Genomic DNA, 72,089 nt, shown 5'->3' with positions numbered 1-72,089 from the left:
TACTAAAATAAGGACAAGATTTGGAGTCCATGTTTGTATGATATTGTGTAAAAACTGCATTCAAGAAACTGATTTCGATGTAACATATTTGTATTGTAAACCATTATGTAATGGTCGTGTGTAAACAGGATATTTTAGATTATCATTATTTGATAATCTACGTAAAGCTTTTTAAACCTTTATTTATGAAATAAAGGTTATGGTTTGTTTTAAAAATGAATGCAGTCTTTGAAAAACGTCTCATATAGAGGTCAAAACCTCGCAACGAAATCAATTAATATGGAACGTTTTTAATCAATAAGAACGGGACATTTCAGTTGGTATTCGAGCGTTGGTCTTAGAGAACCAGAATTTTTCATTAGTGTGTCTTATCGAGTTTGTTAGGATGCATTAGTGAGTCTGGACTTCGACCGTGTTTACTTGAAAAATGATTGCTTAACAAATTTTGTTGGAAACTATATATTTTTAACATGTGAATATTATGTGATATATTAATCTCTTAACGCGTTTGATATTATGTGATAGATGTCTACCTCTAGAACAAGTCCCATTGACTCACCTAATAATAATGAAGAGTCAAATGTAAATTGGAATGATTCGTGGACTGATTCACAAGTTCCCGAAGAGGAACCGGAAGAAGAGTCGGAACCGGAAGAATAATCGGAACCGGAAGAAGAATCGGAACCGGATGAAGAAATAGAACCGGTGGGGGAAATAATAAAACGGTTAAGTAAAAGAAAATCCTCAACCAACCGACCAAGGTTAATTATGGTCAATGGTGTTTCCGCCAAGGAAGCAAAATATTGGGAGGATTACCAATTCTCCGATGAATCGGATTCCGACGAGAATTCCGATGATGTTATAGAAATTACCCCAACTGAATTTAAAAAGGCAAAAGAAAATAATAAGGGAAAGGGCATAAAAATAGAGAAATCTAATTCCAACCCCGATGAACTTTATATGTATCGTCAATGCCCGAAGTCCTTAAGTTGTAACAATGACCCGGGAACCTCTAAACCACCAGGTTTTTCTAAACCAATGTGGACAACGACGGCTCGTATTAGGGTAACATCATATATCCCTAGAAACTTGGCAAAACGAACCAAAACCGAAGAAGAAGAAACGAGCGAGTCAGAATAAGATAGTTGTATTCGTGTGGTGTAATATATGTAATATAGTGTTCTTATGCTTTATGATATATGTAAAAATTGCTTGTATTAATAAGTATTTTTTTATGAATCTAACTCTTGTCTATTTTACAGTTTAAAAACACAAAATGGATAGACAACCCAATATTTTAAGAGACCTACCCGGAGACATGATTGATGAAATCTTGTCTAGAGTCGGCCAGAATTCCTCGGCACAACTATTTAAGGCGAGATCAGTTTGTAAGACATTCGAAGAACGTTCCAAGAATGTCTTGGTTTATAAGAGACTTTCGTTTGAAAGATGGGGGATATCACATTGGGAAACCCATAAGTTACGATGTGTTTACTTTGACGCATATATTGCGGGGAAACCAAATGCTATTTTACGCAACGGGTTAAGAAATTATTTTGACTCAATATATCCGAATATTGGACTTCGTAATTTAGAAAAAGCGGCTAACATGCAACATAAAGAAGCATGTTATGCTTACGGATTAGTAATGTTCGCTTCTCACCAAAGTGAGAACAAGAACATCGGGCTACAACTATTAAACAAAACGTTTCCACAAGTGACGGAGTCGGTAATTGGGGTAAGAAATGAGGTTTTTAGATTATTACGGGACTGTTGGACATTACGTAACCCTCGTCCCTTTGATGACGTTACAACACGCTGTCTTATCAACGGCCATAACGGTTATGTTGCACAAGACCAAGGATGGGAAGTAGTCCTAGTAAAACCAGAATGCATGACTTGTTTTTGGACGTATGAATTACGTGTCTTTATTGCCTTTGCTGAACGACTTGTGTACTAGCTAGAATTATCTTCACAACTATCTTGTATCAAAGTTATTGTGTGCTATATTTCATGCTTTATGTAAAATAAGCGGTATTGTAAGTTTGTAAAATATTGTATAAAAGTTTGAACGCGAAATATTATTATAATCAGTTTTTCATATAGAATTGTAGTAGTTGAATTGTATATTAGCTACTAAGTATGAACTTAACGGGTAGGTACTACCCGAATTTAAACTTATAAAACGCTAATATGAAGAAAAAGCTTTTATAAATGAGTTCATATTATGCTACGAAATACTATTAACTACTCTTAATATTCTGTATGATTAACTTGTTCCATTTAACTATTTTGAAGGAAATGGCACCGACTACTCGACACACCGTGAATATGAATGAAGAGGAATTCCGTACTTTTCTAGCTTCAAACATAGCCGCAGTACAGGCTGCGCTACATACCAACAATAACCTTGGATCTAGCAGTACAGGAAATCGTGTAGGATGCACCTACAAAGAATTCACTGCCTGCAAACCTTTGGAATTTGATGGAACCGAAGGACCGATCGGATTGAAACGGTGGACCGAGAAGGTCGAATCGGTGTTTGCCATAAGTAAGTGTACTGAAGAGGACAAAGTAAAGTACGCTACGCATACCTTCACAGGTTCTGCGTTAACATGGTGGAATACCTATCTAGAGCAAGTGGGACAAGACGATGCGTACGCACTACCGTGGTCAGCATTCAAGCACTTGATGAACGAGAAGTACCGTCCCAGAACCGAGGTCAATAAGCTCAAGACAGAACTTAGAGGGTTACGAACCCAAGGATTTGATATTACCACGTACGAAAGACGATTCACAGAATTGTGCTTATTGTGTCCGGGAGCATTCGAAGATGAGGAAGAGAAGATCGACGCGTTTGTGAAAGGATTACCGGAAAGAATCCAAGAAGATATAAGTTCACACGAGCCCGCCTCCATACAACAGGCATGTAGAATGGCTCACAAACTCGTGAACCAAATTGAAGAAAGAATTAAAGAACAGACTGCTGAAGAGGCCAATGTGAAGCAAGTCAAAAGAAAGTGGGAGGAAAACGGTGATAAGAATCACCAATACAACAACAACAGCAATTACAACAATAATCGCAACAATTATCCCAACAATCGCAACATCAATCGCAACTACAACAAACGGCCCAACAACAACAACAGCTACCATTCAAGCATTGAGATGGCGCCGTTTGAAGCACTTTATGGTAGAAAGTGCAGGTCTCCGATTTGTTGGAGTGAAGTGGGGGATAGACAGATTACGGGTCCGGAGATTATACAAGAAACTACCGAGAAGATCATTCAAATTCAACAACGGTTGAAAACCGCCTAAAGTCGACAAAAGAGCTACGCTGACATTAAAAGAAAAGATATAGAATTTGAAATTGGAGAGATGGTCATGCTTAAAGTTGCACCTTGGAAAGGCGTTGTTCGATTTGGTAAACGAGGGAAATTAAATCCAAGGTATATTGGACCATTCAAGATTATTAATCGTATCGGACCAGTAGCTTACCGACTAGAGTTACCTCAACAACTCGTAGCTGTACATAACACTTTCCACGTCTCGAATTTAAAGAAATGTTTTGCTAAAGAAGATCTCACTATTCCGTTAGATGAAATCCAAATCAACGAAAAACTTCAATTCATCGAAGAACCCGTCGAAATAATGGATCGTGAGGTTAAAAGACTTAAGCAAAACAAGATACCAATTGTTAAGGTTCGATGGAATGCTCGTAGAGGACCCGAGTTCACCTGGGAGCGTGAAGATCAGATGAAGAAGAAATACCCGCATCAATTTCCAGAAGATTCGTCAACACCTTCAACAGCTTAAAATTTCGGGACGAAATTTATTTAACGGGTAGGTACTGTAGTGACCCGAACTTTTCCATGTTTATATATATTAATTGAGATTGATATTTACATGATTAAATGTTTCCAACATGTTAAGCAATCAAACTTGTTAAGACTTGATTAATTGAAATATGTTTCATATAGACAATTGACCACCCAAGTTGACCGGTGATTCACGAACGTTAAAACTTGTAAAAACTATATGATGACATATATATGGATATATATATAGTTAACATGATACTATGATAAGTAAACATATCATTAAGTATATTAACAATGAACTGCATATGTAAAAACAAGACTACTAACTTAATGATTTTTAAACGAGACATATATGTAACGATTATCGTTGTAAAGACATTTAATGTATATATATCATATTAAGAGATATTCATACATGATAATATCATGATAATATAATAATTTAAAATCTCATTTGATATTATAAACATTGGGTTAACAACATTTAACAAGATCGTTAACCTAAAGGTTTCAAAACAACACTTACATGTAACGACTAACGATGACTTAACGACTCAGTTAAAATGTATATACATGTAGTGTTTTAATATGTATTTATACACTTTTGAAAGACTTCAATACACTTATCAAAATACTTCTACTTAACAAAAATGCTTACAATTACATCCTCGTTCAGTTTCATCAACAATTCTACTCGTATGCACCCGTATTCGTACTCGTACAATACACAGCTTTTAGATGTATGTACTATTGGTATATACACTCCAATGATCAGCTCTTAGCAGCCCATGTGAGTCACCTAACACATGTGGGAACCATCATTTGGCAACTAGCATGAAATATCTCATAAAATTACAAAAATATGAGTAATCATTCATGACTTATTTACATGAAAACAAAATTACATATCCTTTATATCTAATCCATACACCAACGACCAAAAACACCTACAAACACTTTCATTCTTCAATTTTCTTCATCTAATTGATCTCTCTCAAGTTCTATCTTCAAGTTCTAAGTGTTCTTCATAAATTCCAAAAGTTCTAGTTTCATAAAATCAAGAATACTTTCAAGTTTGCTAGCTCACTTCCAATCTTGTAAGGTGATCATCCAACCTCAAGAAATCTTTGTTTCTTACAGTAGGTTATCATTCTAATACAAGGTAATAATCATATTCAAACTTTGGTTCAATTTCTATAACTATAACAATCTTATTTCAAGTGATGATCTTACTTGAACTTGTTTTCGTGTCATGATTCTGCTTCAAGAACTTCGAGCCATCCAAGGATCCATTGAAGCTAGATCCATTTTTCTCTTTTCCAGTAGGTTTATCCAAGGAACTTAAGGTAGTAATGATGTTCATAACATCATTCGATTCATACATATAAAGCTATCTTATTCGAAGGTTTAAACTTGTAATCACTAGAACATAGTTTAGTTAATTCTAAACTTGTTCGCAAACAAAAGTTAATCCTTCTAACTTGACTTTTAAAATCAACTAAACACATGTTCTATATCTATATGATATGCTAACTTAATGATTTAAAACCTGGAAACACAAAAAACACCGTAAAACCGGATTTACGCCGTCGTAGTAACACCGCGGGCTGTTTTGGGTTAGTTAATTAAAAACTATGATAAACTTTGATTTTAAAGTTGTTATTCTGAGAAAATGATTTTTATTATGAACATGAAACTATATCCAAAAATTATGATTAAACTCAAAGTGGAAGTATGTTTTCTAAAATGGTCATCTAGACGTCGTTCTTTCGACTGAAATGACTACCTTTACAAAAAAAGACTTGTAACTTATTTTTCCGACTATAAACCTATACTTTTATGTTTAGATTCATAAAATATAGTTCAATATGAAACCATATCAAGTTGATTCACTCAAAATGGATTTAAAATGAAGAAGTTATGGGTAAAACAAGATTGGATAATTTTTCTCATTTTAGCTACGTGAAAATTGGTAACAAATCTATTCCAACCATAATTTAACCAACTTGTATTGTATATTATGTAATCTTGAGATACCATAGACACGTATACAATGTTTTGACCTATCATGTCGACACATCTATATATATTTCGGAACAACCATAGACACTCTATATGTGAATGTTGGAGTTAGCTATACAGGGTTGAGGTTGATTCCAACATATATATAGTTTGAGTTGTGATCAATACTGAGATACGTATACACTAGGTCGTGGATTGATTCAAGATAATATTTATCGATTTATTTCTGTACATCTAACTGTGGACAACTAGTTGTAGGTTACTAACGAGGACAGCTGACTTAATAAACTTAAAACATCAAAATATATTAAAAGTGTTGTAAATATATTTTGAACATACTTTGATATATATGTATATATTGTTATAGGTTCGTGAATCAACCAGTGGCCAAGTCTTACTTCCCGACGAAGTAAAAATCTGTGAAAGTGAGTTATAGTCCCACTTTTAAAATCTAATATTTTTGGGATGAGAATACATGCAGGTTTTATAAATGATTTACAAAATAGACACAAGTACGTGAAACTACATTCTATGGTTGAATTATCGAAATCGAATATGCCCCTTTTTATTAAGTCTGGTAATCTAAGAATTAGGGAACAGACACCCTAATTGACGCGAATCCTAAAGATAGATCTATTGGGCCTAACAAACCCCATCCAAAGTACCGGATGCTTTAGTACTTCGAAATTTATATCATATCCGAAGGGTGTCCCGGAATGATGGGGATATTCTTATATATGCATCTTGTTAATGTCGGTTACCAGGTGTTCACCATATGAATGATTTTTATCTCTATGTATGGGATGTGTATTGAAATATGAAATCTTGTGGTCTATTGTTACGATTTGATATATATAGGTTAAACCTATAACTCACCAACATTTTTGTTGACGTTTAAAGCATGTTTATTCTCAGGTGAATATTAAGAGCTTCCGCTGTTGCATACTAAAATAAGGACAAGATTTGGAGTCCATGTTTGTATGATATTGTGTAAAAACTGCATTCAAGAAACTGATTTCGATGTAACATATTTGTATTGTAAACCATTATGTAATGGTCGTGTGTAAACAGGATATTTTAGATTATCATTATTTGATAATCTACGTAAAGCTTTTTAAACCTTTATTTATGAAATAAAGGTTATGGTTTGTTTTAAAAATGAATGCAGTCTTTGAAAAACGTCTCATATAGAGGTCAAAACCTCGCAACGAAATCAATTAATATGGAACGTTTTTAATTAATAAGAACGGGACATTTCACCGGGTATCATCAAATGCGGGTGAAAGAAGATGATATTCCAAAGACTGCTTTTAGAACACGTTACGATCATTACGAGTTTATGGTCATGCTGTTTGGTTTAACTAATGCACCAGCTGTGTTCATGGACCTTATGAACCGAGTGTGTGGACCATACCTTGACAAGTTTGTCATTGTTTTCATTGATGACATACTTATTTACTCAAAGAATGACCAAGAACACGGTGAACATTTGAGAAAGGTGTTAGAAGTATTGAGGAAGGAAGAATTGTACGCTAAGTTTTCAAAGTGTGCATTTTGGTTGGAAGAAGTTCAATTCCTCGGTCACATAGTGAACAAAGAAGGTATTAAGGTGGATCCGGCAAAGATAGAAACTGTTGAAAAGTGGGAAACCCCGAAAACTCCGAAACACATACGCCAGTTTTTAGGACTAGCTGGTTACTACAGAAGGTTCATCCAAGACTTTTCCAGAATAGCAAAACCCTTGACTGCATTAACGCATAAAGGGAAGAAATTTGAATGGAATGATGAACAAGAGAAAGCGTTTCAGTTATTGAAGAAAAAGCTAACTACGGCACCTATATTGTCATTGCCTGAAGGGAATGATGATTTTGTGATTTATTGTGACGCATCAAAGCAAGGTCTCGGTTGTGTATTAATGCAACGAACGAAGGTGATTGCTTATGCGTCTAGACAATTGAAGATTCACGAACAAAATTATACAACGCATGATTTGGAATTAGGCGCGGTTGTTTTTGCATTAAAGACTTAGAGGCACTACTTATATGGGGTCAAAAGTATTATATATACCGACCATAAAAGTCTTCAACACATATTTTATCAGAAACAACTGAATATGAGGCAGCGTAGGTGGATTGAATTATTGAATGATTACGACTTTGAGATTCGTTACCACCCGGGGAAGGCAAATGTGGTAGCCGATGCCTTGAGCAGGAAGGACAGAGAACCCATTCGAGTAAAATCTATGAATATAATGATTCATAATAACCTTACTACTCAAATAAAGGAGGCGCAACAAGGAGTTTTAAAAGAGGGAAATTTAAAGGATGAAATACCCAAAGGATCGGAGAAACATCTTAATATTCGAGAAGACGGAACCCGGTATAGGGCTGAAAGGATTTGGGTACCAAAATTTGGAGATATGAGAGAAATGGTACTTAGAGAAGCTCATAAAACCAGATACTCAATACATCCTGGAACGGGGAAGATGTACAAGGATCTCAGGAAATATTTTTGGTGGCCGGGTATGAAAGCCGATGTTGCTAAATACGTAGGAGAATGTTTGACGTGTTCTAAGGTCAAAGCTGAGCATCAGAAACCATCAGGTCTACTTCAACAACCCGAAATCCCGGAATGAAAATGGGAAAACATTACCATGGATTTCATCACTAAATTGCCAAGGACTGCAAGTGGTTTTGATACTATTTGGGTAATAGTTGATCGTCTCACCAAATCAACACATTTCCTGCCAATAAGAGAAGATGACAAGATGGAGAAGTTAGCACGACTGTATTTGAAGGAAGTCGTCTCCAGACATGGAATACCAATCTCTATTATCTCTGATAGGGATGGCAGATTTATTTCAAGATTCTGGCAGACATTACAGCAAGCATTAGGAACTCGTCTAGACATGAGTACTGCCTATCATCCACAAACTGATGGGCAGAGCGAAAGGATGATACAAACGCTTGAAGACATGCTACGAGCATGTGTTATTGATTTCGGAAACAGTTGGGATCGACATCTACCGTTAGCAGAATTTTCCTACAACAACAGCTACCATTCAAGCATTGAGATGACGCCGTTAGAAGCACTTTATGGTAGAAAGTGCAAGTCTCCGATTTGTTGGAGTGAAGTGGGGGATAGACAGATTACGGGTCTGGAGATTATACAAGAAACTACCGAGAAGATCATCCAGATTCAACAACGGTTGCAAACCGCCCAAAGTCGACAAAAGAGCTACGCTGACATTAAAAGAAAATATATAGAATTTGAAATTGGAGAGATGGTCATGCTTAAAGTTGCACCTTGGAAAGGCATTGTTCGATTTGGTAAACGAGGGAAATTAAATCCAAGGTATATTGGACCATTCAAGATTATTGATCGTGTCGGACCAGTAGCTTACCGACTTGAGTTACCTCAACAACTCGCGGCTGTACATAACACTTTCCACGTCTCGAATTTGAAGAAATGTTTTGCTAAAGAAGATCTCACTATTCCGTTAGATGAAATCCAAATCAACGAAAAACTCCAATTCATCGAAGAACCCGTCGAAATAATGGATCGTGAGGTTAAAAGACTTAAGCAAAACAAGATACCAATTGTTAAGGTTCGATGGAATGCTCGTAGAGGACCCGAGTTCACCTGGGAATGTGAAGATCAGATGAAGAAGAAATACCCGCATCTATTTCCAGAAGATTCGTCAACACCTTCAACCGCTTAAAATTTCGGGACGAAATTTATTTAACGGGTAGGTACTGTAGTGACCCGAACTTTTCCATGTTTATATATATTAATTGAGATTGATATTTACATGATTAAATGTTTCCAACATGTTAAGCAATCAAACTTGTTAAGACTTGATTAATTGAAATATGTTTCATATAGACAATTGACCACCCAAGTTGACCGGTGATTCACGAACGTTAAAACTTGTAAAAACTATATGATGACATATATATGGATATATATATAGTTAACATGATACTATGATAAGTAAACATATCATTAAGTATATTAACAATGAACTACATATGTAAAAACAAGACTACTAACTTAATGATTTTTAAACGAGACATATATGTAACGATTATCGTTGTAAAGACATTTAATGTATATATATCATATTAAGAGATAAGATATTCATACATGATAATATCATGATAATATAATAATTTAAAATCTCATTTGATATTATAAACATTGGGTTAACAACATTTAACAAGATCGTTAACCTAAAGGTTTCAAAACAACACTTACATGTAACGACTAATGATGACTTAACGACTCAGTTAAAATGTATATACATGTAGTGTTTTAATATGTATTTATACACTTTTGAAAGACTTTAATATACTTATCAAAATACTTCTACTTAACAAAAATGCTTACAATTACATCCTCTTTCAGTTTCATCAACAATTCTACTCGTATGCACCCGTATTCGTACTCGTACAATACACAACTTTTAGATGTATGTACTATTGGTATATACACTCCAATGATCAGCTCTTAGCAGCCCATGTGAGTCACCTAACACATGTGGGAACCATCATTTGGCAACTAGCATGAAATATCTCATAAAATTACAAAAATATGAGTAATCATTCATGACTTATTTACATGAAAACAAAATTACATATCCTTTATATCTAATCCATACACCAATGACCAAAAACACCTACAAACACTTTCATTCTTCAATTTTCTTCATCTAATTGATCTCTCTCAAGTTCTATCTTCAAGTTCTAAGTGTTCTTCATATATTCTACAAGTTCTAGTTACATAAAATCAAGAATACTTTCAAGTTTGCTAGCTCACTTCCAATCTTGTAAGGTGATCATCCAACCTCAAGAAATCTTTGTTTCTTACAGTAGGTTATCATTCTAATACAAGGTAATAATCATATTCAAACTTTGGTTCAATTTCTATAACTATAACAATCTTATTTCAAGTGATGATCTTACTTGAACTTGTTTTCGTGTCATGATTCTGCTTCAAGAACTTCGAGCCATCCAAGGATCCGTTAAAGCTAGATCCATTTTTCTCTTTTCCAATATCTTTATCCAAGGAACTTAAGGTAGTAATGATGTTCATAACATCATTCGATTCATACATATAAAGCTATCTTATTCGAAGATTTAAACTTGTAATCACTAGAACATAGTTTAGTTAATTCTAAACTTGTTCGCAAACAAAAGTTAATCCTTCTAACTTGACTTTTAAAATCAACTAAACACATGTTCTATATCTATATGATATTCTAACTTAATGATTTAAAACCTGGAAACACGAAAAACACCGTAAAACCGGATTTACGCCGTCGTAGTAACACCGCGGGCTGTTTTGGGTTAGTTAATTAAAAACTATGATAAACTTTGATTTAAAAGTTGTTATTCTGAGAAAATGATTTTTATTATGAACATGAAACTATATCCAAAAATTATGGTTAAACTCAAAGTGGAAGTATGTTTTCTAAAATGGTCATCTAGACGTCGTTCTTTCGACTGAAATGACTACCTTTACAAAAACGACTTGTAACTTATTTTTCCGACTATAAACCTATACTTTTTATGTTTAGATTCATAAAATAGAGTTCAATATGAAACCATAGCAATTTGATTCACTCAAAACGGATTTAAAATGAAGAAGTTATGGGTAAAACAAGATTGGATAATTTTTCTCATTTTAGCTACGTGAAAATTGGTAACAAATCTATTCCAACCATAACTTAATCAACTTGTATTGTATATTATGTAATCTTGAGATACCATAGACACGTATACAATGTTTCGACCTATCATGTCGACACATCTATATATATTTCGGAACAACCATAGACACTCTATATGTGAATGTTGGAGTTAGCTATACAGGGTTGAGGTTGATTCCAACATATATATAGTTTGAGTTGTGATCAATACTGAGATACGTATACACTGGGTCGTGGATTGATTCAAGATAATATTTATCGATTTATTTCTGTACATCTGACTGTGAACAACTAGTTGTAGGTTACTAACGAGGACAGCTGACTTAATAAACTTAAAACATCAAAATATATTAAAAGTGTTGTAAATATATTTTGAACATACTTTGATATATATGTATATATTGTTATAGGTTCGTGAATCAACCAGTGGCCAAGTCTTACTTCCCGACGAAGTAAAAATCTGTGAAAGTGAGTTATAGTCCCACTTTTAAAATCTAATATTTTTGGGATGAGAATACATGCAGGTTTTATAAATGATTTACAAAATAGACACAAGTACGTGAAACTACATTCTATGGCATATTCGATTTCGATAATTCAACCATAGAATGTAGTTTCACGTACTTGTGTCTATTTTGTAAATCATTTATAAAACCTGCATGTATTCTCATCCCAAAAATATTAGATTTTAAAAGTGGGACTATAACTCACTTTCACAGATTTTTACTTCGTCGGGAAGTAAGACTTGGCCACTGGTTGATTCACGAACCTATAACAATATATACATATATATCAAAGTATGTTCAAAATATATTTACAACACTTTTAATATATTTTGATGTTTTAAGTTTATTAAGTCAGCTGTCCTCGTTAGTAACCTACAACTAGTTGTTCACAGTCAGATGTACAGAAATAAATCGATAAATATTATCTTGAATCAATCCACGACCCAGTGTATACGTATCTCAGTATTGATCACAACTCAAACTATATATATGTTGGAATCAACCTCAACCCTGTATAGCTAACTCCAACATTCACATATAGAGTGTCTATGGTTGTTCCGAAATATATATAGATGTGTCGACATGATAGGTCGAAACATTGTATACGTGTCTATGGTATCTCAAGATTACATAATATACAATACAAGTTGATTAAGTTATGGTTGGAATAGATTTGTTACCAATTTTCACGTAGCTAAAATGAGAAAAATTATCCAATCTTGTTTTACCCATAACTTCTTCATTTTAAATCCGTTTTGAGTGAATCAAATTGCTATGGTTTCATATTGAACTCTATTTTATGAATCTAAACAGAAAAAGTATAGGTTTATAGTCGGAAAAATAAGTTACAAGTCGTTTTTGTAAAGGTAGTCATTTCAGTCGAAAGAACGACGTCTAGATGACCATTTTAGAAAACATACTTCCACTTTGAGTTTAACCATAATTTTTGGATATAGTTTCATGTTCATAATAAAAATCATTTTCTCAGAATAACAACTTTTAAATCAAATTTTATCATAGTTTTTAATTAACTAACCCAAAACAGCCCGCGGTGTTACTACGACGGTGTAAATCCGGTTTTACGGTGTTTTTCGTGTTTCCAGGTTTTAAATCATTAAGTTAGCATATCATATAGATATAGAACATGTGTTTAGTTAATTTTAAAAGTCAAGTTAGAAGGATTAACTTTTGTTTGCGAACAAGTTTAGAATTAACTAAACTATGTTCTAGTGATTACGAGTTTAAACCTTCGAATAAGATAGTTTTATATATATGAATCGAATGATGTTATGAACATCATTACTACCTCAAGTTTAGTAGGTAAACCTACTGGAAGTGACAAGAAATGATCTAGCTTCAAAGGATCTTGGATGGCTTGAAAGTTCTTGAAGTATGATCATGACACAAAAACAAGTTCAAGTAAGATTTTTTTACTCGAATTAAGATAGTTTATAGTTATAGAAATTGAATCAAAGTTTGAATATAAATATTACCTTGAATAAGAAAGATAACCTACTGTATATAAGAAAGGTTTCTTGATCTTAGATGATTACTTGGAATGGATTAGAAAGCTTGGAAGTAAATTAGTAAACTTGAAGGGATTTTTGAAGTGTTCTTGAAGTGTTCTTCCTATGATGATTATAGCTTGATTCTTGAAGTGATTTTTGATGAAGATGATGATTAACTACTGGAAAAATACGTTCATAATAGTGTGTGTGTGTGTGTGTGTGTTGAGAGAGAATTAGAAAGAGAATTGGAAGTGAAATGGAGTGAATGATGAGTGGTAATTGGTGAGTGGTTAGTGGGGTTAAAAGGAGTTCTAGTTAGTTGACTAGCTCATGGTAGAAGTTAAAATTGATTAGTCATACATGACATAATCAAGAGTGGAATCCCATGCTAGTTCCTATTGGTATATACCCATAGTAAGTACGTTTTGAAGCTGTGTATAATACGGGTAAGAATACGACTAGAATTCTTGATGAAAGAAAAGAATGGGAAAGTAACTGTAACCATTTTCGTTAAGTATGAGTGTTTTGATATATGTCTTGAAGTATTCCAAAAGTATTTTAATACATCTAAATACACTACATGTATATACATTTTAACTGAGTCGTTAAGTCATCGTTAGTCGTTACATGTAAGTGTTGTTTTGAAACCTTTAAGTTAACGATCTCAATTAATGTTGTTAATCCATTGTTTATTATATCTAATGAGATGTTAAATTATTATATTATCATGATATTATGTTATATTAATATATTTAATATGATATATATACATTTAAATGTCGTTACAACGATAATCGTTACATATATGTCTCGTTTCGAAATCCTTAAGTTAGTAGTCTTGTTTATATGTATATAACTCATTGTTAATATACTTATGGAGATACTTACTTATCATAATCTCATGTTAACCATATGTATATCCATATATATATATCGTCATGTCGTTTTTACAAGTTTTAACGTTCGTGAATCGCCGGTCAACTTGGGTGGTCAATTGTCTATATGAAACATATTTCAATTAATCAAGTCTTAACAAGTTTGATCGCTTAACATGTTGGAAACATTTAATCATGTAAATATCAATCTCAATTAATATATATAAACATGGAAAAGTTCGGGTCACTACAGTACCTATCCGTTAAATAAATTTCGTCCCGAAATTTTAAGCTGTTGAAGGTGATGACGAATCTTCTGGAAATAGATGCGGGTATTTCTTCTTCATCTGATCTTCACGCTCCCAGGTGAACTCGGGTCCTCTACGAGCATTCCATCGAACCTTAATAATTGGTATCTTGTTTTGCTTAAGTCTTTTAACCTCGCGATCCATTATTTCGACGGGTTCTTCGATGAATTGGAGTTTTTCGTTGATTTGGATTTCATCTAACGGAATAGTGAGATCTTCTTTAGCAAAACATTTCTTCAAATTCGAGACGTAGAAAGTGTTATGTACAGCCGCGAGTTGTTGAGGTAACTCAAGTCGGTAAGCTACTGGTCCGACACGATCAATAATCTTGAATGGTCCAATATACCTTGGATTTAATTTCCCTCGTTTACCAAATCGAACAACGCCTTTCCAAGGTGCAACTTTAAGCATGACCATCTCTCCAATTTCAAATTCTATATCTTTTCTTTTAATGTCAGCGTAGCTCTTTTGTCGACTTTGGGCGGTTTTCAACCGTTGTTGAATTTGGATGATCTTCTCGGTAGTTTCTTGTATAATCTCCGAACCCGTAATCTTTCTATCCCCCACTTCACTCCAACAAATCGGAGACCTGCACTTTCTACCATAAAGTGCTTCAAACGGCGCCATCTCAATGCTTGAATGGTAGCTGTTGTTGTAGAAAAATTCTACTAACGGTAGATGTTGATCCCAACTGTTTCCGAAATCAATAACACATGCTCGTAGCATGTCTTCAAGCGTTTGTATCGTCCTTTCGCTCTGCCCATCAGTTTGTGGATGATAGGCAGTACTCATGTCTAGACGAGTTCCTAATGCTTGCTGTAATGTCTGCCAGAATCTTGAAATAAATCTGCCATCCCTATCAGAGATAATAGAGATTGGTATTCCATGTCTGGAGATGACTTCCTTCAAATACAGTCGTGCTAACTTCTCCATCTTGTCATCTTCTCTTATTGGCAGGAAATGTACTGATTTGGTGAGACGATCAACTATTACCCAAATAGTATCAAAACCACTTGCAGTCCTTGGCAATTTAGTGATGAAATCCATGGTAATGTTTTCCCATTTCCATTCCGGGATTTCGGGTTGTTGAAGTAGACCTGATGGTTTCTGATGCTCAGCTTTGACCTTAGAACACGTTAAACATTCTCCTACGTATTTAGCAAAATCGGCTTTCATACCCGGCCACCAAAAATGTTTCTTGAGATCCTTGTACATCTTCCCCGTTCCAGGATGTATTGAGTATCTAGTTTTATGAGCTTCTCTAAGTACCATTTCTCTCATATCTCCAAATTTTGGTACCCAAATCCTTTCAGCCCTATACCGGGTTCCGTCTTCTCGAATATTAAGATGCTTCTCCGATCCTTTGGGTATTTCATCCTTTAAATTTCCCTATTTTAAAACTCCTTGTTGCGCCTCCTTTATTTGAGTAGTAAGGTTATTATGAATCATTATATTCATAGATTTTACTTGAATGGGTTCTCTGTCCTTCCTGCTCAAGGCATCGGCTACCACATTTGCCTTCCCCGGGTGGTAACGAATCTCAAAGTCGTAATCATTCAACAATTCAATCCACCTACGCTGCCTCATATTCAGTTGTTTCTGATTAAATATGTGTTGAAGACTTTTGTGGTCGGTATATATAATAATTTTGACCCCATATAAGTAGTGCCTCCAAGTCTTTAATGCAAAAAAAACCGCGCCTAATTCCAAATCATGCGTCGTATAATTTTGCTCGTGAATCTTCAATTGTCTAGACGCATAAGCAATCACCTTCGTTCGTTGCATTAATACACAACCGAGACCTTGCTTTGATGCGTCACAATAAATCACAAAATCATCATTCCCTTCAGGCAATGACAATATAGGTGCCGTAGTTAGCTTTTTCTTCAATAACTGAAACGCTTTCTCTTGTTCATCCTTCCATTCAAATTTCTTCCCTTTATGCGTTAATGCAGTCAAGGGTTTTGCTATTCTGAAAAAGTCTTGGATGAACCTTCTGTAGTAACCAGCTAGTCCTAAAAACTGGTGTATGTGTTTCGGAGTTTTCGGGGTTTCCCATTTTTCAACAGTTTCTATCTTTGCCGGATCCACCTTAATACCTTTTTTGTTCACTATGTGACCAAGAAATTGAACTTCTTCCAACCAAAATGCACACTTTGAAAATTTAGCGTACAATTCTTCCTTCCTCAATACTTCTAACACCTTTCTCAAATGTTCACCGTGTTCTTGGTCATTCTTTGAGTAAATAAGTATGTCATCAATGAAAACAATGACAAACTTGTCAAGGTATGGTCCACACACTCGGTTCATAAGGTCCATGAACACAGCTGGTGCATTAGCTAAACCAAACGGCATGACCATAAACTCGTAATGACCGTAACGTGTTCTGAAAGCAGTCTTTGGAATATCATCTTCTTTCACCCGCATTTGATGATACCCGGAACGTAAGTCAATCTTTGAATAAACAGACGAGCCTTGTAGTTGATCAAATAAGTCGTCGATTCTCGGTAGTGGGTAGCGGTTCTTGATGGTAAGTTTGTCCAAGTCTCGGTAGTCGATACACAACCTGAATGTACCATCTTTCTTCTTGACAAACAAAACAGGAGCTCCCCACGGTGATGTGCTTGGTCGAATGAAACCACGCTCTAAAAGTTCTTGTAATTGGCTTTGCAGTTCTTTCATCTCGCTGGGTGCGAGTCTGTAAGGAGCACGAGCTATTGGTGCAGCTCCAGGTATAAGATCTATTTGAAATTCAACGGATCGATGTGGGGGTAATCCCGGTAATTCTTTCGGAAATACATCGGGAAATTCTTTTGCAATGGGAACATCATTGATGCTCTTTTCTTCAGTTTGTACTTTCTCGACGTGTGCTAGAACAGCATAGCAACCTTTTCTTATTAGTTTTTGTGCCTTCAAATTACTAATAAGATGTAGCTTCGTGTTGCCCTTTTCTCCGTACACCATTAAGGGTTTTCCTTTTTCTCGTATAATGTGAATTGCATTTTTGTAACAAACGATCTCTGCTTTCACTTCTTTCAACCAGTCCATACCGATTATCACATCAAAACTCCCTAACTCTACTGGTATCAAATCAAACTTAAATGTTTCGCTAACCAGTTTAATTTCTCGATTCCGACATATATTATCTGCTGAAATTAATTTACCATTTGCTAATTCGAGTAAAAATTTACTATCCAAAGGCGTCAATAGACAACTTAATTTAGCACAAAAATCTCTACTCATATAGCTTCTATCCGCACCCGAATCAAATAAAACGTAAGCAGATTTATTGTCAATAAGAAACGTACCCGTAACAAGCTCCGGGTCTTCCTGTGCCTCTGCCGCATTAATATTGAAAACTCTTCCGCGGCCTTGTCCATTCGTGTTCTCCTGGTTCGGGCAATTTCTAATAATGTGGCCCGGTTTTCCACATTTATAACAAACTACATTGGCATAACTTGCTCCGACACTACTTGCTCCGCCATTACTCATTCCGACACCATTTGTTCCTTTCGTTCTATTAACCCCTGGTCCGTAGACCTCACACTTCGCCGCGCTATGACCATTTCTTTTACACTTGTTGCAAAATTTGGTGCAGAACCCCGAGTGATACTTTTCACACCTTTGGCATAGCTGCTTCTGATTGTTGTTGTTGTTGTTGCGGTTATTATTGTTGTTGGGATGATTGTTGTAGTTGCTGTTGTTGTTGTTGTTGTTGTTGGGCCGTTTGTTGTAGTTGCGATTGATGTTGCGATTGTTGGGATAATTGTTGCGATTATTGTTGTAATTGCTGTTGTTGTTGTATTGATGATTCTTATCACCGTTTTCCTCCCACTTTCTTTTGACTTGCTTCACATTGGCCTCTTCAGCAGTCTGTTCTTTAATTCTTTCTTCAATCTGGTTCACTAGTTTGTGAGCCATTCTACATGCCTGTTGTATGGAGGTGGGCTCGTGTGAACTTATATCTTCTTGGATTCTTTCCGATAATCCTTTCACAAACGAGTCAATCTTCTCTTCCTCATCTTCGAATGCTCCCGAACACAATAGGCACAATTCTGTGAATCGTCTTTCGTACGTGGTAATATCAAATCCTTGGGTTCGTAACCCTCTAAGTTCTGTCTTGAGCTTATTGACCTCGGTTCTGGGACGGTACTTCTCGTTCATCAAGTGCTTGAATGCTGACCACGGTAGTGCGTACGCATCGTCTTGTCCCACTTGCTCTAGATAGGTATTCCACCATGTTAACGCAGAACCTGTGAAGGTATGCGTAGCGTACTTCACTTTGTCCTCTTCAGTACACTTACTTATGGCAAACACCGATTCGACGTTCTCGGTCCACCGTTTCAATCCGATCGGTCCTTCGGTTCCATCAAATTCCAAAGGTTTGCAGGCAGTGAATTCTTTGTAGGTGCATCCTACACGATTTCCTGTACTGCTAGATCCAAGGTTATTGTTGGTATGTAGCGCAGCCTGTACTGCGGCTATGTTTGAAGCTAGAAAAGTACGGAATTCCTCTTCATTCATATTCACGGTGTGTCGAGTAGTCGGTGCCATTTCCTTTAAAATAGTCAAATGGAACAAGTTAATCATACAGAATATTAAGAGTAGTTAATAGTATTTCGTAGCATAATATGAACTCATTTATAAAAGCTTTTTCTTCATATTAGCGTTTTATAAGTTTAAATTCGGGTAGTACCTACCCGTTAAGTTCATACTTAGTAGCTAATATACAATTCAACTACTACAATTCTATATGAAAAACTGATTATAATAATATTTCGCGTTCAAACTTTTACACAATATTTTACAAACTTACAATACCGCTTATTTTACATAAAGCATGAAATATAGCACACAATAACTTTGATACAAGATAGTTGTGAAGATAATTCTAGCTAGTACACAAGTCGTTCAGCAAAGGCAATAAAGACACGTAATTCATACGTCCAGAAACAAGTCATGCATTCTGGTTTTACTAGGACTACTTCCCATCCTTGGTCTTGTGGAACATAACCGTTATGGCCGTTGATAAGACAGCGTGTTGTAACGTCGTCAAAGGGACGAGGGTTACATAATGTCCAACAGTCCCGTAACAATCTAAAAACCTCATTTCTTACCCCAATTACCGACTCCGTCACTTGTGGGAACGTTTTGTTTAATAGTTGTAGGCCGATGTTCTTGTTCTCACTTTGGTGAGAAGCGAACATTACTAATCCGTAAGCATAACATGCTTCTTTATGTTGCATGTTAGCCGCTTTTTCTAAATCACGAAGTCCAATATTCGGATATATTGAGTCAAAATAATTTCTTAACCCATTGCGTAAAATAGCATTTGGGTTCCCCGCAATATATGCGTCAAAGTAAACACATCGTAACTTATGGATTTCCCAATGTGATATCCCCCATCTTTCGAACATAAGCCTTTTATAAACCAAGGCATTCTTGGAACGTTCTTCGAATGTCTTACAAACTGATCTCGCCTTAAATAGTTGTGCCGAAGAATTCTGACCGACTCTAGACAAGATTTCATCAATCATGTCTCCGGGTAGGTCTCTTAAAATATTAGGTTGTCTATCCATTTTGTGTTTTTATACTGTAAAATAGACAAGAGTTAGATTCATAAAAAAAATACTTATTAATACAAGCAATTTTTACATATATCATAAAGCATAAGCGCACTATATTACATATATTACACCACACGAATACAACTATCTTATTCCGACTCGCTTATTTCTTCTTCTTCGGTTTTGGTTCGTTTTGCCAAGTTTCTAGGGATATATGATGTTCCCCTAATACGAGCCGTCGTTTTCCACATTGGTTTAGAAAAACCTGGTGGTTTAGAGGTTCCCGAGTCATTGTTACAACTTAAGGACTTCGGGGGTTACGATACATATAAAGTTCATCGGGGTTGGAATTAGATTTCTCTATTTTTATGCCCTTTCCCTTATTATTTTCTTTTGCCTTTTTAAATTCAGTTGGGGTAATTTCTATAACATCATCGGAATTCTCGTCAGAATCCGATTCATCGGAGAATTGGTAATCCTCCCAATATTTTGCTTCCTTAGCGGAAACACCATTGACCATAATTAACCTTGGTCGGTTGGTTGAGGATTTTCTTTTACTTAACCGTTTTATTATTTCCCCCACCGGTTCTATTTCTTCATCCGGTTCCGATTCTTCTTCCGGTTCCGATTCTTCTTCCGGTTCCGACTCTTCTTCCGGTTCTTCTTCGGGAACTTGTGAATCAGTCCACGAATCATTCAAATTTACATTTAGCTCTTCATTATTATTAGGTGAGTCAATGGGACTTATTCTAGAGGTAGACATCTATCACATAATATCAAACGCGTTAAGAGATTAATATATCACATAATATTCACATGTTAAAAATATATAGTTTCCAACAAAATTTGTTAAGCAATCATTTTTCAAGTAAACACGGTCGAAGTCCAGACTCACTAATGCATCCTAACAAACTCGATAAGACACACTAATGCAAAATTCTGGTTCTCTAAGACCAACGCTCGGATACCAACTGAAATGTCCCGTTCTTATTGATTAAAAACGTTCCATATTAATTGATTTCGTTGCGAGGTTTTGACCTCTATATGAGACGTTTTTCAAAGACTGCATTCATTTTAAAACAAACCATAACCTTTATTTCATCAATAAAGGTTTAAAAAGCTTTACGTAGATTATCAAATAATGATAATCTAAAATATCCTGTTTACACACGACCATTACATAATGGTTTACAATACAAATATGTTACAACATAATAAGTTTCTTGAATGCAGTTTTTACACAATATCATACAAGCATGGACTCCAAATCTCGTCCTTATTTAAGTATGCGACAGCGGAAGCTCTTAATAATCACCTGAGAATAAACATGCTTAAAACGTCAATAAAAAATGTTGGTGAGTTATAGGTTTAACCTATATATATCAAATCGTAACAATAGACCACAAGATTTCATATTTCAATACACATCCCATACATAGAGATAAAAATCATTCATATGGTGAACACCTGGTAACCGACATTAACAAGATGCATATATAAGAATATCCCCATCATTCCGGGACACCCTTCGGATATGATATAAATTTCGAAGTACTAAAGCATCCGGTACTTTGAATGGGGTTTGTTAGGCCCAATAGATCTATCTTTAGAATTCGCGTCAATTAGGGTGTCTGTTCCCTAATTCTTAGATTACCAGACTTAATAAAAAGGGGCATATTCGATTTTGATAATTCAACCATAGAATGTAGTTTCACGTACTTGTGTCTATTTTGTAAATCATTTATAAAACCTGCATGTATTCTCATCCCAAAATATTAGATTTTAAAAGTGAGACTATAACTCACTTTCACAAATTTTTACTTCGTCGAGAAGTAAGACTTGGCCACTGTTGATTCACGAACCTATAACAATATATACATATATATTAAAGTATGTTCAAAATATATTTACAACACTTTTAATATATTTTGATGTTTTAAGTTTATTAAGTCAGATGTCCTCGTTAGTAACCTACAACTAGTTGTCCACAGTTAGATGTACAGAAATAAATCGATAAATATTATCTTGAATCAATCCACGACCCAGTGTATACGTACCTCAGTATTGATCACAACTCAAACTATATATATTTTGGAATCAACCTCAACCCTGTATAGCTAACTCCAACATTCACATATAGAGTGTCTATGGTTGTTCCGAAATATATATAGATGTGTCGACATGATAGGTCGAAACATTGTATACGTGTCTATGGTATCTCAAGATTACATAATATACAATACAAGTTGATTAAGTTATGGTTGGAATAGATCTGTTACCAATTTTCACGTAGCTAAAATGAGAAAAATTATCCAATCTTGTTTTACCCATAACTTCTTCATTTTAAATCCGTTTTGAGTGAATCAAATTGCTATGGTTTCATATTGAACTCTATTTTATGAATCTAAACAGAAAAAGTATAGGTTTATAGTCGGAAAAATAAGTTACAAGTCGTTTTTGTAAAGGTAGTCATTTCAGTCGAAAGAACGACGTCTAGATGACCATTTTAGAAAACATACTTCCACTTTGAGTTTAACCATAATTTTTGGATATAGTTTCATGTTCATAATAATCATTTTCTCAGAATAACAACTTTTAAATCAAAGTTTATCATAGTTTTTAATTAACTAACCCAAAACAGCCCGCGGTGTTACTACGACGGCGTAAATCCGGTTTTACGGTGTTTTTCGTGTTTCCAGGTTTTAAATCATTAAGTTAGCATATCATATAGATATAGAACATGTGTTTAGTTAATTTTCAAAGTCAAGTTAGAAGGATTAACTTTTGTTTGCGATCAAGTTTAGAATTAACTAAACTATGTTCTAGTGATTACGAGTTTAAACCTTCGAATAAGATAGTTTTATATATATGAATCGAATGATGTTATGAACATCATTACTACCTCAAGTTTAGTAGGTAAACCTACTGGAAGTGACAAGAAATGATCTAGCTTCAAAGGATCTTGGATGGCTTGAAAGTTCTTGAAGTATGATCATGACACAAAAACAAGTTCAAGTAAGATTTTTTTACTCGAATTAAGATAGTTTATAGTTATAGAAATTGAATCAAAGTTTGAATATAAATATTACCTTGAATAAGAAAGATAACCTACTGTATATAAGAAAGGTTTCTTGATCTTAGATGATTACTTGGAATGGATTAGAAAGCTTGGAAGTAAATTAGTAAACTTGAAGGGATTTTTGAAGTGTTCTTGAAGTGTTCTTCCTATGATGATTATAGCTTGATTCTTGAAGTGATTTTTGATGAAGATGATGATTAACTACTGAAAAAATACGTTCATAATAGTGTGTGTGTGTGTGTGTGTGTTGAGAGAGAATTAGAAAGAGAATTGGAAGTGAAATGGAGTGAATGATGAGTGGTTAGTGGGGTTAAAAGGAGTTCTAGTTAGTTGACTAGCTCATGGTAGAAGTTAAAATTGATTAGTCATACATGACATAATCAAGAGTGGAATCCCATGCTAGTTCCTATTGGTATATACCCATAGTAAGTACGTTTTGAAGCTGTGTATAATACGGGTAAGAATACGACTAGAATTCTTGATGAAAGAAAAGAATGGGAAAGTAACTGTAACCATTTTCGTTAAGTATGAGTGTTTTGATATATGTCTTGAAGTCTTCCAAAAGTATTTTAATACATCTAAATACACTACATGTATATACATTTTAACTGAGTCGTTAAGTCATCGTTAGTCGTTACATGTAAGTGTTGTTTTGAAACCTTTAAGTTAACGATCTCAATTAATGTTGTTAACCCATTGTTTATTATATCTAATGAGATGTTAAATTATTATATTATCATGATATTATGATATATTAATATATCTTAATATGATATATATACATTTAAATGTCGTTACAACGATAATCGTTACATATATGTCTCGTTTCGAAATCCTTAAGTTAGTAGTCTTGTTTATATGTATATAACTCATTGTTAATATACTTATGGAGATACTTACTTATCATAATCTCATGTTAACCATATGTATATCCATATATATATCGTCATGTCGTTTTTACAAGTTTTAACGTTCGTGAATCGCCGGTCAACTTGGGTGGTCAATTGTCTATATGAAACATATTTCAATTAATCAAGTCTTAACAAATTTGATCGCTTAACATGTTGGAAACATTTAATCATGTAAATATCAATCTCAATTAATATATATAAACATGGAAACGTTCGGGTCACTACACTTTAGTACTTCGAAGTTATTTTAAACACACCTGATCTGGTGTACTTCAGAGGGTAAAACATGAACGTTAAGGCTTGTTACCGGGTGCCTACAACTTATACAATACTTTTATACACTTGCGAGTGTATATATATTTATAGACGGAAATCTTGTGGTCTATTAAAATAATGGAAATGATTGTTTATGATAAACTAATGAACTCACCAACATTTTGGTTGACACTTTAAAGCATGTTTATTCTCAGGTATTAAAGAAATCTTCCGCTGTGCATTTGCTCATTTTAAAGATATTACTTGGAGTCTTTCATGGCATATTTCGAAGAACGTTGCATTCGAGTCAATGAGTTCATCAAAGATTATTATTAAGTCAATTTATAGTTGGATAGTGGATATTATGAAATGGTATGCATGCCTGTCAATTTTCGATGTAAAGAAAGTTTGTCTTTTAAAACCGAATGCAATGTTTGTAAAATGTATCATATAGAGGTCAAATACCTCGCGATGTAATCAACTATTGTGAATCGTTTATAATGTATATGAACGGGTCCTTTCAACAGTCCTCCACTAGAACTTCCCATCAACGGTTTCCGCAATCGTGGTATGGTTTCATGCACTTGATCATCTGTGTTACGAGTGTGCAATTGGTCCTCTTCTTCAATTGAAGTTTCTTCAAGAGTTAGCTGATCCACTGGTATATTCTCAATGATGTTTTCATCGACTGGTTCGATTGCTGCTTTGGTTGAAGTTGTTTCAGTTGCCTTCATGCTCTTGGTATTTTTGCTGGTCTTTGAAACGGATGGCACCATTTGTTGGTACGATTTTCCGTATAGCGGCTGTAAGGTACCAGTATAAGACAATAGCTGCTCAGCGTGTGGCGTATACTGTTGATTGTTGTTTGCCCATGAGAAATAATCTCTGCAGACCTGGAACACGGATGGATGATCCGTGGGGTGGCCTCAATCAATCCGAGGATCAATCTGAAATTGATCCGTATAGTGTAATGCTGCTAAGCGGCTAATGTGCATTTAGAGTGAGAAAGAACTGTGTGAGAGAGAAATTGTACTTCTCTCTGACTGAAGTTCAGATCAGAATGATCATGTGAAATGTGGTGACCCATGGGGTCTATTTATAGGCGTAGAATATCCGAAATTCTCGGGATACACTTGTCAATTACTGAGTGGTTCTGTTACACGAAATATCCGGAAGGTCGGTGGCGTGTGCTGACATGGCTGTGTGCCGTTCACGCGCTGAGTTAAAGGGCTTAAGCATAGAAGCTGCCTGCAGGGCTTACACTTGACGCTGGGCGGCCTGCTGAACGCTGGGCGACAAATAATAAAAACCGCCAAATTTTGTTATCTTTTATGTTGTTTGATCCATTTTTCTGTATAAAAATGGTGTTTTTATGCGTGTATCCCCTATGATACACCATTAGTAACTTAGGTAAATCGGGAGCAGACATCTTTAGCGATATTCAAGTTAAGAGTTTTAAGTGGATCTCAAAGAGAGCCAAAAGGTTAGCGGTCAAGTGGCATCAATGGCTCATTAACCCAAGTTTCTACGGTGGCCAAAATTTAAGTAGAACGGGTGTTGGATAATTTATGGCTTATAGTGTTTCGGTATAAATCTTGTCGAGTCGTGTTCCTTGTAAATGCTCAAATGGGTCATGAGGAGCTCTGAATAATCTGTACAAATGGGTCAATAAGTGCCCTGGGTCGTGTATGTTTGATGCATGGCATCATTCTATTTCTATATGTACTCTCTGTATTTTATTTGTATATCTATACACCGTTGGCTTTTCAAACAAAAAACAAAAAAAAAAAATCAACAAATTTAAGTTTACACAAATTCCCTCAACTTATCCCTCTTCTTATTAAAAGAGAAGCTAAATTGAGTAATAATTTTTTCACATACTCAATCTTGACCATTCATTTTTTCTTAATATTTAATAACAAGCGTTGGATTAAAAATCGAAAACATTATTACCTAATTGATTTTTCAGTGACCAGAACAATTACACTAATACCCTCAATTTTAAACTACAAATTACAATAACTACTACTGAATAAAATCAAATTTCAAAAATTAAAAACAGATCTATAATAACTGTAATCCTTTAGTCAACCATTAAATACGGAATGTATTCAATTTATTAAATGTTAACTTAAATAAAAATTAAGTAACAACAATTAAAACTAATCCATTTAATCAATTAAAAGATTTTATAGCAGGAATGTAGCTAATGAATCGCACATTAATCGGCCCTATTTACCAAATCAGTTCTGAAATTAACTTTCATAATTATCGGGCAGTTACGTTGATGAAAATTAATTCATCTCTTTAATTACTTATTCAAACTTTGAAGTCATAAATACCGAATTTTCTATTTCTTATTATGGTGATTGTGCGGTGCACGTTTTAATTCTCATTGTTTTATACATATTAATCTTGATCTTGATGTATGTAAACTGACATGTCTTGGTATATGTGGTTATTAATTTAACTTACGACATTGTCTCCCATAATTGTATGCAGATGAAGGTCGAAGCTTCTTAAAAACTATATTCAAGAGACGCAATTTTAATAGGGAGTATAGAGACGTGACGGGTAAAAAAATGCAAACGAGAACAACAATTATCATCTTTTGTTTGGATTTAGTACGATTTTGATTGGAAGGTAACCATTAATCTATATATAAAGCATTCATGTATTATTTAGTGTTCTGATTATGTTTTAAAATCATCAGAGTATAGTCGCTACGATTAGGCTATTTCAAAGTCAATCATTATAAGCAAAAGATTTTAATCAAAAACTAAGTTGTTAAAGATAAATAAAGGCTATCAATTTGTAATGGTATCTTGAATCTCATCGAGTTTTACAATTAAGGGCAAGTCGGATTGTGGCACACAAAAGCAAAAAACCTACCGTTTTTTTAATTTTTTTTTTTTGAAACAGATGCAATGTAAGCAATAATATCTTCACTTTAGTTAGAACAACTTTTTCAAGGATTGTTTTGAAATATATGTAGCTAATTAAGGCTTTCAAAACTCAATTGTTTGAGGTTCTTGAAGACTAGGCCATGATTAATACTATAGATTTAAATCGGAGACAATGTACAAATAAGTGGCTACCGGGAGATCGGATCAAACTGCTTACTTGTGGTTAAGGAAACTTGGCGAGAGTAACCTCGAGCCTCTTAAGCTTATTACTCGTGACAAAGCTGTACATTCTAATTGCTCCTAGAGGATGCCTTCGTGCTACAACAAGGTACAATAAATCATATTTGAAGTACATAATTTATTGATGATAATTAAATATGTGGGTTTGATTTATTATTTTTTCATTTAACTTACAACTAGATTTGTGGTCCGCGCGCTGCTGCGGATTTTGTAAACATTTTGTTAGGTGAAAGTATGAAACTGTAGTATACACTTGCGTAGTTCAAAATGTTGCAGACTCAATACATACAATACGATGTTCAAAAGACTGCATAATGCAGTGTACACTTGCGTAACTTCGATGATGTTGTATCCAAAATCAAGATCCGGTAAGTAGTATAGTTGGCAGAGGTAACATAATATTGGTGTTACTACTTTGACAGAGGCAGAGGAACGGAAGGTAGGTACAATCCCCATTACAATTTGTTGATTGTTAAGGACCTGCAGGAAAAATAATGGAAAGAAAACTTTGCACATGATTATTGAACAATAAATGTACAATCTAAGGCAGAGGGAATGATAGGTTATGTTTCTTACAAATAGATGTTAGAAATTCCATTTGTTCCAATACAATTTGGGTCACCCATTTTGCTAATGTGTCTGTATCGTAAAAAGCTGTCAAAATTTTTGCTCAATAAATAGTCAAAAGTAAATTTTAAATATGCTGGCAGATCTTATTCGCCTAATAGTAGTATGGAAAAAAGAATGTATCGGTAATGACAAAACTTTGTTCATCTGCCGGTGGTACACAAATAGTTCCAGCGACATTATCCATGTATTTTGTGTATTAATTGGTAGTAGTTGTTAGACGTAACAACTATATTGAATTAAGTTAGTATACCTCTGTATGAAATTAACTTACTTTTTGTTGTCTCATCATTCATCACACATTGATCACCAAATCTGCTATACCAACTTTGTTTCTTATAACTCAGGTTTGCCATTCCAAAAGCATGTATAAGGTCAGACAATTTGAAACAAATCACTCTATGTGCACTTCTGCGCGCATAAGGAAAAACAGGATCAAGTAAAATGGGCACAAAGAAAAAACCCAAATGCCCCGGTTATTATGGCCACGGTGGTTAGAGGGTGGAGATGGGGTACTAATAAACCTACTCTTTGTTTTTATATTGGACCAAGCAACATGTATGCTCTTCATTTTTAGGATCATGTGATCCAATAATGAACACCTAGTCTCCTATGCAAATGCAACTGCTCTTCCTAATACAATTTACTACCCATTAGCAACTACTGTTAATCAATAAAACCTCATATATCAATTTATAAATGAATTAAATCTCCTATATCAAATTATAAATGTAACGGATCATGTTTCTAATGAATGCAATTTCAATAATAAGAAGAGCCACATTTTCGTCCATATCTTAACTATTTTCATAAACCGAACCAAGTAATTTAGAAAAAATATGCGTACCTATAACTGATCCCGACACGAACAGAAACTGCCACTCTTACTAACCCACTGTTCTTTGCCCCAAATAATCCATACTTTCAGCAAGTAAATAAATAAGTAAACTACCTAACAGTAAGCATCAAAAGCACCGTTTTCTCTAGCAAATGCCTAGAGGTGAATGGGTCCATTTGGTTGCTGTTTTCATAGTTTTTAGCACCATTTTCTTTAGCAAACGGCTACTTGATTATGCTGCAGACCAATTTACAACAAAATAAAATGGAATGCCTAAAGAATGAGTAACAATAAAGATAGTAATACTTGTATAAAACAGCTACGTAAAGAAAAAATCAAACATAAACTCAGAAAAACCACAACAAAAAATATCCAAATCGCAAATACAAACCTTCGGGTTGATGCTGAACAGGAGAATCAGATAGCAGCAAACATTGAACACGTGTGTTAGAAACAGAAGTAGATACCAATGGAATAGACGGAAGCAAAAACTTAACGGATTAAGAGCTACAAACCTGAAAAAATAACCACAAACAGCTACTCAAATAAAATTCAAAGAAACTTTAATAGTAAGGCACAACAGAAAGAACCATTCAACAATCGGGTGATTCTCGAAAGTATGATAATCCAAACCGAGTAAAATTGATCATACAACATGAAGCAAACAATTGATCATTTAATATGAAGCAAACAATTACAAAGAAAAAGTACCAAAATCAACCAGTCAAAACTGTAATCATATACCTTAAGGCTGAAAAGTGAGTGATGGATCAGAAGACGAATGCGAATAGCCACTACAACTGCCAAATAATATATGGTCATGGTAACTATATTCACTACATCGATCACCAAACGCGTTCGTAAACACAAAATACAACAAATCCAATTGACAATAAGTATTATGAACGTACCCAAAAAAAAAAAAAAAAAAAAAAAAACAAACCGAAGTATAGAAATTTTTTTCCTTTCTAAATTCAGAGTGTGCCATAATATCTCAAATGGTAAAGAAATGGCAACAACAGAAAACAAACAGTAAGCAACCAACAGCACAAATACATAACTTACTTGATTTGAAAGTCCAAATTGTCAATTCTATAATGGACTCTTTAGCATCATCATCATCTGCACATAAAAAAAAAACCATAAAAAACCTTACTTTTACTTAAATTTCGTAAACGAAATCAGGAAAGGAAACCAAAATTAGTGGAATAAAAGATTCACCTTCAACTGAATTCATCAATTAATCCATGGAGAACGCGATTTCAATTGGAGAAACCCTAAAGGCGGAAACGAACGATTATAACCCTAAATCGACCTTTTAAACGCTTTAGGATACCAGGTTGTCATGGAAAAGGCTTCAATCGTTTGTGAGCGACATTCGGCCGAAAAGCTTTGGCCGTTCACGATTAACTCATGGAGATGATATTGATGAATTAGGTTTTTGTTTTCTCCCCGACAATCTACTGATTGTAATCGTTGACGAAGGTGTGATGAATGAGTAGATGAAGATGATTCAGTTATTTGAGTTGGGGAATATAGAGAAGGTTCAAGATAAATGTGGAGAGAATGTAAAGCAGGACGGTTAAAAAAAAAAAAAAAAAAAAAAAAAAAACTACAGTAAGTTGATACAGTGCTACAGTGTAACAGTGTTTTTGGGTATGGGGCGGCTCATCGTTGGTGGACATTGTCCATATTTAGTATATAGTTGCTACAGTGTAACAGTGTTTTTGGGTATGTGGCGGCTCGTTATTGATGGACATTGTCCATATTTAGTATATAGTATTGTCCATATGTAGTATATAGTATATAATAATATAATAAATTTGTGGATATGGTGTTAGTTAGGCTACTTAATGTCACAACCCAATAAGTTTGTGGCCCAACCCACTAAGATTATGACCCAATTAAGGGTTTTAACCCAAGAACTTCATGGAAGGCCCAAGAACATCATGGAAGCTCCCTAGAACTTTTCCATGAGTTCTTCCATGGAATGGTATGGAATGTTCATGGAAATATCTATCTCCATGTATATACTTGAAGTTTCTAGTACTTAGATCCTAACCATTGATTTAGATTAATCTTAGCCATCCATTTTGTGTTAGAAGTAGTATAAATAGGGGTGGTCTCATTTGGCACACCACACCTCAAATCTCAAACATTCTCTCTTGTAAAGCATTCTCAAGCAATATAAGTATTTTCTTCAATTCCACTTGTTCTATAATATTTTCTCTTTTGGTTACTTGAATCATTATAAGGTCCGAGTAAGGCTGACTTAGTAGAGACTAAGTGCCGCACGTGAGCTTATTGAGATAAGTCCGTGACATTTGGTATCAGAGCCAGGTCGATTCAAGGAGATGGCAACCGAGACCGAGAAGAATGTGAGCGCAACAAGTGGTGTGATGGGTGATGAGACTCGTGGTCGGGTAGAGACTCGCCAAGGAGCCAAGAAGAACCGAGGTACGTCCAAAGACTTTGTCGCAAACTTGGATAAGAGGATCATGGATGTAGAGACATCCATGGACGGCGTGAAAGCAAAGGTCGAAGACGTCCACCAACGTTTGGATGGTTTGGACGGGGACTTTGACGAATTGAAAGATGATTGCAAGAGTGCAATCAACGTGCTAGACGTTGACATGCGACGTGAGATCCATGACTTAAGGGGTATGCTCATGGGTGAGATTACGAAGTTGCGAGGCGAAATGGAGGGGGAGGTCTCCACTATTCACCAACGCCTCGTGGATTTACAAACCAACATGAACTCTTGTTTGAGATTCATGGCTAGTGGGGGTAGCAACACTGGATGCAATGATCCGAAGGTGGACGTTCCCAAGCCGTCACCGTTCGTGGGGAAGCGGGAAGCTCGAGCGGTTGATGATTTTATATGGGAGATGGAACAATACTTGGAGGGAGTCAACATAGTGGATGATGCAATGAAGATCAAGACGGCAACCCGTTACCTGAAGGATACCGCAGCGTTATGGTGGCGTCGTCGATATGGAGATATCGAGAAAGGTACGGTTACTATTGATACTTGGGATGATTTCCTTACTGAACTTAAGAATCAATTCTACCCCAAGAATGCTCAAAAGGATGCGATGAGTCGTCTACGTAAATTACATCATTCCGGGACGATTCGGGAGTATATTAAAGAATTCACGAACCTTAGCCTGGAGGTCCCAAATATTCCCGATGATATTCTCCTCTTCTATTTTCTCGATGGTTTGCAACCTTGGGCTAAAACGGAGTTGGAGAGACGAGGAGTCCAAGACCTTGCCACCGCAATTGCTCAAGCGGAGGCACTAGTCGACCATGCTAATAGGAAAGATTCGTTCAAGTCAAAAGATAAGAAGGTGAGCCATGAGAAAGGTGGGGGAGATAAGCCCGCCCAATCAAGGAATGATAATACACGTAAGCCACCAACCGGGAATAACAAGAGCATAAAAACTTCTTACAAGAATGATGGATGTTTCATATGTGATGGACCGCATAGAGCCCGAGATTGTCCGAAGAAAGCTAGCCTTCATGCTATGGAAGCTCAAAAGGCGGGTTGTCAGGATGAGGAGCGGTGCATAGGATCAATGCATATCCTCAACGCAATCAAGGCCAAGACGGAGATACCCAAGGTAGTGGCTAAAGGACTCCAATTCGTAGATATTAACATTTGTGGAGATCGGGTACGAGCTTTGGTGGATACGGGAGCAACTCATAACTTTATCTCCACCGATGAAGCCAAAAGGCTAGGACTTAAGGAAACAAAAGAGAGTGGCATGATGAAGACGGTGAACACGAGTGCCAGACCGATTAGTGGGGTGGCTAAAGACGTATATGTGAAGATTGGAGAATGGGAAGGAATGATTGATCTCTCAGTCGTGCCTATGGACGACTTCAAGTTAGTACTTGGGATGGAGTTCCTAGATAAGGTACGCGGTTTCCCTATACCGTTTGCTAATTCACTGTGTATCTTGGATGGTGAGAAGACTTGTATGGTGTCAACCGAACGTGGAAGCAAGAGTGCATCCAAGTCACTTTCGGCCATGCAATTCAAGAAGGGGTACAACAAGAATGAGACATGCTATTTAGCGGTAGCAAAGCAAGAGACGGTCGAAGATAAGGGAAAACTAGAGGTACCCAAGGAGATTGAGAAGGTCCTTGATGAGTTCAAGGATGTCATGCCCAAGGAGTTACCAAAGAAGTTACCACCTAGGAGGGAGGTTGACCATGCGATCGAGTTGGAGCCGGGATCAAAACCACCTTCCAAAGCCCCATACCGAATGCCACCACCCGAGTTAGAGGAGTTGCGAAGACAACTCAAGGAGTTGCTGGATGCGGGATACATCCGACCGTCAAAATCCCCGTATGGTGCTCCGGTGCTATTTCAAAGAAAGAAGGATGGGTCCTTGCGGATGTGTATAGATTACCGGGCACTCAACAAGGTAACTATCAAGAACAAATACCCAATCCCACTTATTGCTGATTTGTTCGATCAACTTGGGAAGGCGAGATACTTCTCCAAGTTAGACTTGAGATCGGGATATTCTCAAGTCCGAATTGCCGAAGGAGATGAGGCTAAGACCACATGCGTGACGAGGTATGGCGCTTATGAATTCCTAGTCATGCCCTTTGGTTTAACCAATGCCCCTGCCACATTTTGTACTTTGATGAACAAATTATTCCACCCGTTCCTCGACAAGTTTGTCGTGGTGTACCTGGATGACATAGTCGTGTATAGCGATACCATGAAAGATCATGTGAGGCACTTGAAGCAAGTATTCCAAGTACTAAGGGACAACGAGTTGTATGTGAAGCTAGAGAAATGTTCATTCGGATTAGAGGAGGTGGATTTTCTTGGACATCGAATTAAAAATGGGAAGTTACTCATGGACGGGGCTAAGGTCAAGGCAATTCAAGAGTGGGAGGCACCAATGAAGGTGACTGATTTACGATCTTTTCTTGGTTTAGTAAACTACTATCGTCGTTTTATCAAGGGATACTCGGCGAAAGCGGCTCCATTGACAGAATTGTTAAAGAAGAACAAAGCTTGGTTGTGGGATGAGAAATGTCAAGCAGCATTCGAAGAGTTGAAAGGAGCGGTCATGGAAGAACCGGTGTTGAGACTTCCGGATGTGACCATTCCGTTCGAGTTACACACAGACGCATCGGACTTTGCTATTGGAGGAGTTCTAATGCAAGAGGGTCACCCAATCGCGTTCGAAAGCCGAAAACTTAACGAGGCGGAAAGGAAGTACACTGTGCAGGAGAAGGAGATGACGGCAGTGGTTCATTGTCTGAGGACATGGAGGCATTATCTTTTGGGATTAAGGTTCGTGATTAAGACGGATAATGTGGCAACGAGTTATTTTCAAACCCAAAAGAAGTTGAGTCCCAAACAAGCTCGTTGGCAAGACTTCCTAGCCGAATTTGACTATGTGTTGGAGTATAAGCCTGGGAAAGCCAATGTGGTAGCTGATGCCCTAAGTCGTAAGGCGGAGTTTGCAGCGATCACAAAACCACAATTCTTCCTTCAAGAGCGTATAAAGGAGGGATTAGAGCATGATTCTATAGCCAAAAACCTTGTTGGATTGGCTCGAGATGGGAAAACGCGAAGGTTTTGGCTCAAGGGTGATCTATTATTCACCAAAGGAGACCGGTTATATGTGCCTAAGTGGGGTGATTTTAGACGGACAATCTTGAAGGAGTGTCATGATTCAAAGTGGGCTGGTCATCCAGGTATCAAGAGGACACTGGCATTAGTAGAAGGCACTTATTATTGGCCAAGGATGGAAGACGACGTAGAGACGTACGTGCGAACATGCCTAATATGCCAACAAGATAAGATAGAGCAACGCCAACCAGGAGGACTATTACAGCCGCTACCTACACCGAAAGGACCATGGGAGAGTGTTTCCATGGACTTCATTATTTGCTTACCTAAGTCGGAAGGGTGTGGGAGTATTATAGTCGTGGTAGACCGGTTTTCTAAGTATGGTACCTTCATAGCCGCATCATCCGAAGTTACCGCGGATGAAACCGTAAAACTATTTTTCAAGAATGTGGTGAAGTATTGGGGGATACCGCATGTGATAGTAAGTGATCGAGATCCGAGGTTCACAGGGCGTTTTTGGACGGAGTTGTTCAAGATCATGGGGACGGACTTGAATTTCTCCACGAGTTTTCATCCCCAAACAGACGGACAGAAGGAAAGGGTGAATGCACTATTGGAGCTCTATCTTCGACACTATGTAAGTGCAAATCAACATGATTGGGCTAAGCTTCTTGATATTGCTCAGTTCTCTTATAACATGCAAAGGAGTGAGTCCACGGGGAAGAGTCCTTTTGAGTTGGTGACAGGACGCCAACCATTGACCCTGAATGCTTTGGCCGCTTCATATGATGGAAGCAGCCCAGCCGCTTATAGAACGATGAAGGAGTGGCACGAACAAGCCGACTTGGCGCGAGCATCACTAGATAAGGCGGCCAAGAAAATGAAGAAATGGGCGGATGAGAAAAGACGACATGTTGAGTTCAAAGTTGGGGACCAAGTGATGGTGAAGCTTTTACCTCAACAATTCAAAACATTTAGGAAGGTGCACAAAGGATTGATCCGGAGATATGAAGGCCCATTCCCGGTAATTGGACGTGTTGGGAACGTATCTTATCGAGTTCAACTACCGCCCAAGTTAAAGATTCATCCAGTCTTCCACGTAAGTTTTCTAAAACCTTATCATGGGGACGAGGAAGACCCAGAACGAGGAGTTTCCAAACGAGCACCAATGGCAGTTGCGACTTCGTTCGATCGTGAAGTGGAAGATATCTTGTTGCATCGAACGGTACGGAGACGAGGTGTGCCGAGCTATAGAGAATACCTGGTTAAGTGGCGTAACTTGCCCGATAGTGAAGCAAGCTGGGAAGCCGAAGACTTATTGTGGCAGTTCACAGACAAAATCAAGAAGTATCACGAGGATCACACGACGAGGACGTCGCGAGCTTAGGTGGGGGAGAATGTCACAAACCAATAAGTTTGTGGCCCAACCCACTAAGATTATGACCCAATTAAGGGTTTTAACCCAAGAACTTCATGGAAGGCCCAAGAACATCATGGAAGCTCCCTAGAACTTTCCCATGAGTTCTTCCATGGAATGGTATGGAATGTTCATGGAAATATCTATCTCCATGTATATACTTGAAGTTTCTAGTACTTAGATCCTAACCATTGATTTAGATTAATCTTAGCCATCCATTTTGTGTTAGAAGTAGTATAAATAGGGGTGGTCTCATTTGGCACACCACACCTCAAATCTCAAACATTCTCTCTTGTAAAGCATTCTCAAGCAATATAAGTATTTTCTTCAATTCCACTTGTTCTATAATATTTTCTCTTTTGGTTACTTGAATCATTATAAGGTCCGAGTAAGGCTGACTTAGTAGAGACTAAGTGCCGCACGTGAGCTTATTGAGATAAGTCCGTGACATTAAGCTTCAACCATGGTTAGGATTTAGTTTATTTATACTATACGGTGGGTAGCCCATATTATACAAAACATGGTCATGGTTATCTTAGTTCAAATATAAGTTTAGCTTAAATCAAAAATTGAGCCATCAAGTTTCATTGTTTGATACATTAATTCATTAAAATAAGAAGAGCTTATGAGAAATAAATTTATTAATATACCATTTATTATATTAGTTTACATTTTATATATGAGTCCCTTTAAAAGTTCAACTATATTATCAAACACTTAAAAAATTAAAACAATAAGCTCCACCTCTAGTCAAGCCATAAACTCTAGCTCCAGCTACAACCATGTTGTTTTTTCTAAGTGTTTGTTAAAGTGGCTGGAACTAGAGATTACACTTGTGAAATAACTTAAAAGGACTCATATATAAAATGTAAACTAATATAATAAATGATATATTAGTAAATTATTTCTCATAAGTTCTTTTTTAAGAAACTAGTTTCAAGAGTTTATTTTTCTAGAACTTACTTTTTATATAAGCTCTACTTTTTGTTGTATATGTCGAACAAAGTTTATGACGTGTAGCTTATTGAAGCCAGAAGCCTAAGCTCCTATTAATTTTCATAAGCTCTCGTAAGCTTGTCAATCAAACACACTCAATGCTTGTTGGTGGGTTCATAAATAACTGTTAAGAAGGAACTTAAATATGGAATCTAACACTAAAATGGTTATATAATCTGGATATTATCTATTCAATATACTAACATTATTTTTAGCTAAAATAATAATAATAATAATAATAATAATAATAATAATAATAATAATAATAATAATAATAATAATAATAATAATAATCTATAGTTTCTATTAAAGTTCTATAATGATGATGTGATTATTAGGCTAATTCTTTTGTTAAAAAAAATCAAAAAATAAAAGGAAAAAAAAATCTAACATGGTGGGTGATGTCATTAATCTAAATAATTTTGAATTAAAATTAAATCTTATTAATTAATTATTATTATTAAATCTTATTAATACTTATTTTAATTATTAAAAGTAAATAATTTTGAATTATTTTAATTCATTATTTTGAATTGAATACGAAAAGGTATAAAAGCTAAGCAGAAGGAAATCAATTTTAAATTTATATTTTAATTTGCAGTTTTAAAATAAAATAATAACCAATATCATCTTTTATGATTGGATGTAGACTGTTTAATACTCTTTGAGTGGCAGAATATGTGAGGGGGAGTGAAGAGATGAAGGGTAATTACTCCACAAAATGAAGGGCAATTTTAACATTTTATATTTTTGGATCATACATGTATAACTTCAATTGGCTAAAATTAAAAGATAAAAAATTAAAAAATGTCAAATGACATGTAATTTATTATTGTTATTTATTTAATAATTATAATTATAATTATTATTTTTATTATTATATCATTAATATTCATATATGAATTCTTTTTATGGAATTAATTACGTTAATATGTATGCGAAAATACATATCTCAACATGTTTATAAAAACAACGATAAATTTCTTAGTCGGAATCCGTGATTCCACGGGTAATTAAACTAAGGGTCTGTTTGATTGTCTCTGAATGGAACCATTCAGCGCTGATTGCTGAATCGGTCAGCATTCAGAGTGTTTGATTCATACCTCTGAATGAAGCTTGCTGCTGAACGAGGAAACAAAAGGTGCTGAACCATTCACCTTCAAAACTCTCCCTTAACCATTCAGTGCTTTCAATTTCCCCAAATTGCCCCCAATTTCTATAACCTAACATAGCAATAGTATACAATACGATTCTTTCTTTAGGTGATACAAAGTGACTGACGAAATTAATCTGTAAACAACAGTAGGAAAATACGATTCGAATCCTGCTACCTACTGCTCGTGAAGTGTGTTCTGTAATTGTGCGAAGGGTTGCAAGTCTATGGGTTGATTTGTTTGTGTAACCCATATTGACACTGTAATATTTTTGTTCATAATATAATTTTTGCTTTTCAAAAGAAAAGAATAAAATGAATAAATTAACGAGGGAATTAGATGGTGGAAAGAAGATAAACAGTGTTTGGTGTCTGCAACTTTTTGGTGGAATGGAGGTTCTATCTAATATGAAAGTCAAAAGTTGGATCAAGTATATACGGAGTATGATTTTTTATTACTCCGTAGTTATCTATTTTAATTTCATTTTATGTATATAATAGTATATGAATATATGAATATGAATATTGATGATTTTTTTTATATATATAAATGATATATGAATATGAATGATGCATATTATTTTGTTACCTGTTTTGGAATTATAAACATAACAGGTTAAAATAATTACCCAAAATGTGTGTATAGTTTCAAATAAAATTTAAGTATATAGAAGGTTAATATAGTAATTTTAATTATTCAGATTCTCCATTCAAAATGATTATCAAACATTGCTTTTTAATTCAGAATCAAATTCATTCAGAGTCTCTGAATGATTCAGAATATGAATCATTCAGCGCTAAATCGTTCAGTTTTTATTAAACGCACCCTAAATGACTTTAGCATTTACATTCACCTAATAACTAAAACATATCATTAAACTATTTTGTTTAAACAAACCCGTGGTTCCACGGGTCATTTCACTAGTTATATATGCTATACAGATATTTACTGTAAAGTGTACGAAAGACTATCTCAAATGTATGTTACAGGTCCGCCGTTCGTGTGAACGTGCTAGCTTGCTCTCTAAGTCTTAATGATGATACAATTCAAACTCGCTCTTGCACCAAAAAAATTTGGTTAGAAATGATTATGATTCATCGTAACATTGATTTATATATGTATAAGATTGAATGAGTTGAGCTAAGTGAAACATATCAAGCTCAAAACGAGCTCTTTGAATTTTAAACGTGTTGATTTAAAGCGTAAATTCAGCTCATCTACACTCCTACTTGCACGGTAGTATAGCATTAAATATATTCAAGAGAATTATATATTACTTCCACCGTCTCATAATAAGTGTCATGTTTTGACTTTTTAAAGTCTTTATTTAACAACTTTGACCTTAAATATATTTGTTTGTATTATATAATATTTGATGAAACTAATAGGAATGAATTGCGTTTCAAATGTACTTTTTGTTGGTATGAGTTTCATCAACCGTTATATAACACAAATAAATATTGGAAGTCAAAGTCGAAAAGAAAAGACTTTCAAAAGTCAAAACAGAACACTTATTATGAGACGGATGGAGTACTTACAATAAACTCTGTTGTGAAATTCACCGTTAAAAGGGAAAATACACTTAGATTAGCAACATTTTCAGAAATTTTGATCATAATTTATAGACCACATAACTCGGAGTTGCACATCAAATGGACAACAAAAGTACGAAAACTCTATAATTAAATTTTTCCCCTTTAAATGATATTCGAGGGTCATTGAATTTCCATCTGATTAGCTCACTGATCAAGCCAAAATTTATCGGTTAAGGATATTCCGGCTTAAGTGCACTGAGGTAGTAGTTGTTACTGAAAGACCCTACGATGGTGATTATTCGATCTTTAATCTGAACATATCATCAATTGCCATGTCCGATCATTGAACATCCTTTAGATGCTCCAATGATCCGTATTCAAACAACATATTCTCATTCACGATCCACTATAGCTACCTCTTTCGAGAGTAGCAGGGATACCGTGATATTAGTTGTAATCTCTCCAAATCCAATAACCACTAAAATGATGGTTTTTATCCTCTATTTATAGGAGTCTGTTTATGTGCGGATATGACCTTACTCGTACCTTCTGCATCGCAAGTATAACGCGCAACATAAGTCTTATTATTGTCCATTGCATCTTATATGAGCATAATTCATAAATTCTTATGTGCAAACAATTAGATTGTGTCCTGTTTATTAAATCTTAAGATTTATTTCACAATAATCATTATTAGTTAATATTTATATTTATAAATAAATACCCGGAATTTGAGCTTCAAATTCAAAATTAAAGTATAATTAACCAATTAAATTTGGTTTTTAATATTTTAGATCAAATAAATACTTATTATTTATTTTTATCAATATACAATATACAACGACATTAAATAGATAGCTTAATATTTACAACTATTTTTGATAATTTCATCATTTGTAATTCTTAAATCATGTTATCTACCTAGGATATAACTATTATTATTATATATATTCATCAAATGTCCGTGTGTATAAACGGGTCAAGAAGCTAGTATATATATAGGAAGCAATACCTTAAAGTGCGACCATTGAAAGAGTACGAAATGTAGGTCTCATCCTCGGTCACACGAGCTACTGTTTGTTGGGCGACAACAATCCTTTCATGAACTAACCGGACAATTCAGGCAAATCTTGTTCCACTTGGAGCATCAGAAGTAATTATACGGCCCAACTGGAAGAGCAAAAGGTTCGAATCGTGCATAATACTTTGAACAATGTCTTTTATAGGTCTCAAAGTAAGTAGTACTTTGAAACAAAATGGCCAAATTAAGGTGGCAAGAATTGGAGTAGCTGTAAATGAGTGAAACTGTGAAAGCCCCACTAGGTTCACCTTTGCTAAAACCATATGCAAAGGCATTGCTCAAATTAGAAAGATGGAATAAGTTAGAATATTGGTTGATAGATTTGTGCGATTGGTTGTGTTTAAATAAACCTACTCTCAAGTTCAAATATCACTTTCGATACATTTAGAAAAGAGTCGAAATCGGTCACCAAATAACTCAGTTAAATCACGTACTTATAATAAGTAAAAATATTCATCATCTCCAAACACACCATCAGTTTAATTATATGCATTTATTTATCATCACTATGAATGTTATAATGTGTGGTTTGAAATTCAAATTTTTATTTATAGAAAATGTGAAGTTAGATTGTGTGGGCCTTGATTCTTAATTTAGGAAACTTCCTTGCAGTTCCTAGGAATGTCATTATGTAACATTTGTGTTCCAATGTAGAAAACATACAAGCTACAATACAAACAACTTATCATTATCATTATTCATGACCCCATCAGAGCAGTGGGAGTGGAGGTCAGTCATGAAATGTCCCGTTCTTATTGATTAAAAACGTTCCATATTAATTGATTTCGTTGCGAGATTTTGACCTTTATATGAGACATTTTTCAAATACTGCATTCATTTTTAAAACAAACCATAACCTTTATTTCATAAATAAAGGTTTAAAAAGCTTTACGTAGATTATCAAATAATGATAATCTAAAATATCCTGTTTACACACGACCATTACATAATGGTTTACAATACAAATATGTTACATCGAAATCAGTTTCTTGAATGCAGTTTTTACACAATATCATACAAACATGGACTCCAAATCTTGTCCTTATTTTAGTATGCAACAGCGGAAGCTCTTAGTATTCACCTGAGAATAAACATGCTTTAAACGTCAACAAAAATGTTGGTGAGTTATAGGTTTAACCTATATATATATATCAAATCGTAACAATAGACCACAAGATTTCATATTCCAATACACATCCCATACATAGAGATAAAAATCATTCATATGGTGAACACCTGATAACCGACATTAACAAGATGCATATATAAGAATATCCCCATCATTCCGGGACACCCTTCGGATATGATATAAATTTCGAAGTACTAAAGCATCTGGTACTTTGGATGGGGTTTGTTAGGCCCAATAGATCTATCTTTAGGATTCGCGTCAATTAGGGTGTCTGTTCCCTAATTCTTAGATTACCAGACTTAATAAAAAGGGGCATATTCGATTTCGATAATTCAACCATAGAATGTAGTTTCACGTACTTGTGTCTATTTTGTAAATCATTTATAAAACCTGCATGTATTCTCATCCCAAAAATATTAGATTTTAAAAGTGGGACTATAACTCACTTTCACAGATTTTTACTTCGTCGGGAAGTAAGACTTGGCCACTGGTTGATTCACGAACCTATAACAATATATACATATATATCAAAGTATGTTCAAAATATATTTACAACACTTTTAATATATTTTGATGTTTTAAGTTTATTAAGTCAGCTGTCCTCGTTAGTAACCTACAACTAGTTGTCCACAGTTAGATGTACAGAAATAAATCGATAAATATTATCTTGAATCAATCCACGACCTAGTGTATACGTATCTCAGTATTGATCACAACTCAAACTATATATATTTTGGAATCAACCTCAACCCTGTATAGCTAACTCCAACATTCACATATAGAGTGTCTATGGTTGTTCCGAAATATATATAGATGTGTCGACATGATAGGTCGAAACATTGTATACGTGTCTATGGTATCTCAAGATTACATAATATACAATAGAAGTTGATTAAGTTATGGTTGGAATAGATTTGTTACCAATTTTCACGTAGCTAAAATGAGAAAAATTATCCAATCTTGTTTTACCCATAACTTCTTCATTTTAAATCCGTTTTGAGTGAATCAAATTGATATGGTTTCATATTGAACTCTATTTTATGAATTTAAACAGAAAAATTATAGGTTTATAGTCGGAAAAATAAGTTACAAGTCGTTTTTGTAAAGGTAGTCATTTCAGTCGAAATAACGACGTCTAGATGACCATTTTAGAAAACATACTTCCACTTTGAGTTTAACCATAATTTTTGGATATAGTTTCATGTTCATAATAAAAATTATTTTCCCAGAATAACAACTTTTAAATCAAAGTTTATCATAGTTTTTAATTAACTAACCCAAAACAGCCCGCGGTGTTACTACGACGGCGTAAATCCGGTTTTACGGTGTTTTTCGTGTTTCCAGGTTTTAAATCATTAAGTTAGCATATCATATAGATATAAAACATGTGTTTAGTTGATTTTAAAAGTCAAGTTAGAATGATTAACTTTTATTTGCGAACAAGTTTAGAATTAACTAAACTATGTTCTAGTGAGTACAAGTTTAAACCTTCGAATAAGATAGCTTTATATGTATGAATCGAATGATGTTATTAACATCATTACTACCTCAAGTTCCTTGGATAAACCTACTGGAAATAAGAAAAATAGATCTAGCTTAAAAGGATCCTTGGATGGCTTGAAAGTTCTTGAAGCAGAATCATGACACGAAAACAATTTCAAGTAAGATTTCCACTCGAAATAAGATTGTTATAGTTATAGAAATTGAATTAAAGTTTGAATATGATTATTACCTTGTATTAGAAAGATAACCTACTGTAAGTAACAAAGGTTTCTTGATCTTGGATGATTACTTGGAATGGATTTAGAAAACTTGGAAGTAAACTTTCAATCTTGGAAGTATTCTTGATTTTATGAAACTAGAACTTTTAGAATTTATGAAGAACACTTAGAACTTGAAGATAGAACTTGAGAGAGATCAATTAGATGAAGAAAATTGAAGAATGAAAGTGTTTGTAGGTATTTTTGGTCGTTGGTGTATGGATTAGATATAAAGGATATGTAATTTTGTTTTCATGTAAATAAGTCATGAATGATTACTCATATTTTTGTAATTTTATGAGATATTTCATGCTAGTTGCCAAATGATGGTTCTCACATGTATTAGGTGACTCACATGGGCTGCTAAGAGCTGATCATTGGAGTGTATATACTAATAGTACATACATCTAAAAGCTGTGTATTGTACGAGTACGAATACGGGTGCATACGAGTAGAATTGTTGATGAAACTGAACGAGGATATAATTGTAAGCATTTTTGTTAAGTAGAAGTATTTTGATAAGTGTCTTGAAGTCTTTCAAAAGTGTATGAATACATATTAAAACACTACATGTATATACATTTTAACTGAGTCGTTAAGTCATCGTTAGTCGTTACATGTAAATGTTGTTTTGAAACCTTTAGGTTAACGATCTTGTTGAATGTTGTTAACCCATTGTTTATTATAACAAATGAGATGCTAAATTGTTATATTATCATGATATTATGATATATAATATATCTTAGTATGATATATATACAGTTAAATGTCGTTACAACGATAATCGTTACATATTTGTCTCGTTTCGAAATCATTAAGTTAGTAGTCTTATTTTTACATATGTATTTCATTGTTAATACACTTAATAATATATTTACTTATCATTTAACATAATTAACCAAGTGTATCAATATCTTAATATGATTCATATGTACCTAGTAAGACGTTGTTATAACGATAATCGTTATATATATCGTTTTCGAGTTTCTTAAATTAATAGTCTCATTTTTATGTATATAACTCATTGTTAAAATACCTAATGAGATACATACTTATAATAAAATCATGTTAACTATATATATAACCATATATATGTCATCGTATAGTTTTTACAAGTTTTAACATTCGTGAATCACCGGTCAACTTGAGTGGTCAATTGTCTATATGAAACCTATTTCAATTAATCAAGTCTTAACAAGTTTGATTGCTTAACATGTTGGAAACACTTAATCATATAAATAAAAATTTCATTTAATATATATATAAACATGGAAAAGTTCGGGTCACTACAAGTCACCCCCACGTTGCACGCTTCGTCGCTAGTCGCCCCACTCCCCACTCCCGTCGCCTGAGCTCGTTTCGGTCCAGTCAGTCTAGGCTGCGACGCATGCAACGGCCTTTTTTTTATCCCCACTTTTATTATATATACTACTCCTCAATTTAAAAAAAAAACACACATTCTTCTCCCTTCTCCATTTAAACACACGAGTATACTTAAAAAAATATGAATTTTTCCATTGTTTCATTGAATGTTTACCACAGTGGAGAGCTCAGCGAGGATTGGAAATCGTATTCCAACTCGCAATGTACTCCGTTCAAGTCCCTCGATGTTAATGGGTTGTCACACCCCCAAATAGGGTCTGGGGTATTTGTGACTAATTATATCAAATCACAGTTGTATAAACGAGAACGACTCTAAATGAGACGTTATATTGAGTTTTGCAGCGGAAGATAAATAGATTACATTGTATATAATGAACAATGCATTAAATGTCTTTAATTGATATGATATGTAATGAAGACTCCAAACATGGCAAGCAATCATCATCAAATTAGCAAATGCAAGTCCTTCAAATTATCCATGAATGACTCGTTGAAATGTTGCTTTCAATTAGCAAATACACAGCGGAAGCATCATGTAGAACCTGAGAATAAACATGCTAAAGAGTGTCAATCAAAAGGTTGGTGAGTTCATAGATTTATCATAAATATGATTTCAATAATAGTGTTAGACCACAAGATTTAATAAAGTTGATATAGAAATATCAATATAAAGTGTTGATTGATATAGAAATACCAATCTAAAAGTAATGCTGAGTTTGTAATATCGCGACTAAACAAAAGTTACCCCGTGACACTTGTTATTCGTGTCGTTGAATCATTATTATGTAGTCAAAGACCAACGGTTAACTGACTAGAGACGTCACTCTCGGTAGCGCTACTCACGATAACTAAGTTTGCATCTTATACCTTAGCAATTAACGATATTACGGTGGGGATTTAGCATGACAAAGCATGTATATAGCATAAAAGTTTGAGTACTTGTGTCTAAATGTAAAACAGTTATAAAAGTTGCGCATGTATTCTCAGCCCAAAAATATATATAAAAAGGGAGCTATGAAAACTCACGATACTGTATTTCGTATTTTACGAGTATGATGGCACTGAACAAGTGCAGAGTTGTCCTCGGATTCACGAACCTATATCAAGTATATATATTAACACATATACTTATAATCGAATAAGTTTATATATAATATTTCAATTGTTATATATATTTCTGTATATATATACTTATATATATTTATTCCATATATAAGTATTTGTTTGATGAAATAATGATAATGAATAATGAGTTGTATTATTTTGTAATAACAATAATAATACTAGTAGTAAAATGATAATAATTATAATAAGATGTAAAATTAATAATAATAATTATAACAATAGTAAAAGTGAAAGTTCTTATAATAATTAAAATGTTATATGTTTACAGTAGTAATGATATTAATAATTTTGTAATATCCATAACAAAAATTATAGTAGTAGTAATAATAATAATACTAAGGAATGATGATTTTTATTTAATATGATAGTTTCAATGAAAACGTAAATTTTTATAATCATGATACTACTAATAATATTCTTAATGATAATATTAGATAAATCGATTGATTTAAAAATAATGATACGTTTAGTATTACTGTTGTCGATAATAATACTAATAATAATAAAAACTACAAAAATAATCATTTCATTATTAATGATAAAAATAATAATAATAATAATGTTAATTCCATTAAAATGATAGTTTTATTAATAATGAACATAATACTACTAATAATAATTATACTTATGTCAATTTTGATAATAATACTAGTAATGATAATAATATTTAGTAATAACAAATAATAATAATAACATTAATTATGATATATGATAACGAATACTTTTTCAATAATAATAATTATAATACTTTGTAATATTAACAATAACTAATAATCAATAATAATAATAATAATAATAATAATAATAATAATAATAATAATAATAATAATAATAATAATAAATGAATAAATAAATAATTAACTACCTTAGAAAGCTTTTTCCAAAAAAATTGCCCAAGACGGGACTTGAACCCATGACCTCTCGCACACCCAACACTCACTAAACCATTCCTCTGCTTCGACTTTTCTGAAATTATATCTAATCTATCTGTATATATATGTATCTGCTTATCCTTCTTCTTCCTTATTCATTAATCGACCAAGATCAAGACCGAAACCAATCCAATCATACAACGAATAATTTTTTGGGTTTAGGAATTAAAATGGAAACAGATACCTCCGTTATTGTTTTGGATCAAAAGAAAGAAAAAAAAAATTAAAACATAACAGCTGCTGCTGTGTTCATCGCGAAAGAAAAAAAAAATATTTGATTTTGAAATTGGAATGTTTTGAGACCTCACTTCCTTCAAAAAAATATCTTTCAAATCGACATTAGAATGCATTAGAATCATCAATTGATCCAGAACTTTTGACACTAACTCGAATTTCGCTTAGAACACATCATTTGACTTTTTTTGAAAATAAGGTTTGACTCCAAAATTCACAATCAATAAGAGGAATTGGAACTCGAAATTTTGCAGAAAGTTTAATTAGATGAATCCTAATATAAATGTATTTTTAGATTTTGAAGATTGATGCTAAATCGAGCTTTTGATAAAAAGTTATGCAACAGAGGTTTCGAGCTGTTTTAATGGGTTTTTTTTTTTTTTCCAATTAGCATCGATCATCAGAAGCTATATAAACTATTATGATTAGGTTAAACGAATAATTTATGCAACATAATTTGCTGTTATTGAGTCACGATCCAAAACAAACAAAAAAAAAAGGCAGTTATGATCAAAAAGAAAATAAAAAAAATAAAAAGGCAGATAAAAAAAAATGGGAAGCAGATCACGTTTTAATAAAATAATCAAAAGCAGATATATATAATTGGAATTGCAGTTCACGATATATATAAAAAAATATGAACTGTTTTATATAATCAGTACATTGAATTTGACTTTTTAATTGATATAAATATATTAATAATACTAATTAATAATAATTATATTAATAATAATAATATTATTATTAATGATAAATAAGAATAATTAATATGACAATATTAATAAATAAGAAAATGATAATTTTAATTATAATAATAATAATAATAATAATAATCATTATAGAATGTTAATAACACTTTTAATTAATAAATGTATTAAGAGTAAAGATATTTATAATAATCTTAATAATAATCTTATCACTTTTTAGTAAAAGTGATAATACTAATAATATTAATGTTTTTTTTAATAATTATTAACAATAACAATAATGATAACATTAGTAATAGTTGTAATACTTTGTAAATGATGATAAATAATAATAGTAATATAACAAATTAATATTAATACTTAATCATTTATAAATAATGGCTCGTGAATCGTCGGAAACAGTCGAAGTTAAGTTTAAATTTAATTGGAAATTTTCCGGGTTGTCATATGGGTGGGACACAGGGCGTTTGTTCGACTACATACGAAAGCATGTCGACTTCGAGGCCTCGGATTTTATGTACATCGTTCCAGAAACTCAAACCTTTGAGTTTCTCACGACTGAACAAGAATGGGAAGAACTAGTCGGGAAAGCAAAACTCAACGACGAGTCTATAAACTTGTATTGTATCCACATATGGTCCCGAGAATTCATCCGCTGCCCACATCCTCACTACCCGCACAACGAGAGTGATGAGGGATACAATAGTCCTAAAACCCCGTGAAAGGCTCGATCGGACGAGTTAATTTTTAGAAAATTTCGGTTTTTTTTTATTTTTAGGACTTGTAATGTTTTTATTTTTAATTTTAGGTTGGTAATGTTTTTCTTTTTTTTAGGAATCGTAATGTTTTTTTTTTTAATTTTTAGGAATCGTATGTTTTTTTTTATTTTCTTATGAAATGTATTTTTTTTTATTTTTAATGAAATTTATTTTTATTAATTTATGTTATATTTAAAATCATTAAAAATAATAAAAATAAAAACTGACATGCCCCAATGACATAGGTCACTACTCCCCATTTTTTCTAGACTCACCAAGTCACGCCTGACATGCCAACTGACCTCAGTCATCACTCCCGGTACTCTCACTTACCATGCCAGATTTCAAAACAACTTATATTTAGATTATCCTCGGTATCGAACCTCGCTTTGCAATCGACTAATTTCAAGGCGACAATCCGCTTTCTAGATAGCGCAAAGTCATCACAGTTAAACCTCTGTAACCACCGGCGACAAAATAAATTGAACAGATGTATTTTAATTCCCAGGGCGTATTTACATTATGCTCAATTTAAAAGATGGAGTAATATTTTTTATGTTTTATACTCAAAAACTTACATAAATACACACTGTTACCATATAGTTACACTTAAGTTAGATGTAGGCATGCAGTTAGCAGCATACCCAATTTTCCCAGTTATAAGACCACAGATAACGTGGCGTGATTTTCCCCAATGTCGCCTAGGTGTCTTGAGAAACACTCCACAAACGCCCGGAATGGGGCGTTTGTGAGCGTTTGTGCATGGGCCTTTGTCAAAAGAAGACGGAAGACTTTAGGTGCGTTTGTGTTTTTTTTTGTTTTTTTAATTCTTTTCCTACCATTTTAACCACTTTTTAACTCAACCTCTACTTATATTTTGCCACATCACCCACAAACACTCCAACAACCTTTGACAAAAGCCCCTCATTACAAGTTACAACTCCCCACTTTCCCTGTCATGGTCCAATCACTGACTTGCCCCAATCACCATTATCCATGGTCTAACATAGTGTTATGCATATGTTGCTTATAAAAAGGCATACCATGGTATATCTTGGATAAACTGATTAAATGTATTTTATAAATTGGTTACAAAATATTTATATTTATATAAATTATAAATGAAATTAAAAATAATACAGTATTAAACAAGCTACCTACATAAGGTTCTCTTCTAACCCCACAATACTGTAAATAATTGTAGAACGTCAAGATCATAAATTTCTTATCTTATCTACATTAACTTGACAAAATATAAAGGAAGATATGGTATTTGAGGCTCAGTTAGTTTTTCATCAGGTACCCCAAAAGTAGCCCAATTAGACCAATGGCTATAACAATGATGATTGAGACACCACCCCCTTGACTTTTGTTGGTTCCACTTGTCAAGAGTTCCTGAACATTGTATCAAGTAGGAAAACAAAAAATGAACATGAACATGACCATGACCATAATAAGACCTTCGAACAGGAAGATGAACATCACAAAATGAGTAGTAGAGGTGACATAATTTTGATACATTTGCCTAAATACGAGTCTGCATCGGTTCTACTTTATATCCAACAGGTTAAACATATAAAATCTTAAACTTTAGCTAATAGAGAAATGGGTCAAATGGTCAAAGTCAGCCCAAATCTGAATTAACTTTCTTGAAACTTAAGGTGTTGTTTGTTTTTGAGTCTGGGGATCTTATTATGTCTTATGTCTGCGACTGTAGGCAGTTTGTTTTTCTAGAGAATTAGATAAAATAATGTGTTATACTGTCTACAAACTCGCAGACTTAGAAATATGCTTCTAAGTGTTGCAGACAAGATTAAGTTAATTTGCAGACATAAAAACAAACAGTCGTCACTAATCAGACTTTTAGGCCACATCTTCTTTACAGATGTGGTTCACAGATTTTCAAACAAAAACATCTTAAAAACAAACAACATCTAAATTAGAGTAAGATGAACACATGTTTTGACGAGTCAACCCAACCCGACCAAATCGTATTTTAAAAAACCTATTTTGACCAGAACCGAGAGTGACATGTTAAACAATCCGCCTGTTTTATAACTACTATAAAGGGCTTAAAAGCTTGCACAAGGGAGGAAGTATACAGGATAAATCATGTCTTACCATTTCTTGTCGAACTTTGCTGCATTGTTGAAGAGCAGCATTTTTTTCCTCGACCAACTTTGAAATGAGAGATCTTGCCTGCAAATACATGAGAGTCAATATAAAAACTTTAAGCAATCCCGGTACCAAAAGTAATAACGAACATGGGATCGTTTTTCTTATTAGAGTCGTTACTGATGAGTACGAGGGTGCTCATTAAGTCATGACAGTTAATATGATGATGTCAGATTAATTCTTTTGATGTCATATGAATCAACAATACAAAATTTGAAGATGAGACAAAAAATGTCTGAAATTCATGAAAAATCTGTAACAAACAATTCGCTCATAAATGTCAACTAACCTCTGAGGATTTATCATCAGAATCGGCATACTGTTTTGAAAACTGAAAGTGTTCAGCAAGAAGCAATATGTTAGCTGACCAAAGCAATAAACAGATTGAAAATTGGAAAAGTTTTCATGGTAAAAGGTAACCTCGGTTACATTCAGATTTGCAGTATCGAAGGTAACCTTTGGTGACACCCCTTCATCGGGTTCCTCGAGAACCGGTGAGGGTGGTTGAGGTGGAGGAAGATATATCACTCTCAATCTGCACTCTTCAACAACACGACCCGGCTGCTTACTGAACTGTAAATCCATGGTATCAGAAGGTAACGATCTTTAAGTGATAAAAAAAATGTCAAAAAAAGGGCTGTGTTAAGCTATGCCATCAAGGTTACAATGTTGAACCATTTGCCCAGGGGTCAATTTTGTTTTTATATACCTTATATGGGTCAAATAAGTAATCTCTGGAGCTTAGTCACAATTTTTTTAAATGCTTATAATCTGCTAAAATTATTATATATTATTATTAATAAATGAGGACCGCTGCACTAAGAAAAAAAAAACTAAACTTGCGGCCATACATATAAATAGAAAATTTTATGTGGAATGCTTAAGATCTGCTAAATCTTAATCTATTAGTATTAAAAAATTTGGAACTTTACATTTCAAAATAATAATACTAAACTTCTGCGACAGAATAATGTGGCATATAACATGAGTCCTATACATTAATATAGAATTACTACTATATAACCGTATGGTCCAACTTGTGAGTTGTACAAGTCACCTCATTTTTTTTTTGAACGGCGATTATTTTGGCATCAGTAGATCATTTCTTTCAACGACCCTCATCAATTGCACATAACACACACGTTCGGGCGGAAACCCGAACCCGATCGACGGTACCTTGGAACACATCCATTCGGTCAGTGGTTCCGGGTAGGGGTCCGTGAACGAATCTGGTAAAACCTCCCTATAGGGTCAATATATACCACCATTATTGGTGTTCAATTGGTTTAAAGAAAATCATGTTATCCCTAAGGATCGAACCCATGACCTCTCCCTATCCCATGACACAAAGTACATGGGGAGAACCGTTGGGCTATGCCCGCAAGTTCTGTAAGTCACCTCATTTTGTACATAGAATTGTGAACTTTTGGTAATATAGACTTCAAATTACCAAGTTAGAGTAAATTGTTATCATATGAGTTTGTAAATATTAAAAAAAAAAAAAAACAGACATAATGTTAGACGGGTCGAAAACCCATACTAAAACTTTTCATGTCCATGTTACCCAATCTGCCCATATTGCCACCTCTAGATAAATTGGAGCACGTTATTACCATTTCTGGGGTGATGTCCTTGGGGGCTACTCCTGCGGTTGCAACGACACTTTGAAGCAGAAACTTGTCCTTGCATTGCATGTCAGGAGGGGCTTCCTTCTGAGCTTGCATTGTCACTGTAGTAAAACTATAAATTTAACTTGGATGCAACACATGCAGAACATTTGCCTTTTAATTAATTTAAAATTCTAGAATACGTCTCCCTAGTTATAAAATATAATTATATATTCTAACCAGTTTAAAGCTAGCAAAGGCCATATAATTTCATATGCTTTACACAATAGTTACTACCTCTGCTATAAATAAACATAAGATAAAAAAAAAACAACATTCCATGTTAAAACTGTTCGTATAAACACTTCCTACGAACATGTAAAAGTTACAAGTGCATAATAAACCTCCAATGGAAACCATCATGTATCTTCTTTCATTGCAAATATATCAAACATCAAACATTCTATTTAAAATGTAAAACATAAAAAAAAAAATATCATGAACGGTTCTTTATGACAAACATCGGTAAGTACTACGATACTATTTTTATTCTGTATTTCCATTTTCAAGATATGTTAACACATCAACATTCTTATGATACTGTATGTCTTTAAAATAAGCAATTTAGGACAAAACTCAAGTACGTTAACTGTTATTTAGTTTACAGTTCCAAGATTCGTTCAACATTGTCATTCTTTTCAAAAACATGTAAATTAAATATGTAAACAAACAATGCAGTATGCAGCAAGATACCAAACACAATGCCTAAAATGCTAATTTCACAAAAAGCTTACTATTGATCCCACATTGTTCTTTCTTACACGTTAGACACCTATATCATCAATTTTACCCTAAAATTTAAAGAAAATTGTGATATCATTATAAAAGCCGTTGACAGTCTCGATTATTTGATGTACCAGATCACATTCACATTCTGATTCAAATAGAAGTTCGTCAACAACAATGCAAATGAAAATAAATTAAATAACAAAATGCCATAGGACAATGTACCTGTAACATCACATGTTGATCCAGGCAAAACGACACCAGTATTTGGACGAACACAATACTTCTTTGGATTGGTAGTTTTCACCTAAAAATTTTCAATTTCCAATCAAAATTTCAAACCAAAAAATAGACATCAAATTCTCAAAATTTCGATCACAATCAAAATCGCACAATCCCTATTTCAAATTCCATTAAACAAACCACACAGTGTGTCAGATTCCTATTCCAATTTCAACAAAACAAATCGCAAATCAAAATCCCTAATTTCAATCATGATAACCTAAAACTCAAAAAATATATTACCTTGAAAGCTACATGATTCTCGGTTTTATTCAATAACTGAAGCGAGCAAGAGATCTGTTTCTTCAATTCAACTAATAATATCAACAAAATCAAAACAATTAATTAACATAAACACAATGCCATTAAATTATATCTATAATATATACATATACATACGTACAAAAAATAATTCTATATCGGTGATTGAGATCGGAAACTTACAAGCGAATTTGAGTTCTACAGGTTCAACATTGAGAAGCTCTCCTGTACTCATTTTAGAATTTCGATTTGTAATAAAAAAAAAATTAAAGAATAAAAAATGATTATGATTTTGGAAACGATGGGGGATATAAATATGATCCGATAATTTTGAAGAGAGAAACAAGGAGATGATTTTGGTTTTGTTCTGCTTTTGTTTTCAAATTTCAATTCAAATTTGAGGGGTGAAAACGGAAACGAATTATGTTGGACTTTTGTTTGAAACTGTTATTTGACCATTTACAGAATAAATATACTTTTTTTTTTTTTCTGGTTGTTTCCCGCATGGCAAAATGACCCGTACCCGATAGAAAAAACCGAAACCCCTTATAATTGAATCGGGTCTGATTCGAGTCCGCCGGGTCATGGTCCGGGTATGGAGATAGTTAGAAAAAAAAAATCCGGATTCGGGTTCGGGTATGGTTTTGTATCCAAACCCGTATACCCGAACCGCATACTCGTATACCCGGCCGAGGAATTTTAATAATAATTTTTATGTAAAATTTTAGTATTAGTATTATATTGTTAATGTATGAAAGATTTATCTTATTTCTTTTTAAACGAGTATAATTTTATTCAATATAATCATATACAACAAGTTTTCGAGATGTGATATTTTATATACTTTATTTATTTGAGTATTTTAGTATAAACTTTTCAATCAACTTTTTGTATGTGATATTTTATAATACTTTAAACATGAAGTGATTAAGTTATTTTTCGATATTATGATTTGGTAACTTATTGAAAAATAAATACTGAATGACTAATCGGGCATACCCGTTTACCCGTGAGAAAACCCGAAACCCGATAGTGTGTAAGTAAATGGGGACCCGACGGGTTTCGGGCCGGGTTTGGGGCGGGGTTTTTTAATCGGGTTCGGGTCCGGGATTACCCAAACCCGACCCGATGCCAAGAAAGATGTAACGGCGTTAGATTTGTCCAGATAACAGCGTTAAATTTGTCTTTTCTTTCAGTTTTATCCCCTGTTGTAAAACACCCTGTCTCGAGCCGTTGCGACCAGTTGCGCCGGTTTAGTGACTAGCTCGTCTCGTCTCGAAGAAAACTGTCTAATATGACAGTCAACGGTCAAAATTCGGGTCAAAGTTGAAAAAAATCAGGTCAAAGTCTCAAAATTCGGAAAAGCCAGAAAATCGGTAAAATTTGTCGTATTTTAATTTGAATTTTATGTATTATATTAACGGTGATAGCGATTATGGGTACAAATTACCCAATTAAAGTTTTTGGCTTTAATATATGTACACATATATACATTTATATACTTATATATTTAAAAGTAAACTTTGGTCAACGTCCATCTCGACCCCGTCTCGAACGTCTTGACCTTTCTAGGACCCGACCATCTCGACCCCGTCTCACGTCTTTTGCAACCTTCGTTTTATTTAAAAAAACGTGAATTTAAAACTTTATGATTTTTATTTTTGACTTTGATCATCTTAACGGCGTCAAAATTGTCCAAGTAACGACGTTAGATTTGTCGTTGCGTAACACACGTTAACGGCGTCAAATTTTTCCAGTAATCGTCAATTTTTTTACGCTTGATGACAGGTGGTCTAAGAATTTTCTAATTGGGAATGCTGTTAAGATATGAGTTTGGTGAGTGTGAATGAAAAGGGGTCATATGTTGATCGATTTGTACTGGAGAAACATGCGGGTTGATATGGGTTGAGGTTAAAGGGTATGTTATGACTTATGTGTGGTGAGTGGTGGTATTAGAAGCGCTAGACAAGTGTTTGATGAAATGCCTAAACGAAACTTTGTATCTAGTTGTAAGGATATTAGTGCGTTTGACTTTGGTAGATAATTACATGGGTGTGTTAGTAAGGTAGTTGATTTTGTTGGTGAAATTTCAGTGAAGAATGCTTTGATAGATATGTAGTCTAAAAGTCTGAGTGTTGAATTAGCAAGAAAAGTGTTAAGCGAAATGCCTTAAAAAGACATTTTTCTTTTCGAGACTGATATCAGGCTTGGCATTGGACGATGAAGGTAGATCGACAGTTAAAGTGTTTGGCCAGTGCGGTGTCAAGTGGGATGATTCCAAACGATTTTCTATTTTTGTCTGTTATATCAGCTTGTGGTCATGGATGACTAACTAAAGAAGGGAAAGTTTTATTTGAAGAAGTGATTTATATCGTGTTGAAGTAAATATCAAACACTATGATTCTATGGTAGATCTTTTTGCAGGGCCGGACATGTAGATGAAGCGGTGGAGTTGGATTGAGATCAATGGTCTTTCTCATGAAATCACTACAAAAAACACAATGCATCAGCCTGCTACTGATATGCATATTATTTTAGAAGTTTTATATGAGTAGTCGAGATCTATTCATGTACTTTGATTTACATATATGTCAGCATAAACATATTTAACATGGTTGATATTGATATTTTACATGTAGAGACATTATATTTCAATGAACTTTTTTTTTGCCCAAAAAAAACAGAATTGCAATATGTGATGGTCCGTCAAGTACCCTTAACGGCTCCGTCACTTGGTCCCACAGCTTGATCATAACTCTATATGAATTTTCATAAATAACATTGCATTCATTTAATAAAATTGACTTCCTCAAAAGGAAAATCTAAATCATTTGTAAGTTTAGAAAACCAAACCAAATGTATAAAAAGGGTTGACCAAAACAAGTCAACAACCATCCACAATGTAAAAGTTTTTAAAGTAGAATGCAATGTTTAATGTTTAAATCAAAATCTGCGACAGACAATGCAGACTCTCTAAGCACAGTAGAAGCAATCAATGTAACATCCCGCGTTTTTTCGTTAAATTTATTTTAACACCGTCTTTTTTTTAGATAATATCTTCCGTTATCTAAATTCGTACCTTTCATTGACTAACGTTCTAAATAATTCCGTTATTTGGTTATAACATCTCCCGGTTACTCTAGCGTTTTTAAAATATTCGTTCGGTTAATTCACGCACCCGCTTTGAAACTTGAGGAACCGAAGTTGCCAAGTGGGCAAACTAGTTGACTAGGTCAACTAGTCAACCCACTCTTTCCACCATTCATTTCATTTTCACCTTCTCATCTCTTTCTCTCTTTTCTCTACTTCCATTTTTGAACTCAAACACCTAAATCATTCATTCATCATCTAAATTCGATCTAGGAGGCTTACAACAAAACAAATTACATATTCGTGATCCTCTCATCATCCTCTACATTTTGGTACCAATTTCATCTCGTTTGGGTAACATTTCTAAAACTCTAGATTTCTCTAATTCTTGTTTTTGACTTGAAATGGTGTTAGTTAGTGTCTATGGCTCGTGTCTAGCATGAATATATGAATTATTTGCTCGATCTTGTTGTTTTGCATAAACTAGCATGAACTTGAAACGGGTGTGCTTAATCTTGAATTTTGGATGATTAAATGTTGTTTTAATGTTAAAGTTCATGTATTAAATGTGTTACTAGCATCAATAGCTTCATTTTAATGTGTAGGTTGATTTAGAAAAGCTTCATTTACAAAATGATTGAATTCATGATTTTGATTAGGGTTTGATGAACTTTGAAATGAACTTTTGATGCGTTGAACACTATGAAATTTTGTTAGTAAGTGTTTAATTGTATTGTATGTTTAATTACCTTCGAAACGGCATATCATATGTGTGGATTGGATTCCCGAGTCAAGAAATACATTTTATGAACTTGAAACTTTGATTTTGAACATTTAACGATCATTCGACGAGGTTTTTATTTTTGTAAATGATGAACTTGATTGATGAAAAGTATTTAGTTGTATTCCTCATCAAAATACTTTTCCAACGATATAAGATACGTGTTTTAAATGTTTACGGTTCATAAGTTTTAGTTGTTTGAAGTTGGATTCGCCTAAGTGTTAAACTGCCCCAGAATTGCTGAACCAGACACAGATGCTGCGCATCTGCCTTGGATGCGGCGCATCTGAGGCAGACTGCCTAAAAATGTCCGTTTTTGTTTAATTCTAGCTATGCTACGCACCCCCGATTGACATGAAACTTGGCCAACATGCTCATATATGATTTCTAAGCTTAAAAAATAGTTCCGGACCCGACCCGAACGTGTTGACTTTTTTGTTGACTTTGACTTTGACCAAGTTTGACTTTTAGTCAAACTTAACCAAACACTTATGCAATCGTTCTAACGTACCTTTATACTTGATTCTTGCATGAAACTTGACAACGTGATTCACATGCTATACTATTCGAGTCATAACGAGCCATAGGACTAATTGAACACATTTCGCCCGACCTTGTGTCGTAACCAGTTAATTGATACAACTTACTTGTTTAGGTCAAGGCTAAGCAACTTTCATGCACACGTTTACTTTGTGAAGTACATTTATACTCGTGCACTCGAGGTGAGATCATAGTCCCATCTTTCAACAACTTTTATACTTTAAATTATGGGATGAGAAACATATACAGTTTTATACTACATACTTTTATGCTTTGAACACAAGTACGAAAACAAACATTCCACGTGCGAGTTAGAACAAAAAGCCTCAATTCAATTATCATTAGTTACACTTGCAGGGTGTAAACGTGAACTTATGTTATGTGATCACATGGGCTTGACGAGCCCTCATTCGGACGGTTCGCTACCGTTAGCAGATGAAATATATTTTCGGGTGTAGTGTCGGTTCTAACACTAATTCAATGGGGTTCGTATACAGTTAAGTCTTGATAATTGGGTGCTCGCGATACAAACAACAACTTTTGGAATGCAAACGATTTGGATAATCAACTATACAAAATCTTGTGGTTCAAAAACAACGTTTACAAACACCTATGATTTCACCAACGTTTTTCGTTGACAATTTTCTATATGTTTCTCAGGTTCATGAATGGCTATTTGATACATGCTTCTGCGTACACTCATACTTGCTTGGGGTCAAGCATACATGCATACACTTTGATTACTTGCTTGAAGTCAAGCATACATGCATACGCTAGTGATAGCACCTTTGGATTCAAACAAATGTTTACATACTTACGCTGTTTATAGCAACCGTGATTTTCAACTAATTATGTCGCAAGTTATTTCATTAATACATTACTACTTTTGTAAATTAAACTTGTTGTCGATCCGTTTGGTAAACTAAACTTTGTAAGTCTTATACGTTTCAAATGAATGCGACATAATTTTGGTCAAATATGTCTCATTTAGGGACTATGACCACGCAACGGGACCTAAGTTAACGACGCCGTCAATGACGATTTTGTCAGATCGCTACAATCAATCATGAACCCGAGAATAAAACATGCGAGTAAACTGTCAACAAAAATATTGAGTGAATTATAGGTTTAATATTGCAAACAATATTTAATTTAAACCATAAAAATTTATGTTTGAAAACATAGAGACTCATTTTGGACCACAAAATTATATGCTCAAAAACATATAAAATATTATTCCATTAACCCGTGAGCCACCTGGTAATCACTTAACAACTCCATACCCTTAACAAAATCCAATATAAAAATATACACTGAACAGGTGTATCTTCCAAAATACGAAGTACTAATACATTCCGCTTATAAACTGCTAGCGCGACTAGCACGAAATGGGGTTGTCAGGCCTGATAGATCTATCTATAGAATTCGCGTTCACCAGTAGAAACCAGTGATTACAATTACCAGATTAGAAAATATTTTTGTTCGACTCACAATGAATAATTTAAACCAACTTCTACTTGTGTCCAATATGTAAAAATAAAATGCATGTATTCTCATCCCAAAAGATTTAAAATAGAAAAATGGGACTATAACTCACCTTAAAACAAATGAAGCAACAACACAGAAATGCGAACAGCAAAAGATAAAGTGATCAAGAATGATCACAACGCCGACCTATAGATAAAGCAGGTCTATATAAATAACTATCTTAGGTCAAGTCATAGTATGATAGCTATAGTACTTGTTGTAAATAAGCATAGAACAACACTCGGTATGATTCCATATGATCAGGACAGCGTATATCACGCACTTTTTATTTTTAGCAGGTTTCCATTTTTGGGAAGTTTCTATTTTTGGAAAGTTTCTTTAATTAGAAAAGTCAACAAAAGTCAACTGAAAGTCGGTCAACCGAAAGTCAACTCAAAAGTCAACCTTGGTCAACCTTAGTCAACATTAAAATTTAAAATGAAAATTATATTAATAATATAAGTTATAATGTTATTTAAAGTCATACTTGTATAATCATGTCATATCATAAGTTTAAGTAAATTAAATTATAAAGTTAACATAAGTTTAAATGATATAATTAATATAACATAAGTATTTAATTAATTATTTAAATATTAATCATAACATAAGTATTATTAATTAATAATGAATTTTTAATCATATCATAAGTATTTTAATATAATTATTAAACCATAAGTATTTAATAATTAAATTATAATTAAATAATAACTAACCCTTATAATAATTAAATAAATAATTAATCTTTATTATAAGTCTTGATATAATAATCTCGTAACATAAGTTTAATACTTATCATAAGTATTTTTTTTATTAATAATAAACGTATTATTAATCATAAGTTTAATTATAAGAATAATTAAATCATAACATAATTATTAAATGATATAATAAATATATATCATAAGTCTTAATTAAAAACAATTACTTTTACATCATAAGTAATCATTATTCATAACCTAAGTTTTAATTTTATAACCATAAGTTTAATTAAAAGTTTGTCGGGTCATAACTTGAGCCTCAGGTGTCGGTTTTCGATGAATTTTATATATATATCCCCGTCTAACCAACCAACCCGACACATTAGTGCACTCAAGAACACCCTAATATCAGTTCATAATGTAGTGACCTGAACTTTTCCATGTTTATATATATTAATTGAGATTGATATTTACATGATTAAATGTTTCCAACATGTTAAGCAATCAAACTTGTTAAGACTTGATTAATTGAAATATGTTTCATATAGACAATTGACCACCCAAGTTGACCGGTGATTCACGAACGTTAAAACTTGTAAAAACTATACGATGACATATATATGGTTATATATATAGTTAACATGATTTTATTATAAGTATGTATCTCATTAGGTATTTTAACAATGAGTTATATACATAAAAATGAGACTATTAATTTAAGAAACTCGAAAACGATATATATAACGATTATCGTTATAACAACGTCTTACTAGGTACATATGAATCATATTAAGATATTGATACACTTGGTTAATTATGTTAAATGATAAGTAAATATATTATTAAGTGTATTAACAATGAAATACATATGTAAAAATAAGACTACTAACTTAATGATTTCGAAACGAGACATATATGTAACGATTATCGTTGTAACGACATTTAACTGTATATATATCATACTAAGATATATTATATATCATAATATAATGATAATATAACAATTTAACATCTCATTTGTTATAATAAATAATGGGTTAACAACATTCAACAAGATCGTTAACCTAAAGGTTTCAAAACAACATTTACATGTAACGACTAACGATGACTTAACGACTCAGTTAAAATGTATATACATGTAGTGTTTTAATATGTATTCATACACTTTTGAAAGACTTCAAGACACTTATCAAAATACTTCTACTTAACAAAAATGCTTACAATTACATCCTCGTTCAGTTTCATCAACAATTCTACTCGTATGCACCCGTATTCGTACTCGTACAATACACAGCTTTTAGATGTATGTACTATTGGTATATACACTCCAATGATCAGCTCTTAGAAGCCCATGTGAGTCACCTAACACATGTGGGAACCATCATTTGGCAACTAGCATGAAATATCTCATAAAATTACAAAAATATGAGTAATCATTCATGACTTATTTACATGAAAACAAAATTACATATTCTTTATATCTAATCCATACACCAACGACCAAAAACACCTACAAACACTTTCATTCTTCAATTTTATTCATCTAATTGATCTCTCTCAAGTTCTATCTTCAAGTTCTAAGTGTTCTTCATATATTTTACAAGTTCTAGTTACATAAAATCAAGAATACTTTCAAGTTTGCTAGCTCACTTCCAATCTTGTAAGGTGATCATCCAACCTCAAGAAATCTTTGTTTCTTACAGTAGGTTATCATTCTAATACAAGGTAATAATCATATTCAAACTTTGGTTCAATTTCTATAACTATAACAATCTTATTTCAAGTGATGATCTTACTTGAACTTGTTTTCGTGTCATGATTCTGCTTCAAGAACTTCGAGCCATCCAAGGATCCGTTGAAGCTAGATCCATTTTTCTCTTTTCCAGTAGGTTTATCCAAGGAAATTAAGGTAGTAATGATGTTCATAACATCATTCGATTCATACATATAAAGCTATCTTATTCGAAGGTTTAAACTTGTAATCACTAGAACATAGTTTAGTTAATTCTAAACTTGTTCGCAAACAAAAGTTAATCCTTCTAACTTGACTTTTAAAATTAACTAAACACATGTTCTATATCTATATGATATGCTAACTTAATGATTTAAAACCTGGAAACACGAAAAACACCGTAAAACCGGATTTACGCCGTCGTAGTAACACCGCGGGCTATTTTGGGTTAGTTAATTAAAAACTATGATAAACTTTGATTTAAAAGTTGTTATTCTGGGAAAATGATTTTTATTATGAACATGAAACTATATCCAAAAATTATGGTTAAACTCAAAGTGGAAGTATGTTTTCTAAAATGGTCATCTAGACGTCGTTCTTTCGACTGAAATGACTACCTTTACAAAAATGACTTGTAACTTATTTTTCCGACTATAAACCTATACTTTTTATTTTTAGATTCATAAAATAGAGTTCAATATGAAACCATAGCAATTTGATTCACTCAAAACGGATTTAAAATGAAGAAGTTATGGGTAAAACAAGATTGGATAATTTTTCTCATTTTAGCTACGTGAAAATTGGTAACAAATCTATTCCAACCATAACTTAATCAACTTGTATTATATATTATGTAATCTTGAGATACCATAGACACGTATACAATGTTTCGACCTATCATGTCGACACATCTATATATATTTCGGAACAACCATAGACACTCTATATGTGAATGTTGGAGTTAGCTATACAGGGTTGAGGTTGATTCCAAAATATATATAGTTTGAGTTGTGATCAATACTGAGATACGTATACACTGGGTCGTGGATTGATTCAAGATAATATTTATCGATTTATTTCTGTACATCTAACTGTGGACAACTAGTTGTAGGTTACTAACGAGGACAGCTGACTTAATAAACTTAAAACATCAAAATATATTAAAAGTGTTGTAAATATATTTTGAACATACTTCGATATATATGTATATATTGTTATAGGTTCGTGAATCAATCAGTGGCCAAGTCTTACTTCCCGACGAAGTAAAAATATGTGAAAGTGAGTTATAGTCCCACTTTCAAAATCTAATATTTTTGGGATGAGAATACATGTAGGTTTTATAAATGATTTACAAAATAGACACAAGTACGTGAAACTACATTCTATGGTTGAATTATCGAAATCGAATATGCCCCTTTTTATTTAGTCTGGTAATCTAAGAATTAGAGAAAAGACACCTTAATTGACGCGAATCCTAAAGATAGATCTATTGGGCCTAACAAACCCCATCCAAAGTACCGGATGCTTTAGTACTTCGAAATTTATATCATATCCGAAGGGTGTGTAGTGACCCGAACTTTTCCATGTTTATATATATTAATTGAGATTGATATTTACATGATTAAATGTTTCCAACATGTTAAGCAATCAAACTTGTTAAGACTTGATTAATTGAAATATGTTTCATATAGACAATTGACCACCCAAGTTGATCGGTGATTCACGAACGTTAAAACTTGTAAAAACTATATGATGACATATATATGGATATATATATATAGTTAACATGATACTATGATAAGAAAACATATCATAAAGTATATTAACAATGAACTACATATGTAAAAACAAGACTACTAACTTAATGATTTTTAAACGAGACATATATGTAACGATTATCGTTGTAAAGACATTTAATGTATATATATCATATTAAGAGATATTCATACATGATAATATCATGATAATATAATAATTTAAAATCTCATTTGATATTATAAATATTGGGTTAACAACATTTAACAAGATCGTTAACCTAAAGGTTTCAAAACAACACTTACATGTAACGACTAACGATGACTTAACGACTCAGTTAAAATGTATATACATGTAGTGTTTTAATATGTATTTATACACTTTTGAAAGACTTTAATACACTTATCAAAATACTTCTACTTAACAAAAATGCTTACAATTACATCCTCGTTCAGTTTCATCAACAATTCTACTCGTATGCACCCGTATTCGTACTCGTACAATACACAGCTTTTAGATGTATGTACTATTGGTATATACACTCCAATGATCAGCTCTTAGCAGCCCATGTGAGTCACCTAACACATGTGGGAACTATCATTTGGCAACTAGCATGAAATATCTCATAAAATTACAAAAATATGAGTAATCATTCATGACTTATTTACATGAAAACAAAATTACATATCCTTTATATCTAATCCATACACCAACGACCAAAAACACCTACAAACACTTTCATTCTTCAATTTTCTTCATCTAATTGATCTCTCTCAAGTTCTATCTTCAAGTTCTAAGTGTTCTTCATAAATTCCAAAAGTTCTAGTTTCATAAAATCAAGAATACTTTCAAGTTTGCTAGCTCACTTCCAATCTTGTAAGGTGATCATCCAACCTCAAGAAATCTTTGTTTCTTATAGTAGGTTATCATTCTAATACAAGGTAATAATCATATTCAAACTTTGGTTCAATTTCTATAACTATAACAATCTTATTTCAAGTGATGATCTTACTTGAACTTGTTTTCGTGTCATGTTTCTGCTTCAAGAACTTCGAGCCATCCAAGGATCCATTGAAGCTAGATCCATTTTTCTCTTTTCCAATAGGTTTATCCAAGGAACTTAAGGTAGTAATGATGTTCATAACATCATTCGATTCATACATATAAAGCTATCTTATTCGAAGGTTTAAACTTGTAATCACTAGAACATAGTTTAGTTAATTCTAAACTTGTTCGCAAAAAAAAGTTAATCCTTCTAACTTGACTTTTAAAATCAACTAAACACATGTTCTATATCTATATGATATGCTAACTTAATGATTTAAAACCTGGAAACACGAAGAACACCGTAAAACCGGATTTACGCCGTCGTAGTAACACCGCGGGCTGTTTTGGGTTAGTTAATTAAAAACTATGATAAACTTTGATTTAAAAGTTGTTATTCTGAGAAAATGATTTTTATTATGAACATGAAACTATATCCAAAAATTATGGTTAAACTCAAAGTGGAAGTATGTTTTCTAAAATGGTCATCTAGACGTCGTTCTTTCGACTGAAATGACTACCTTTACAAAAATGACTTGTAACTTATTTTTCCGACTATAAACCTATACTTTTTCTGTTTAGATTCATAAAATAGAGTTCAATATGAAACCATAGCAATTTTATTCACTCAAAACGGATTTAAAATGAAGAAGTTATGGGTAAAACAAGATTGGATAATTTTTCTCATTTTAGCTACGTGAAAATTGGTAACAAATCTATTCCAACCATAACTTAATCAACTTGTATTGTATATTATGCAATCTTGAGATACCATAGACACGTATACAATGTTTCGACCTATCATGTCGACACATCTATATATATTTCGGAACAACCATAGACACTCTATATGTGAATGTTGGAGTTAGCTATACAGGGTTGAGGTTGATTCCAAAATATATATAGTTTGAGTTGTGATCAATACTGAGATACGTATACACTGGGTCGTGGATTGATTCAAGATAATATTTATCGATTTATTTATGTACATCTAACTGTGGACAACTAGTTGTAGGTTACTAACGAGGACAGCTGACTTAATAAACTTAAAACATCAAAATATATTAAAAGTGTTGTAAATATATTTTGAACATACTTTGATATATATGTATATATTGTTATAGGTTCGTGAATCAACCAGTAGCCAAGTCTTACTTCCCGACGAAGTAAAAAAATCTGTGAAAGTGAGTTATAGTCCCACTTTTAAAATCTAATATTTTTGGGATGAGAATACATGCAGGTTTTATAAATGATTTACAAAATAGACACAAGTACGTGAAACTACATTCTATGGTTGAATTATCGAAATCGAGTATGCCCCTTTTTATTAAGTCTGGTAATCTAAGAATTAGGGAACAGACACCCTAATTGACGCGAATCCTAAAGATAGATCTATTGGGCCTAACAAACCCCATCCAAAGTACCGGATGCTTTAGTACTTCGAAATTTATATCATATCCGAAGGGTGTCCCGGAATGATGGGGATATTCTTATATATGCATCTTGTTATTGTCGGTTACCAGGTGTTCACCATATGAATGATTTTTATCTCTATGTATGGGATGTGTATTGAAATATGAAATCTTGTGGTCTATTATTATGATTTGATATATATAGGTTAAACCTATAACTCACCAACATTTTTGTTGATGTTTTAAGCATGTTTATTCTCAGGTGAATATTAAGAGCTTCCGCTGTCGCATACTTAAATAAGGACGAGATTTGGAGTCCATGCTTGTATGATATTGTGTAAAAACTGCATTCAATAAACTTATTTTGTTGTAACATATTTGTATTGTAAACCATTATGTAATGGTCGTGTGTAAATAGGATATTTTAGATTATCATTATTTGATAATCTACGTAAAGCTTTTTAAACCTTTATTGATGAAATAAAGGTTATGGTTTGTTTTAAAATGAATGCAGTCTTTGAAAAACGTCTCATATAGAGGTCAAAACCTCGCAACGAAATCAATTAATATGGAACGTTTTTAATCAATAAGAACGGGACATTTCAGTTGGTATCCGAGCGTTGGTCTTAGAGAACCAGAAAATTTGCATTAGTGTGTCTTATCGAGTTTGTTAGGATGCATTAGTGAGTCTGGACTTCGACCGTGTTTTCTTTAAAAATGATTGCTTAACATTTTTGTTGGAAACTATATATTTTTAACATATGAATATTATGTGATATATTAATCTCTTAACGTGTTTGATATTATGTGATAGATGTCTACCTCTAGAACAAGTCCCATTGACTCACCTAATAATAATGAAGAGTCAAATGTAAATTGGAATGATTTGTGGACTGATTCACAAGTTCCCGAAGAGGAACCGGAAGAAGAGTCGGAACCGGAAGAAGAATCGGAACCGGAAGAAGAGTCGGAACCGGAAGAAGAATCGGAACCGGAAGAAGAATCGGAACCGGATGAAGAAATAGAACCGGTGGGGGAAATAATAAAACGGTTAAGTAAAAGAAAATCCTCAACCAACCGACCAAAGTTAATTATGGTCAATGGTGTTTCCGCAAGGAAGCAAAATATTGGGAGGATTACCAATTCTCCGATGAATCGGATTCCGACGAGAATTCCGATGATGTTATAGAAATTACCCCAACTGAATTTAAAAAGGCAAAAGAAAATAATAAGGGAAAGGGCATAAAAATAGAGAAATCTAATTCCAACCCCGATGAACTTTATATGTATCGTCAACCCCCGAAGTCCTTAAGTTGTAACAATGACCCGGGAACCTCTAAACCACCAGGTTTTTCTAAACCAATGTGGACAACGACGGCTCGTATTCGGGGAACATCATATATCCCTAGAAACTTGGCAAAACGAACCAAAACCGAAGAAGAAGAAACGAGCGAGTCGGAATAAGATAGTTGTATTCGTGTGGTGTAATATATGTAATATAGTGTTCTTATGCTTTATGATATATGTAAAAATTGCTTGTATTAATCAGTATTTTTTTATGAATCTAACTCTTATCTATTTTACAGTTTAAAAACACAAAATGGATAGACAACCCAATATTTTAAGAGACCTACCCGGAGACATGATTGATGAAATCTTGTCTAGAGTCGGCCAGAATTCTTCGGCACAACTATTTAAGGCGAGATCAGTTTGTAAGACATTCGAAGAACGTTCCAAGAATGTCTTGGTTTATAAGAGACTTTCGTTTGAAAGATGGGGGATATCACATTGGGAAACCCATAAGTTACGATGTGTTTACTTTGACGCATATATTGCGGGGAACCCAAATGCTATTTTACGCAACGGGTTAAGAAATTATTTTGACTCAATATATCCGAATATTGGACTTCGTGATTTAGAAAAAGCGGCTAACATGCAACATAAAGAAGCATGTTATGCTTACGGATTAGTAATATTCGCTTCTCACCAAAGTGAGAACAAGAACATCGGGCTACAACTATTAAACAAAACGTTTCCACAAGTGACGGAGTCGGTAATCGGGGTAAGAAATGAGGTTTTTAGATTATTACGGGACTGTTGGACATTACGTAACCCTCGTCCCTTTGATGACGTTACAACACGCTGTCTTATCAACGGCCATAACGGTTATGTTGCACAAGACCAAGGATGGGAAGTAGTCCTAGTAAAACCAGAATGCATGACTTGTTTCTGGACGTATGAATTACGTGTCTTTATTGCCTTTGCTGAACGACTTGTGTACTAGCTAGAATTGTCTTCACAACTATCTTGTATCAAAGTTATTGTGCGCTATATTTCATGCTTTATGTAAAATAAGCGGTATTGTAAGTTTGTAAAATATTGTATAAAAGTTTGAATGCGAAATATTATTATAATCAGTTTTTCATATAGAATTGTAGTAGTTGAATTGTATATTAGCTACTAAGTATGAACTTAACGGGTAGGTACTACCCGAATTTAAACTTATAAAACGCTAATATGAAGAAAAAGCTTTTATAAATGAGTTCATATTATGCTACGAAATACTATTAACTACTCTTAATATTCTGTATGATTAACTTGTTCCATTTAACTATTTTGAAGGAAATGGCACCGACTACTCGACACACCGTGAATATGAATGAAGAGGAATTCCGTACTTTTCTAGCTTCAAACATAGCCGCAGTACAGGCTGCGCTACATACCAACAATAACCTTGGATCTAGCAGTACAGGAAATCGTGTAGGATGCACCTACAAAGAATTCACTGCTTGCAAACCTTTGGAATTTGATGGAACCGAAGGACCGATCGGGTTGAAACGGTGGACCGAGAAGGTCGAATCGGTGTTTGCCATAAGTAAGTGTACTGAAGAGGATAAAGTGAAGTACGCTACGCATACCTTCACAGGTTCTGCGTTAACATGGTGGAATACCTATCTAGAGCAAGTGGGACAAGACGATGCGTACGCACTACCGTGGTCAGCATTCAAGCACTTGATGAACGAGAAGTACCGTCCCAGAACCGAGGTCAATAAGCTCAAGACAGAACTTAGAGGGTTACGAACCCAAGGATTTGATATTACCACGTACGAAAGACGATTCACAGAATTGTGCCTATTGTGTCCGGGAGCATTCGAAGATGAGGAAGAGAAGATCGACGCATTTGTGAAAGGATTACCGGAAAGAATCCAAGAAGATATAAGTTCACACGAGCCCGCCTCCATACAACAGGCATGTAGAATGGCTCACAAACTAGTGAACCAGATTGAAGAAAGAATTAAAGAACAGACTGCTGAAGAGGCCAATGTGAAGCAAGTCAAAAGAAAGTGGGAGGAAAACGGTGATAAGAATCACCAATACAACAACAACAGCAATTACAACAATAATCGCAACAATTATCCAAACAATCGCAACTACAACAAACGGCCCAACAACAACAACAACAACAGCAACAGCAACTACAACAATCATCCCAACAACAATAATAACCGCAACAACAACAACAATCAGAAGCAGCTATGCCAAAGGTGTGAAAAGAATCACTCGGGGTTCTGCACCAAATTTTGCAACAAGTGTAAAAGAAATGGTCATAGCGCGGCGAAGTGTGAGGTCTACGGACCAGGGGTTAATAGAACGAAAGGAACAAATGGTGTCGGAACGAGTAATGGCGGAGCAAGTAGTGTCGGAGCAAGTTATGCCAATGTAGTTTGTTATAAATGTGGAAAACCAGGCCACATTATTAGAAATTGCCCGAACCAGGAGAACACGAATGGACAAGGCCGTGGAAGAGTTTTCAATATTAATGCGGTAGAGGCACAGGAAGACCCGGAGCTTGTTACGGGTACGTTTCTTATTGACAATAAATCTGCTTACGTTTTATTTGATTCGGGTGCGGATAGAAGCTATATGAGTAGAGATTTTTGTGCTAAATTAAGTTGTCCATTGACGCCTTTGGATAGTAAATTTTTACTCGAATTAGCAAATGGTAAATTAATTTCAGCAGATAATATATGTCGGAATCGAGAAATTAAACTGGTTAGCTAAACATTTAAGATTGATTTGATACCAGTAGAGTTAGGGAGTTTTGATGTGATAATCGGTATGGACTGGTTGAAAGAAGTGAAAGCGGAGATCGTTTGTTACAAAAATGCAATTCGCATTATACGAGAAAAAGGAAAACCCTTAATGGTGTACGGAGAAAAGGGCAACACGAAGCTACATCTTATTAGTAATTTGAAGGCACAAAAACTAATAAGAAAAGGTTGCTATGCTGTTCTAGCACACGTCGAGAAAGTACAAACTGAAGAAAAGAGCATCAATGATGTTCCCATTGCAAAAGAATTTCCCGATGTATTTCCTAAAGAATTACCGGGATTACCCCCACATCGATCCGTTGAATTTCAAATAGATCTTGTACCAGGAGCTGCACCAATAGCTCGTGCTCCTTACAGACTCGCACCCAGCGAGATGAAAGAACTGCAAAGCCAATTACAAGAACTTTTAGAGCGTGGTTTCATTCGACCAAGCACATCACCGTGGGGAGCTCCTGTTTTGTTTGTCAAGAAGAAATATGGTACATTCAGGTTGTGTATCGACTACCGAGAGTTGAACAAACTTACCATCAAGAACCGCTACCCACTACCGAGAATCGATGACTTATTTGATCAACTACAAGGCTCGTCTGTTTATTCAAAGATTGACTTACGTTCCGGGTATCATCAAATGCGGGTGAAAGAAGATGATATTCCAAAGACTGCTTTCATAACACGTTACGGTCATTACGAGTTTATGGTCATGCCGTTTGGTTTAACTAATGCACCAGCTGTGTTCATGGACCTTATGAACCGAGTGTGTGGACCATACCTTGACAAGTTTGTCATTGTTTTCATTGATGACATACTTATTTACTCAAAGAATGACCAAGAACACGGTGAACATTTGAGAAAGGTGTTAGAAGTATTGAGGAAGGAAGAATTGTACGCTAAGTTTTCGAAGTGTGCATTTTGGTTGGAAGAAGTTCAATTCCTCGGTCACATAGTGAACAAAGAAGGTATTAAGGTGGATCCGGCAAAGATAGAAACTGTTGAAAAGTGGGAAACCCCGAAAACTCCGAAACACATACGCCAGTTTTTAGGACTAGCTGGTTACTACAGAAGGTTCATCCAAGACTTTTCCAGAATAGCAAAACCCTTGACTGCATTAACGCATAAAGGGAAGAAATTTGAATGGAATGATGAACAAGAGAAAGCGTTTCAGTTATTGAAGAAAAAGCTAACTACGGCACCTATATTGTCATTGCCTGAAGGGAATGATGATTTTGTGATTTATTGTGACGCATCAAAGCAAGGTCTCGGTTGTGTATTAATGCAACGAACGAAGGTGATTGCTTATG

At 34.0% G+C, this 72,089-nt stretch overlaps 1 protein-coding gene and 1 long non-coding RNA gene across 3 annotated transcripts; both read right to left on the bottom strand.

Moving 5' to 3' along the window:
• Nucleotides 1-27,916: 27,916 nt before the first annotated feature.
• LOC139853360 (uncharacterized) lies at nucleotides 27,917-30,694 on the bottom strand. Of its 2 annotated transcripts, none has more exons than XR_011761353.1 (7): nucleotides 30,395-30,694; nucleotides 30,239-30,295; nucleotides 29,918-29,973; nucleotides 29,565-29,688; nucleotides 29,183-29,410; nucleotides 28,610-28,746; nucleotides 27,917-28,188 (listed from the first exon to the last, which is right to left on the bottom strand). It is a non-coding gene; the product is annotated as an uncharacterized lncRNA (long non-coding RNA). The 2 variants fall into 2 exon arrangements; XR_011761354.1 differs by having other exon boundaries at nucleotides 29,565-29,577.
• A 19,563-nt stretch (nucleotides 30,695-50,257) lies between these two features.
• LOC139853010 (vesicle-associated protein 1-1-like) lies at nucleotides 50,258-54,332 on the bottom strand. The gene is made up of 7 exons (XM_071842377.1): nucleotides 54,281-54,332; nucleotides 54,080-54,150; nucleotides 53,780-53,861; nucleotides 52,775-52,890; nucleotides 51,582-51,734; nucleotides 51,108-51,185; nucleotides 50,258-50,381 (listed from the first exon to the last, which is right to left on the bottom strand). Exons 1-7 carry the CDS (start codon nucleotides 54,330-54,332, stop codon nucleotides 50,271-50,273), a joined length of 663 nt encoding a protein of 220 aa, XP_071698478.1. The 3' UTR covers nucleotides 50,258-50,270.
• Nucleotides 54,333-72,089: the final 17,757 nt, after the last annotated feature.

Source organism: Rutidosis leptorrhynchoides, chromosome 6, assembly GCF_046630445.1.
Source record: "Rutidosis leptorrhynchoides isolate AG116_Rl617_1_P2 chromosome 6, CSIRO_AGI_Rlap_v1, whole genome shotgun sequence".
Taxonomy (NCBI): Eukaryota; Viridiplantae; Streptophyta; class Magnoliopsida; order Asterales; family Asteraceae; genus Rutidosis; species Rutidosis leptorrhynchoides.
Note: the sequence above shows the minus strand (reverse complement) of the source record. Positions and strands in the feature narration are given on the sequence as shown.

What these genes read in the sequence shown, in the direction of transcription:
- LOC139853010 (XM_071842377.1), bottom strand. Translation starts at nt 54,332, where the DNA reads ATGAGTACAGGAGAGCTTCTCAATGTTGAACCTGTAGAACTCAAATTC. An exon ending in TGTAGAACTCAAATTCGCTT is followed by an intron (nt 54,151 to 54,280) that starts GTAAGTTTCCGA and finishes TGATATTATTAG; the next exon opens with TTGAATTGAAGAAACAGATC. An exon ending in GCAAAGTTCGACAAGAAATG is followed by an intron (nt 50,382 to 51,107) that starts GTAAGACATGAT and finishes TACAATGTTCAG; the next exon opens with GAACTCTTGACAAGTGGAAC.